This window comes from Ictidomys tridecemlineatus, chromosome 4 (assembly GCF_052094955.1).
Source record: "Ictidomys tridecemlineatus isolate mIctTri1 chromosome 4, mIctTri1.hap1, whole genome shotgun sequence".
In the NCBI taxonomy this organism is placed as follows: Eukaryota; Metazoa; Chordata; class Mammalia; order Rodentia; family Sciuridae; genus Ictidomys; species Ictidomys tridecemlineatus.
This window is the reverse complement of record NC_135480.1, coordinates 9,154,500-9,224,613: the sequence shown is the minus strand read 5'-3', so window position 1 is coordinate 9,224,613 and position 70,114 is coordinate 9,154,500. Positions and strand designations below refer to the sequence as shown.

General features: G+C 46.5%; 3 protein-coding genes and 1 pseudogene across 7 annotated transcripts in view; 2 read left to right on the top strand and 2 right to left on the bottom strand.

Annotated features, from left to right (window-relative positions):
* Plaat5 (phospholipase A and acyltransferase 5) overlaps positions 1–16,426 on the bottom strand; it is a 26,584-nt gene extending 10,158 nt beyond the window's left edge. The window contains exons 1-3 of the mRNA XM_078045000.1: positions 16,055–16,426; positions 15,491–15,581; positions 13,142–13,250 (exon numbers count right to left, since the gene is read on the bottom strand). Of these exons, the coding sequence (XP_077901126.1) occupies positions 13,142–13,250; positions 15,491–15,581; positions 16,055–16,205 (351 nt within the window). The 5' untranslated portion in view covers positions 16,206–16,426. The remainder of the gene's footprint in view (positions 1–13,141; positions 13,251–15,490; positions 15,582–16,054) is intronic.
* A 4,922-nt stretch (positions 16,427–21,348) lies between these two features.
* LOC144376613 (eukaryotic translation initiation factor 4B pseudogene) lies at positions 21,349–23,348 on the bottom strand (annotated as a pseudogene).
* On the top strand, positions 22,964–33,692 carry LOC144376989 (galectin-12-like). 3 transcript variants are annotated; one of them, XM_078045786.1, is made up of 9 exons: positions 24,208–24,417; positions 26,026–26,114; positions 26,239–26,452; positions 27,281–27,400; positions 27,920–27,958; positions 29,323–29,349; positions 29,922–30,011; positions 32,818–32,967; positions 33,441–33,692. In XM_078045786.1, exons 1-9 carry the CDS (start codon positions 24,349–24,351, stop codon positions 33,585–33,587), a joined length of 945 nt encoding a protein of 314 aa, XP_077901912.1. In that variant the 5' UTR covers positions 24,208–24,348; the 3' UTR covers positions 33,588–33,692. The 3 variants fall into 3 exon arrangements, 2 of the variants coding, with proteins under 2 accessions (XP_077901911.1, XP_077901912.1); XM_078045785.1 differs by lacking the exons at positions 26,026–26,114; positions 29,323–29,349; positions 29,922–30,011; positions 32,818–32,967; positions 33,441–33,692 and having other exon boundaries at positions 22,964–24,417; positions 27,920–28,871; XR_013437447.1 differs by lacking the exons at positions 26,026–26,114; positions 29,323–29,349; positions 29,922–30,011; positions 32,818–32,967; positions 33,441–33,692 and having other exon boundaries at positions 24,149–24,277; positions 27,163–28,054.
* Positions 33,693–46,194: 12,502 nt separating this feature from the next.
* Positions 46,195–56,182, top strand: LOC110597158 (phospholipase A and acyltransferase 2-like). 3 transcript variants are annotated; one of them, XM_078045783.1, is made up of 5 exons: positions 46,195–46,338; positions 46,736–46,842; positions 48,621–48,729; positions 52,047–52,315; positions 55,882–56,182. In XM_078045783.1, the coding sequence occupies exons 2-5, from the start codon at positions 46,834–46,836 to the stop codon at positions 55,981–55,983; spliced, it is 489 nt and encodes a 162-aa protein (XP_077901909.1). In that variant the 5' UTR covers positions 46,195–46,338; positions 46,736–46,833; the 3' UTR covers positions 55,984–56,182. The 3 variants fall into 3 exon arrangements, with proteins under 3 accessions (XP_077901909.1, XP_077901910.1, XP_077901908.1); XM_078045784.1 differs by having other exon boundaries at positions 46,273–46,338; positions 46,695–46,842; XM_078045782.1 differs by lacking the exon at positions 46,195–46,338 and having other exon boundaries at positions 46,468–46,842.
* The last annotated feature ends 13,932 nt before the right edge of the window (positions 56,183–70,114 follow it).

The following is a 70,114-nucleotide window of genomic DNA, read 5'->3' as shown; positions in this document are numbered from 1 at the left end:
CAGGAAGTAGAATCCGTTGGAAGATGTAGGTCTCTGGGGCATGACCTGGAGGGGTACACCTTATCCAAAGCAGTGGGGGACAGCCAACCATGGACTAAAACCCTAAGCCAAAATAATCTTTTCTCCTTTAAATAGTTTCTATTAAGTATTCTGAGAGACAAAAAACTAAGCAGGTGCTTCACATTTCCTCGTGTGGATTAGAATTACTCACCTCGGGCAGCCTGCAATCTTGGCCTTCCATGGCCATGTGCCACTGAGATGACCATTGTTATCAACATGATCTCCGGGCCACGGCACTTCCCAACTGTGCTCCTAACAAGGTTGGTTTCCTCGGCTGCCACTGTCAGGGCTCCAGGATGGACCACACTGCAGCCCGCAGGTCTTCCTGAGGTTCTGAGTTCTGTAGACCTTCTCGAGCCGACACTTCTCAAGCACTGTACGTATGCCTCTGATAGAATTCCCAGACCCTTTAAGTGGCGTCTTGAGCAGTTCCGTCAGACCTTGTTTTTGCTTTTTGGGGAGAGGATGTGCTAGAATCTGAACCTAGCTATTCCAGAAATCCTGCTCACTGTGGGAGGATGACTTTTTATGGGAACAAAGCAGACGGTGTACACCACAATACTTCATAAAAGGATTCGAGGCCAAGAGAAATTAAGTGATCTTCCCAAAGTCACAGAACAAGTCTGTGGGCCACAGCCGGGACCAGAACTAGGTCCTAGCCAGACCAATACTTCTGCCTTAAAGGGGAAGTGTGGTGGCAGTCAGCATCCACTAGAGAGCCCCCCAAGCCAGGCCTCTCACCCAGAAAACAAAATTACAAGGCAGAACTGAAACTGGATTTCATATTCTTTTGCCCTAGGACCAAGGAAAGAGAAACGGATATAGCCCTCCTTATACCCTAGAAGATGGTGTGTCTGGGAGCTAAGGGTTGTGAGGACAGCATGTAATGGTGACACTGATCAGAAGTGATGCGACTATGGCAGATGGCACGCGATGGATATGGTGAAGCAGGGGTGGGGAGAGAGGGAGGGAAGGAAGGGGAAGAGCATAGAGGAGCTTTCTCTTTTGAGAACATTAAAAAGGAGCAATTACCAATTCTCCTTGTGACTCAAATGTTAAGAGTGTATCATGTCTCCTTAAGCAAATGCCTCTGCCTTGATAGATGGTGGAGGGACCTAACAGCAATGTTTCAAAATGTCCATGAGGAAGTCTGAATCCCAAGCATTTTCAAACTCTTTTTTAAAATATGAACACAAGCCAGGCACCGTGGCTCACACCTGTATTCCTAGCAGCTCAGGAGGCTGAGGCAGAAGGGACGCAAGTTCAAAGCCAGCCTCAGAAACTTAGGGAGGCCCTAAACAACTTCTAATTTATCATTTTAATGATAAAACCCTGGTTTTATCATGGTAAAACCCTGTCTCTAAATTTAAAAAATAAAAAGGTCTGGGGATGTGGGTCAGTGGTAAAGTATCCCCTGGGCTCTATCCCTATACCTCCCCCCCCAAAAAAAAATTAACATAGGTTCAAATTTTGCATGTGCTGATACAGGTAAACAGTTGAATTACCTTTAATTTACAGTTTAATTATATACAGATCTTTGATTCTCAGATTTTCTAATTAGTTTTTCCTTTTGAGAGAGGGAGATGACGTACTCCCTTTAATGTCTTTAACCGGACACGTGCACTAACTAGCGGAGGCCCTTTCCACCCTTCTATACGCGTGATACACAAAAGCCCAGAGGCCTGTCCTTACTGATACGGTTACCTAAAGGCCATTAACATCTAAGTCTTAACTCTGGACAAATAAGAAAGGTCCATGGATAAAGGATGAGCAATAAGTGTAGATGCAGGTGCAGAACTCAAATCCCTCAAAGTCAGCCATGTCTGCCCCTGATCAGGGTGGAGGCAGAGATGGCAACAGCAACGCCACAGGGAAGGCTCTGCTGAGTGTGAGATGTTGTGTTACCCTGAACCAACCTCTGACTCCATCTCACTCTACCTGAGCGCAAAGCCCTGCACCTGGGAGTCCTGCCCAGTGCCATTCCCCCTCCACCCAGTCACATCTGTTCTTCCTGGGAACATGTGGTCCCCCATAGGCCTACTTCCCTACCCACCACATAGCCAATGACTTCCCACCCCTGGCAGCACAACAACAATCAAAGCTATCGAAGGATTCCTGTTGTTCTTTCCTGGAATAAATGAACACAGACAATAGGTAGTGGTGCCAGTCTATGCCAGAGGAAAACCTGGTGAAACCTGACTTCAGCCATCAAGGATGCAGACAAGCTTTGTGGCGCAGGATACAGAAAGCCCAGGATTGTGGGGGGCAGGGGAGATCTGGAGGATTTGAAGGAATTTTCTTTCTTTAACACCTGAGAGATTGCCCCTTGTGGGGACAGTAAGGTCAAAACCTGAATGAGATTCACACAGACCTAAGATTCATCCGAGCTACCCACTTTCAGTTTTCGCCCACTGTAAACTGATTGCATCAGGCATGGTTCTCAGTGTTGATCACACCTTGGGATCACCTGTGGAGTCTTGAGAGGTTCAGAAGAGGCTAGTGCATGGCCTAGGTGCTAGAATTTCAAGCACCACCCAGGATCCTAAATAAGGTCAAGGTTACCCTCTTTTGGAGACTCTTACAAGTTCCCCTCCTTCTCTTTCTTTACTTTTCCGTCTTCCTGGCCTTTTGGAATCACAGGAACCTGTCTCTGTCCTCCCAGTGGGCCTCCAATACCACATGATTCTCCAAGCTTCAATTCCAGGCTAAGGTTTTCTTGACTTCCCTCCTTGGAATGAGCTGTTATTTCAAAACCCTCCTTTCATGAGCTATTTATTTCCTTCGTCCAAGCTGGCAGCTCAGCTCTGGCCTTGTCCCAGAAGTGGGTACCCTCTCAGAAAAACTGGTCTTATGTAAGGCCTCCTGGGTAAAACTGGGTTCTGGAAGTACTATAAATTCAAGAGGTGTGTGTGGTGCAGGGAAGGCGTGGAGCCTCAAAAGTTGACATGACAGAAAAGAGAAAATATCCATGAGAGTCGTTCCCTGCCCCACACCTTCAGTTTCCCTTTCTGCGGTTGTGATCTGCGGTCAACCACAGTCCCAAACTATAGAGGGACATTTCCAAATTCCACACGATTGAAATTGCACACTGGTCTGAGCAGCACGTCGGACGAGGCTGTGGGAGAAGGAAGGCGCCTGGCTGTGGTGGGGGCTGAGGCCTCTCTGATGTGGACTCAACAGGAGACAGAAGGTGGGAAACCAGAGACAAGGAGGCAGATAACTCTCGATGTGCTGGCTGTGAAGGGAGGAGACACAGTGGAAAATGCCAGGGCCTGGGGTGGGGGCACCTCCTAGATGGGAAAAACAGCAGTCAGTGGTATAAAGCCGGGAATGAGGCTCTGACAGAGAGGGAGACACTGCAGATGGCAGAGAAGGAAAGTTAATCAGCAACCCAAGGAGTCCTGGGAAAGAAAGCAGAGGGGCCAAGATCAGGAGCGCGCTGAGGACTCAGCCTGAAGACAGAGAGGTCAGGGAGGGCCTCCCTGAAGACAGAGGTGTGTCCTCGGGTGATTGGCTCTCAGCCTCGCCTGACATTCTCCTCCAGCAGTCCCTGCACTGCCCTCCAGGTGGAATGATCTCCCAGATCTCCACATAATTTTCTCCTTCGTGCCTTGGACATCTCAGCCTAGATCTGACTTCACAGAGGTCTCTATGACCGTGCCGTCCAGAAGCCACCGACTGGGGGCACTTATAGGCATTCTCTTCCCTACTGTTCTGGAAGCTGGGAAGTCCACCATGAAGGTGCAGCAGGCAGGAGTCATTCTGGGGACTCTCGGACAGCTGCTCTCCCACTGTGAGCTCACATGGCCTCTTCTTCACGTGTGGTACAGGGAGTGGGTGGGGAGAGAGAGAGCCAGAGCTCCCTGGTGTTTCTTCCCTTTCTCTCTCCCTCCCCCTCCCCCTCCCCTCTGCCCCTGCTCTCCCTCCCCCTCCCCCCTCACCAGTTGTGTTTCTTCTCTTAAAGGCACTAATCCTATCAGCTCACCACCCCCACGACTACCCTCAACTACTTCCTTACTCCAAATGCAGCCACACTGATGGCTTCGGCTTCACATATGAATCTGGAGGAGACCTACACACCTAGTGCCTAACAACTCCTATGGGCTGCCTGGGAAACCAGGGAAGAACAGTGCTGGCAATGTGGAAAGACCACGACAGGAGGAAGGAAAGAGACTGGTTCATCAGAGGAAGGGAGACAAACCCACAGCGGGCGGGATAGCTGGTGCACATGAGCGGGCAGATGAAGACAGCGATGACATGTGGACACAGGGAATAGAAAGGGAAAGGGAAAGGATGCTGTCAGGTGGGTGTGGGCCTATGTCCATGTCCATAAATCGCTAAGGCCTAACTTCTGGAAAACAGCAGGAGTTCTTTAGGTACTGGAAGAACAAGATGCATTTATTTCATCTGCCCTCCTCTCTTGGCATGAATTCACAAAAGCAGTGATTCCATGCATTTTAAAGAGATGTACATGGATTGGTAACAGCAGCAGAAACAATAGTTTGGTGATTGCAGGGTTGCATCCAGAGCTGCACAGTGGCCTGGGAGAATAAGTAACACTAGAGAAGGTAAACTGAGCATGCCCACCAAAGATACATGCAGAGACACAGACCTCCACCAGGTGTCAGGCGAAAACAGAACGGCCTGTCATGGCAGGTGTTAGTCATAACTCTCCACAACAGAGAAAAGTCATGAACCCATGTGTCCATGTCATAGAAGGTCCCATATGGGGAACTGGTAATGATGTTGTGCTTCCTCTTCTACTCTAAGTTTTTATTTTCTTTTGTAACCCAGGAGGACCTTGAGAGCAAGAATAAAAATATCCTTCCAGACCTCTGCTGAACTACAAACTACAAAGAAGCAATGCTATGAATGCCCTGTTTCACTGTTCCTGAGTCAGATCCTTACTTTCACCTCTTACTTCCTGTTTTGCCAGTAATATGTTGTTTTACAGGTCCACATTTTGCTTATAATGTTACCAAATGGAATTCCAATGGTGATCCATAAAAAGTTAACAAGTCTAGCAGCTCAATTCACAATAGCTAAAATATGGAACCAACCTAGGTACCCTTCAACAGATGAATGGATAAAGAAAATGTGGTACACATACACAATGGAAGATTACTCAGCCTCTAAGAAGAATGAAGTAATGACATTTGCAGGTAAGTGGATAGAGCTGGAGAATATCATGCCAAGCAAAATAAACCAGTCCCCAAAAAACCAAAGGCTGAATTGTTTTTTTATATGCAGATGCTAATTCAGGGCAGGTAGGTCCTAGGGAAGAATAGAGGTACTTTGGATTAGGCAGAAGGGCATAAATGGAGGGTAGAGGGTATGGGGATAGGAAGGACAGTAGAATGAATTGGACATTGTTAACCTATGTGTAATACATGACTACATGATTGGTGTGATTCTACATCATGTACAACCAGAAGAATGAGAAGTTATTCTCTATTTATGTATGATGTGTCAAAGTGCATTCTGTAATGTATGACTAATTAGAACAAATAAACAATAACAAGCCTTTACAAAAATTTTGTAAATGAGTCATTAAATATTGAAAAGTAATGGCCACCCTGCAGCTATAGTTAACTTTCTGCATCATAAAACTTGCTAAAGAAGTTGGCGTGATAATGGTGTTAAACCGAAACGTGTATGAGAACACTGACCTTGTCCTGTGCAATACAGAGGTCTTACGAATGTTCACAACTGTTATCAACTTGTTCTGTTCTGTTCATTTAAATCAGTTCTTGGAAGTATAATTTAAACAAATGGTCTTGAAATGTGCTAGAAAGTGTGGTAGTGTCCTGTGAAAATTCCCTTCCTGGAGAACCTGAAATTCTCATTGATAATTCATTAGTCTGTCAATGATGACGTAACAACTGACATCTCTATAATCCTAAACAATTGACCTATAGTCTCAACTGATGCTTTTGTCTTCTACCATATAATGAGAAATAAAAACCCATGACTGCTAGAATTATTATTTTACCAAACAGATCAAGAGTCTAATATCATTTAAATGGAAACAACCACAGGGTCATGGTGAGCGATAACTGTATAGCCAAGTTCTTCAGCATATCCTGAGCCCCTACAATTTGTCTCAGTAAAACTATTGCAAGAAGCTCCCATATAAAACACTGGGTCCAATCTCTTCATTTTCTTTATAATTACAAACCTCTTAAAACCTCTGTAAAAGATCATATATATATAGATATATCCAAGGGAACTGAAAACATGTCTTCTTAAAAACTTATACATGAACATCGATAGCAGCTTGTTCATAGTAACCAAAAGGTGGACACAACCCAAATGTCCATCAACTGATAGGTGGGTAAACAAAATTATACACATATAATGGAATACTATTTGCCAATAAAAATAAATGAAATATAGGTCCATGCCCAAGCATAGATGAGTCTTACGGTATTATGCCATGTGAAAAAAAAACAGTCACCAAAATTCACATATTGAAACCATATTCTGCATGAAATGTACAAAGTAAGTAAATCTCTAGTACCAAAAAAAAATGAGAATTAAAATAATAATATACAAAAAGTTGTAGCCAATAAGATACAAATGCCATAAAATAGAATCACAAGAAATACAAAAAACATCAAAAATAAGAGAAAGCAAAGAAAAAAAGAAAAAAACAGCACATAAACAAATGATAGACTTAAATCCAACTATATTAATAGTCATATTAAAATATTAGACTTGGGCTGAGATTGTGGCTCAGTGGTAGAGAGCTCACTTAGCACGGAAGGGACCTGGGCTCAATTCTCAGCAAAACATAAAAAAAATAAAATAAAATAATAAAGGGGCTGGGGATGTGGCTCAAGCCGTAGCGTGCGTGCCTGGCATGTGCAGCCCAAGTTCAATCCTTAGCACCACATATAAACAAAGATGTTGTGTCCGCCGAAAACTAAAAAATAAATATTAAAAATTCTCTCTCTCTCACTCACTCTAAAATAAATAAATAAATAAATAAATAAATAAATAAATAAAGGCATTGTGTTGTGTCCATTTACAACAAAAATCTCCCCCCCTTCTCTCTCTCTCCTTTAAAAAATTTTAAAAAATAAAATAAAATATTGTAGTAAATATCCCAATTAAAAGATTTTTGGATTAGGTTAAAAAAAAAAGTAAAACCCAACTTTATGCTATCTACCAAAAATGCATTTTAAATACAAGAGCATGAATCACTTAGTAAATGCTATTTGAGTACCTGCTGTGCCATACTGAGCATAAACTGGTTAAAAGTAAAAATTAAGAAAAATTCATATATCATGCTAAGACTCATTAAAGAAAGGTGGCATGATTATGTAAATACCAAGCAAAGTAGATTTCAACGCAATGACTATTATGAGGAATGAACAAGGTAATGTCATAAAGATAAAAGAATAAATTCATCAAGAGTAAACAACGATCTTAAGAGTTTTTATGGTGCTTTGGTTTGCGTATGGTTTTATTTGCATATGGTTTGCATATGGTTTATATGCCCTTACCAAAAGGTTGGTGTTACTGACGTTCATTCAACAGGGTACTATTCCTGGGAGGAGCTGTGTGTGGCTTGGCAGGGGGCCTGTAGGTTATCGCAGGAGTGTTCCTGGAACCTAGCTTTCTGGAAGCCCTGAGTTCTCAAAATTTCAAGCCTGGCTCCAGCTCTCTCTGCTTCCCTGATTTGAGACATGACTACTTGTCCTAAAACACTCCCACCATGATGGGATGCCACCCACCACTTTCCCTAGAGGCCAAATCACTGGGAACACCTGCTTTGGAAGTTTGAACCTCCCCAACTGTGAGCCAAATAAACCTCTTTTCTTCATAAGTTGGCTGCCTCAAGTACTTAATTGTTGTAAGGCAAAGTTGACTTGTACACATACATATTAACAGTCCATTACAATTCAGAGTTAACTGATAGCATTGCAAGGAGAAATAAAGAGATCCATAATGACAGTCAGAGATTCTAATACTTCTAAATAATAAAATTGATAGAAAATGTAAACAGAAGATATGAACAACACTATCAACCAGTTTTCCTTAATTAATATTTATAGAACACTCTCTCCAACAATATAATACAAGTTTTTCTCAAGATTCTAACAGAACCCTTACCAAATGGACCATAATTGAGGCCATAAAAGAAGACTCAATAAATTTAAATGGATTTAAGGAATTCAAAGTATACTTTCTGACCACAAAAGAACAAATCATAAATTAATAGCAGAAAGATATCTTGAAATGTTTCAAGCCTTTGAAAATTAAATATTTTTCATAACCAACAAGTCAATGAAGAAATCAAAAGGGGAAAAAAAGCAAGCACTTTGAATGGAACAAAAATGAAAAGATATATATCAAAACTTGTGAAATTCCACCAAAGGAGTGCTTTGAGGAACATTTTTGGCAATAAATACCTATAATAGAAAAAGAAGGAAGGTCTCAAATGAATGACCTCTACTTCCACCTTAAAACCTTAGAAAAAAGAAGTACAAGTTCATCCCAAAGTAAGCAAAATTAAGAAAACAAAATAAAGACCAGAGAAAAGAACAGAAAATAATATAGAAAAATAAAATTAAAAACTGGTTGAGAAAAATCAATAAAACTGATTAAAAACCCTAACCAAATTGATCAGGAAAAACACTAACCAAACTGATGAGAGGGAATTCAGAGAACACAAATATCAGAATGAGCGAGGTGACATCACTACAGATTCTATAGATAATAAACTGTAAGACCATTATTGTTACAGTTTGGATCTGGAGTGTCCCTCAAAGGCCCACATGTTGAAAGCTTGGTCCTCAAGCATGGTGCTATTGGGAGGTGGTGGATCCTTTAGTAAGTGGGGCTTAGTGAGGTCAAGTCATGGGGTATGCCCTGGAATGGAGATATCAGGACTCCATTCCAGTCTTTCTCTTTGCTTTCTGGCCATCATGGCCTCCTCTTCCACCATGATCTACTATGCTGCTGCAAGGCCAAAGCAACAAAGATCATGGGCTAAAATTTCTGAAACCATGAGCCAAATAAACCTTTCCTCCTTTTAAGTTCATTTATCTCAGGTTACTTGTTGCAATAACAAAAAACTGACTAGTGCAATTATGAACCACTTTACACCAGTAAATTTGACAAGTTACTGTGCCCAAGTGGAGAAATTCCTTGAAAGACATAAACTATGAAAGCTCACTTAAGAAGAAATAGATAACACAAATATCCCCCTAGCTAATCAAAGAAATTGATTTTACAGTTAGGATCTTTCCCACAAAGAGAACTCTAGGCCTAGATGACTTCACTAGTAAATTCTTCAAAACATTAAAGGAAGAAATCATGGTTGTGCACAAGAAAAATCATGAAATAGGAATAATTCCAAATTCATCTTATGAGGTTAGAATTACCATAATAACAAAACCAAATAATTACAAGACAATAAAATTAAAGACCAATATATTTTATGAATATAAATGCAAAAAAATTCAAACAAAATTTTGTAAATTGAATCAAACATGACATTAAAAGGATAATACATAAAGGTCACATGCGAACTTTCCCCAGTATTACAAGGTTGGTGCAACATCCAAACACCAATCAATGTTATTAAAACTCAAAGGAAAAAATATGTCATCTCAACAGGTACATAAAAAGTGTTTTTTAATTGAACATTCATTCTTGATTTGAAAAAAAAAACTATCAACAAAGTAAATAGTACTCAATCTAGTAAATAGTACCTACCAGAAACCTACAGTTTACCTCAAACTGTTTTAAAACTAAATGCGTTCCCTTTTAAAGAAATTAGACAAAGATATTTGTTCTCATAATTTCTAATAAGCATTATACAGAAAGTTCTAGCTAGCATAATTTAAGAAAAATAAATGCATCTAGGGTAGAAAGAAAGGAGTAAAGCTGTCTTTATTTACAGATGATATGATCATCTGTCAAAAAGTCTAATGGAATCCATCAAAATAAGTTACTAAAGCAAATAAGTCATTCTAGCAAGGCTGAAGAATAAGAGATAAATATACAAAAAACTAACTATGTTTCCATTTACTAGCAACAACCAAAAATTGAATTTTTATGTTAAATTTAAATGTGGGGTGAGTGGAGTACCAGGGAATGAACCCAGGGGTGTTTAACCACTAAGCCACATCTCTAGCCCTTTTATTTTCATACAGGGTCTTGCCAAGTTGCTTAGGGCCTCACTAAATTGCTGAGGCTGGCTTTGAACTTGTAATCCTCCTGCCTCAAACTCCCAAGCCACTGGGATTATAAGAGTCTGTTTGTTGGCCCATCTTGAATTTTAAAAAAATGTAATACCATTCCAATAGTATCAAAAGCATGAGACACTTCCCAAAGATCCACAAATATTTCAAAAGATATAAAATGTATTTAGAAGGAAAATTATAAAACATTGCTAATAAAAATTAAACAAGATCAAAATAAAAGAACACGTTTTTATTGGTCAGAAGTTTCTTTACTGTAATTGACAATTCTCTAAAGATTCAGTGAAATTCCAATCAAAATCTCATACTTTTTGTAGAACCTAGAATGGACAAAACAACTCTGAAGATAAAAAAAAAAGCAGAGTTGGAGGACTAATATTACTTGCCTTCAAAAGTCATTATAAAGCTACAGTAATCAAGATAGTAGGATAGTGGAATATTGGCCTCTCAATAGACACACAGAATCAACAGAACAAAGTAGAGTCCAGAAAGAGACCCACAGCTATATGGCAAAAATACAAAAGCAATTCAATAAAAAAAGGAAAGCCCTTTTTAATTATTAAAATTTTTATTAGTTATACCAGACAGTAGAATGCATTTTGACACCTTGTACACAAATGGAGCACAACAGCTCATTCCTCTGGCTGTACAAGGTGCTGAGTCACACTAGTGGTGAAGTCATACTTGAGTAATAATGTCCATCTCATTCCACTGTCCTTCCCAACCTCATGCCCCCTCCCCTCCCCTTACTCCCCACTGCCCAATCCAAAGGTTCTCCATTCTTTCCTATCTCGCCATCCCCATTATGACTCAGTATCCGCTTATCAGAGAAAATATTTGGCCTTTGTTTTGGGGGGATTGGTTTATTTCACTTAGCATGATATTCTCCAATTCTATCCATTTACCTGAAAATGCCATAATATTCCACTGTATGTATATATACCATATTTTCTTTATCCATTCATCTCTTAAAGGGATGGTTCCATAGTTAGGTATGTGAATTGAGCTGCTATAAACATTGATGTGGCTGTGTCACTGCAATATGCTTGTTTTAAGTCCTTTGGGTATAAACCGAGGAGTGGGATATATGGATCAAATAGTGGTTCCATTCCAAGCTTTCTGAGGAATCTCCATACTGTTTTCCATAGCAGTTGCACAAATGTGCAATCCAAACAACAATGTATGAGTGTTCTTTTTTCCCCACTTCCTCGCCAACATTTATTGTTGCTTACATTCTTGATAATTGCCATTCTGAGTGAAATAGTTTTGATTTGCATTTCTCTAATTGCTAGAGATGAACATTTTTTTTTACATGTTTGTTGATTGATTGTGTTTCTTCTTCTGTGAAGGTCTATTCAGTTCCTTAGCCCATTTTCTTTTAAACAACTGATACTAGAACAATTGGATATTCTTAAGGGAAAAAATAAACTTTGATCCATACCTGACAACATATACAAAACTTAATCCTAGATATATCAAATATGAAAGGGTAAAATATAAAATTATAAAATATCTAGGGAAAAAAAGAGAAATTTTTGTCACTTTGAATTAAGCCAAGATTTCTTAAATACAATACCAAAGGCACAATAAAATTGATAAATTGGATTTCATCAAAATTTTAAGACCTGTTCTGAAAAGATAAGCTACAGAGGGCTGGGGTTATGGCTCTGTGTAAGAGCGATTGCCTAGCATGTGTAAGACACTGGGTTCAATTCTCAGCACCACATATAAATAAAAATTAAGGTCCATTGACAATTTTTTTAAAGTATTAAAAAAAAAAGAAAAGCCACAGAGAAAATACTGCAAAACATCATCTGGTGATGAATTTATATGTAGAAATTATGAAAAATTCAGAAAACACACAAACCGATAGGAAAAAACAGAAACAAAGATTTGAATATTTTGACAAAGAAGATATACGTGGATATACATGAAAAGATGTTTAACATCATTAGTCACGAGGGAAATGCAAAATAAAATGCAAAATAAAACCAGTATGAGAAACTTAACATCTACCAGAATTTTTAAAAAAAAAAAAAACACCAAGTGTTGATGAGGATGTGGAGGAACTGGAACTCACCGACACTGTTGGGGGAACATGAAATGACACCTCTTTGGAATTCAGTAAGTTAAACAGGCCACCTGCCATTCATCTAGCAATTTCATTCCTAGCATCACCTCATAGAAAAGAACATACATGTGCATACAAATCTTCACACACAAATATTCACGACTGCTTTATTTATAGAAGCCAAAAATTAGAAACAACCCAAATGCTTATCAACAGTTGAATGGATAGACAAATCATGATACATCCACATCAAGAACTAGTGCTCAATAATTTTTTTTAAAAAAAGGGGGGGGGGAGAAGTATTGACAACAAGTAACCACAAGGATATAGCTCAAAATAAATATGTAAAATTCTATAAAGAAGATAGACATAAATAGAGCACATACAACTTGATTTCACTCCATAAATCTCTAGAAAATGCATACTAATCCACAAAGACAGAAAGAGATTGGTTGTTACCTGGGGATGGGGACATCATGGTGGGAAGAGGGATTACAAAAAGGCATAAAAAACACTTTTGTGCTTGATGGAGATACTCATTATCTCAGTTGTGGCAATGGCTTTCACATCACAGTTGTACACATACGTCAAAAGCTATCAAATTGTACATTTTAAATATGTGGAATTAAATATGGGTCAATTATACCTCAGTAAGATTTTTTTTAAAAAAAAGCATAACTGACATCTCAATTGTTGTGGATATTATTAGACACAATCTAAATAAAATACAGTGCAATATATAATGCAGTTTCCATAAGGTCAAAATACTCACTCTAAGAATGCTTGCTAGACTTACCTCAGCTGCTTGCTTTATTAACTTGCCCTCCCTCTCAGGCTTGGGTGTTGAATCCAACTCTATACTCTTCTGGGTGGGTGTGGTCTCCACGTTAATGATGGACTTCTCTCTAAATGATTGTTCAATCACATCCTTAACAACACTATTTCACGATCATTGGGAAATCTGTATTACCATCACTTCAGATTTGTGATTTAAGACCTTTCAGGTTTGGACTTTGCAGGAGACATTTCCCCAAGCCTTGTTTCTGTGAAGCCATTTGCTTTCATACAGAACAATTGCTACTTCCTGGTTTTCTGCTGTCTATTTAAAATGTTAGTGATAGCAATGTGTAATGTGAAAGTGGTCAGGTGCAAAATGGAGTCACTGATGTCAAACCCTATGGAAACAGAGCCAGCCAGAGGGAGGCCATGAAGGGTGGGTTTTCATGCACAAATTTCCCAATAATAGGAACTATAGCAAGGAATTCCACAAAAATCACAAACTTTCATAAAGACCACTGCAACCTAGAAAAAAAGAATATTTCCAGCAACTAACTGTTCAACTTGGATTGGTGCCACCTTCTCATTGGTCCTTGAACACCCTTATGGAACAGGGTTTATGTAATCCTCCTCATTTTGCCTTTGAAGTTTCCCTTTACCACATGCCTTGGAACACATTCATGATTTCCATAGCGTGTGCAAGAATCCCGACTTATTCCCAAATAAATATCATAAATTCATTATTCTTCAGAGTCCATTTATCCTTCCTTCCCTTCCCCTTTCCCTCCCTCTCTTCCCCTCCCTCTCGCTCCCTCTCCCCCAACTCCTCTCAATTGACTTTTCAGGGTTTTTTTTTTAAATTTGCTAATCTTTTAAAATGTTTATCAAAGTGATACTATAATATGGACTTAGAGGCTGCTTTTGCCAAAAGCATTTCACTTGGGCCTATCTATGATGAAAAAACTTGGCGTCTTGGGCTTCATTTTGTATCTGTCTCCTTTGCACTGAATCGGTGGCCTTGGATTCCAGCAGCTGCAGGTCTACACTGAAAGCACCTTGGGATGTGTCAAAACTATCCCCCAAGCAATGGCAACTTTCTTATTGCCACCTGCAATGCCCTGTCCAATCTACAATGATCCTGAGATAAAGATCAGATAATGATCAATTAGACCACAGTTTGATCAAGACTACTGGTCTATGCATACTTCTGATACCACTTGCTATAAAATCTGGGTGCTCATGTCAATTGCCTCAAAGATAGAGCTAGAAATGCTGGTTCCTAGTCTGCCCAGTATGGCCATATTGACGAAGGCTCCTTTCCTGCTTTTCACCATTATTTTTCCATTTGGTTTCTGGGGCAAGTGGGCAGACTTGATTTGTTGGAGCCCCTTAGTCCGCCCTCTGGCCCACTATTCAGGTAACAATACTTGCACACTAATTAAAAGAGGAAGGGGAAAAAAACACCTAAAATTTTATAATGAAATGTAAAGAGCCTCTGCGCCTTCCCTTCTCATCCCAGGGGAAGGCCTCCTGAATTCTTGAATTGTTTCTTCCAATAATTAGCTCCATATTTCTAGAAATCTTCTTAAGCTACAAAGCACCATAACTGCAAGTAATGTGAAAGAAATCAGTCTATTTTTGCAGAAGAGGACTGAAATGGAAGGCAAGAACATGCCATTAAGATAATCTATTTGAGTGAAGTATTTCAAAGCCAAAAAAAAAATTCCAGGTATGAATCCTATTTGTACTGCCCACTCTCCAACCTTGAGCTAGTAAATCCATGTGTCTGAACCTCAGTTTCATCATCTTTAAAGCAGAGGTGATATCTATCTCAGAGTTTTCTAGAGAGTGAAATGAGAAAGCATATCTATACATTTGCATACATATCACCAACTCAAAAAATGACTTGTTTTACCTTTCCCCTGGATTTAACTCATCTCCAGAACTCAAGGTGTGTTCAGCACAGGTCTTCTCCAAAATTTCAGCCCCTTGGCATTTTTGTTTAAAGGAGGAAAGTGGCATGCTTTTAATGAAAGTACATTGAGTCAATCTGCAAGAAAAATTCCATCGTTCATTGTTAGTGACTGACCAGCAATATCATAAGCCTCCTGCTAAAGTGATTCAAATTTTAGAAGTCTGGAGAAAAACCCAGCGACTAGAAACTGTTACAAGGAATGCCACAGCAATCCGGTCCCAAGCCTAATGCAATTTATTACCAGAAGCACACCAGCCTCCTGCTCACTACTGGTGGTGGTAGGATGACTCACACAGAAACCCCTTCAAGATATGTTTTAAGAACTGCCACCAAAGTCAATTTTTCAAAACCTTTTCCCATCCAAAGACCCAGTCCTATCATGCAAAGACTCACCCCTGCTGTATGCATTCACTGAGTTCTGAAGTATCCTGCTGAGGCTGCTTGGACAGGAACTGGACCAGTGCTTGGGAACCCACAGATTCTTCTAATTCAGAGAAGAGGAGTGTTATTTAAGCCACAATTGCCTTCTCTGGGATTGACACCTACAATAGTGGAGTTGGAGCCAGTACCCTGAGTTATGCAAGGGTGTACGCGGAACTCAGGTCTAGAACGCTGCCTGTCTCCAGGCTCCTCCTCAATAAATTTTGGGATAAAGGAGGTGCTAGAGAGTGCACAGCTTCCCAAAGGGGAGACTTTGGGATTGCTGGGGACAGAACCTGAGAGAGGATGAAGAGGTGCGAAGGGTGTCCCCAGATGTCTTGCTCGCTTTAGTTAAATAAAAAATGATCCTTTGGAAATACCTCCTTACTAACTTATTTAACACGACCAACAAAACGTCTACAAGGAAGGGTTTGACGGCGCCGACCATGCCCAGCGACCAGCTGGGATTCGGAGAGCAACCCAGGAAGGCTTCCAGGCCCCCGCCTCGCGGGGACGGTTGGCGATCCCGAGGCAGACCTGAGGGGGGCACCGCTGAACGTCCTGGCCCAGGCTGATCTTCACGTGGCCGGACACTGGCGAGTCTGCGAACGGCCTTGAGGCGCGGCAGGGGCAACCTAGCGAGGTGGCGCGAGAACTTACTGTCCCTCGCAGCCGGGCTCAGGCCCATTCCGTGGCTGCGGCCCCGCCGGCCCCCAGGCCTCGCAGGGGACAACGCTCCAGGCGAGTTCCCAATGGGCCAGCCAGGATCCGCGGAGCCGCGGGGTGGTGGCACTGGGGCAGGCACGGCTGGGGACAATCGAGGGGGAAGGGCAGAGGAGCGTGGTGCCGGGAACGCAGCGCGCAGTAAACGGTGGCCGCTGACCCGCGCGCGGGAACAACGACGCAGGCGGCGAGTGTGTCCGGAAGGTGAAAGAGGCGAGAAAGCAGCGCTCGAGACCGTGGGGGGTCTGGGGGGCGGGGTGAGGGGACACCAGGGCGAGGGCTTAGGTGAAAAGGCTCCCAGGTGGCACTTAATCCAATGTTATGGAGCAATGGGGAGACGCTTGGAGAGGAGTCTGGAGGAGATTAGGGAGTTAGGGTTTTAATTTAAAAAAAATAATAAGATAAATTGTAGAAAATCAGATGTGACTGGGTAAGTATTACTGTCCTTGATGGAGTCTGCCTGCAAACGGGATATTCTGTCAAGGTACAGATAGGTACCAGCGGACATGCTTGGAAACCAGGTGTCTGCTGTCCTTGGGAGGATTTACCTGCAAACGGGATGTTCTACTAAGTGGGCTAGGAGGGCACTAAGAAAATTTTTATTATCTGTTCTTAACAAAGAGCAGAGCTCAGCATGCTCCAGGCGGGTCACTTCTGATTAGAAAGTAACACTTCTGTATGCTATGTTTAATTAGCTGAAAGACTTGATTTATTGCTGTTGGAAGGCTGCCTTCTTTGTTCACAATACTATAAAAAGATTGCTTGTATACAATAAAGGACTTTTTTTCTGCTGCTGCTTTGCTTGCTCTGCTTCTTCTTTCTTTCTCATGCTGACCTGCGAGTGAATTACTGCAACAATAAATATATAATGTAATATGTAATATATACAAAATCTCATGGAATGCATGTGGTTATTCAAATTGCTTGTGGGTACACCGTCCTGCTTAAGAATTTGAACACATCTGCTATGCATGCTGCATCTAAGCCTTCCTCCTTTACGCTACCTCCCTGCTCCTTGAATCCTGAGTTTTGGGTCTATGGCGTCCTTATTTGGATTTGGTTTTGGTTCATTGGTTTGGTTGGTTTTTTGAGACAGAGTCTCGCTATGATGACCCGGCTGGCCTCAAACTCATGGGCTCCAACTATCCTCCTGCCTCAGCCTCTGGAGTATCTGGGACTAGGGGACTACCATTGCATTAGTCCTGATGCTCCTGGGTTTGCCCTTTCTCTTTTAAGTTTCTAAATCCCTTCTTTGCATCCCTAATGCATTGTTTTGTTTCACATATTTGAAACTTTATAAAAACTAGGGTATGGTGTGGTATTTGTGACCTTCCAAAATTCATAGCCTGAAATCTCAGCCCCTAAGGAGACGGTCTTAGTAGGTGAGGATTTGGGGAAGAAATTAGGTCTTGAAAGCAGACCCCTCATGAAGAGGATGTAAGGAGGATTAGTATACTTACAAAGGAGGCCCCTAGAGAGTATCCCCTTCCATCATGTGAGAAAGCAGAAGTGGCTATCTGTGAATCAGGAGCTGGGTCCACACCAGTCACTGAATCAGCTGTAGAGGTCTCAGGCTTCTCAGCCTCCTGTGAGAAATAAATCTCTTGTTCATAATATTTTTTAACAACACACCAAAATGGACAAAGAGAATGGTATCATGCCATGTGTTCTCTTCTGCAACTTTCTTCTTTCTATGATATATGTGTATTGTAGTATACAACTGTAATTCTTTAATTCATTTTCTTTTCTTTCTTTCTTTCTTTCTTTCTTTCTTTCTTTCTTTCTTTCTTTCTTTCTTTCTTTCTTTTTAAACTAGGGATTGAACCCAGGGTGTTGTACCACTCAGCAACATCTCCAGTCCTTTTTGGAGACAGGGTCTCACTAAGTTGCTGGAATTTGTGATCCTCCTGCACCACTATGCCTGGCTCTGTAAATCATTTTCACTGTTATAAAAATAGTCCCTTATGTGTTTATACCGTTTTTTATCAATCCAGTGACAAAGCCACTGAGTTGACTAGTTAGCTAGTTGTTTGACTTTCCAATTTGGAGTTGGAAAAAAATTGAAAAGATCTCACACTGTGCCCTGGTGTATGCAAGCAAGAGATTCCATGGGACTTAATATGTACGAGGGTATGCAAATAATCAGCCTCATCAATTTCACTTCCACCAACATATTAGAATTCTTTTTTAATTACATCTTCATCAATACTTAGTTCTACAACAATTCTTAATTTTTCCACGAGAGTCTACTTAGAATATTATTTTACTAAAGTTTTAATGTGCATTTTTCTGGTCACTAAAACAGTTAAGACATACACACACACAAATATATATATACATATCGGCCACTTAGATTTCTTCTTTTTAATAAAAAAAAGTTAATTAATGATAACACTATAGGGAACATTAATAGGAAATGGTTGAATAAATTCTAGTAGATCCAGGCAATGGACTTCAATGCAGTCATTTTAAAAATGTGCTTTTGAAGCACATTTGTCTATCTGGCATGTTTCTTTTGATATCGTATTAAGAGAAAACCTACTGTACAGAATTAGAAAATACTTGGAAATTATCTTCTTATTGATTTTCAGGTGTTCTTTGTATATTCTTGATATTCATCTTTAGTCAATTATAATTGTTTAGATATACAGTCAGCCCTCCATCTCTGCAGGTTCTGCATACGCGAATTCAGTCAAGCAAAGATTGAAAAAAATTTTAATTATGTGCTGAGGGTACAGCTCAGTGGTAGAGCATTTGCCTACCATGCACAAGGTCCAGGTTGGATCCCCCACATTGCAAAAATCAACAAATTGTGTCTATATTGAACATTTATAGACTTTATTTCCTGCCATTATTTTCCAAACAATACAACAAGCATCTCCATTTCATCTGCACCTTGATCTTGGACTTCCAGCCCCCAACTTTTAGAAAATGGAATTCTGTTGCTTAATCCACCCAAACAGTGTTATTTTGTTACGGGAGTCCTACACATGAATGCCTCTTTATTTCTCAGCACACAGAAGTGAATCTGGGTGGAGGAAAGGGTGCCACTGACCACAAGTCACAAGATCTGCGTTGCTGGGGCTAGGACCAGGATCCAGGTCTGATTTTCATGCAGGGTTCCATGTCCTTGCTCAACAACTGTCTCTCCACCTTTGGTTTTTCCTCCCAGTGTATGTAGATACTTTTCCTGAACACACCCATGATCAATTTCCCCACAGAAGCACCTTCTGCTGCTACCCAGCTCCACCTACAGCAGGATGGGAATAAACTCCTGGGCTCAGTCCCCAAAGCCCTGTCAGTTGCACCCTAAGCCAGAGCTTGGCAGACATTCGTGTGCTCCAGAATCGCCTGGAGGGCATGCTAACATGTACATTCCCTCCTCTTCACAGGGGCTGGGGGAGACTCCCAAATTTTGCATTTGCAACAACTTTCTGAGTGCTGTGAATGCTGCCAAGGAGCACGGGCTCCAGGACCCTCGTGAACTCTCACTTCCAGCCCAGGAACTGCGACTCTTGCCCCATGCACTTGACCCTTTGCCCAGCTGGTCCTGCCACAAGTTCTCCACTGCCAAGTCAGACACTGTGGTCAGATCCAGGGACCTCCCAACTCAGGCCAGAGTTGTGTTTGTTTGTGTGTGGAATGATGGGTTTCAATGTGGTATATTCACATACGTAAAAACAGTTTGATGCGTTTCACTCCCTAGTGCCCTCCCACCCTCCCACTCTCCCTCCCCTGCTCTCCTCCTTTATCCTACTGGTCACCCTTCTATTTTCTTTTTCTTTTTTTTTCTTTCCATTATTATTTTTCTCTCATAGGAAGATTAAAAAAAAAAACTCCAAAAAGCAAAATAACCACACATTGGTCTAGGTCACATTATAAATCCAAGCACTGGTGTGGAATTTCAGTGGAGAGAAGAAAACTTGTAAAAACCCCCAAAGTCATAAGAAACTCTTCTAATTTAACTGTCTCTGTTTACCCAACCTTATTCACCACCCAAGACCGTGGATTCTAGACTAGTCTGATCTGTAAGAGGGGTCAAAGCAGCCGGAGCAGGCATGGATGGAGGGAAAGAAATGAGAACCAAAAGACATCAAGGAGCTGATTTGTTTGAGAAAAGCAGTGATTCCTCGGGTCACAGCTTCCAGTGGCTGAGATGTAAAATGCCTAAGAGAGCAGATCCGTGAATTAAATGGACTGCTTTTGGGGAGGTGAAAGTAGTATGAAGAACATGAGATGACAAGAGTCTGAATTTTTTTTTAAAGCTTTAAGGTTTCAACAGAATGTGGGTGTATTTGAGCTTTTTAAAAGGATAGCGGTTTTAGAAAGGGCAAAACCAGGACGCACAAAAGACTGGGAATTCCCATAACCCTTAATAAGTGCTTCCTGCTCCAGGAAATAAAGTGTCCACTGGAGGTCACACCAACTACCCAGGGCAAACTAATCCATCACCTCCCAAAAGCTTTTCAAACCACGAGTTCCCCATTTAGTTTGGTCCCCAAGCAGTCGTCTTCTTTAGTGGCCTGTAGACTCACTCCCAACTACCCTCCTGGGGGGTAAAAAATAAAGGAATTCCCCCTAGGCTGGCCCCAGTAACTCAGCATTAAAGTAAGAAGAAGGGCTGGCAGCCTCCCGGAGACTAAAACAATTTGAGGCTAAATCTACCTTTCCAAGGATGGAAAATTTATTCAGATAATGTTTGAGAATTCAAATATGCCACAATAGAATAGGAATTAAAAGGTCGAAATCCCACTCTTCCTTACACCTCTACCTCCCCTACTGCCCAAGCCATCCAGACATTTTACCACTGTCATTACCATTTCTTCTAAATGGAGGCCCCTAGGCACTAATCACACAGGCAAGTGCATGGTATTGTAAGAACCCACCACAACTTTTCCATTAAAAAGCTGTAGTCTCTGTCTCTCTGGCTACATTGGCGGTTCTCCGGTAACTTCAATACTTTAAAGGCTGCAGCAGCATGCAAAAGAATTTCATTTCATTTTTTTTAAAAAAAAAAGTTAAGAAAGGTCTCCAGGAGATGGTGAGTTTTATTTGTCTTGTGTGGATAGAGGGTGGAGAGGCTAGGAGAAAGCACAGGATGCAGAGGTCTACTCAGTGTAGTCTTCTCCCCCATTTTCATCTTCACCATCCACAGAGAGAGCGGCATACTTGCTTGCAGAACTGAACTTAGAGGCTGGATTTTCCTCAGGTTTCTTTGGCTCAGGTGCAGATCTGGAGTCTTGATCCTTTTTGCCCTCTTTCCTATCTGACTCCTTCCAGTGATCCTTGTTCCCTCCATCTCCTGGACCACGGCTGGAGTTCCCAGTTTGGCCTTTTGGGACATTCATTCCATCTATTTTATTATCATCTTTCCTTGTGGGTCCTTCCTCAGATGGCTGAGCTGGAGCTACTTTCCCCCCACCACTTGTGGGGGATTGCTGCTCTGTGTCTGAGCTCTGAGATGGAGCAGGAGGGTTAGAACTTCGCTTCACCCACGCATTCTCCTTTGGTGGAGGGGCTCGCATTACCTTTAGAGGCTGATCAGGTTTGGGAGGCTTAGAAGTTGGAGAGTGCCGGTCTTCCTCCTTTCATTTTCTAGAGGCTTCTCTCTCTCCTTCGTGCATTTCTGCCAGGTGTGGCTGAGGTTCCAGTCTGTGATGACTTCCTGTCCTTGACCGGTCCGGTTCCCGAGTTTCTTCACTTGGCCAGCTTGGGGGTCTCTCCCTAGGCCGCCGTTCTAGTTTTGGCTCATCCAACCGGCGCTGCAATTTCTCCTGCTCCTTCTGTAGCCGTTCTTCTACTCCTCTTTCTCTAGCAGCTGTGTCAACAGGTATTGCCTCTCCAAAGATGGAAGCTGCTCGACTGGACTGGGAGGTGCTAGCAGGGGAATCATCTTCCTTAGGAGTACTCCGAGGCTTTAGATTCAGTTTGGGTCTTTGGCGGGGACCTCTATCATCACGCCTATAATCATCCGGAGAGTAATCATCTCTGGAGCTCCATGACCGTTCGTCTCATCTGTCATTTCGGTCTTCATAATGGTCCCCACCTCCTCTGTAGTCATCCCTTTGGTACCCACTACCAAATGCTCTTCTGCCACTGCCTCTCCTGTAATCATAGCCTCTATCATAATCTCTGCTGCCTCGGACATCATAGCGATCCCGGCCCCCATATCCATCCATATCCCGTCGTGGGCCATCACGATATCCATCTTGATATCCATCTTGATATCCATCCTGATATCGGTCGGAATCATATCGATCTCGATACTTGTCTCCAAAGCTGTCATCACCTCTTCTAGGTCGTCAAAGCTGTCTGTGGCAGGTCGGGCTCTCCAGTCTGTGTCTGTTTTGTCAGAATCCCAATTTCTATCTCGGCCAAAAGAAGGATCATCCCTGTCTTTATCCTGTGTTTGATCAGCAACATCCCCTCGAATTCTCCTGTTACCTAGAGACTCTTCATTGAGACTCAGGGCACTGAGCAGGGAATCCAGGTCCTCACACTCAGCATAGCCAAAACCTTTCAAGCTCTCTGGATTGCTGGGTTCCGTGGTAAACGCATGCACTGATATTTAATCCTCTAAAAAATTCCTTAATGGAGTCTTCTGTCACATCGTAGGGCAGGTTCCCTAGAAAAGCAGTGTAGGGTGGTGATTTGGGAAGACGGCTCCAGTCAATATTGGGTTCCCCAGCAGCCGGTGGAGCAGTGGGAAGGATGGACCGGTCAGTGGGAGGTGCCCTGTACACATCATCATCATGACTGTGCCAAGTGGATGAAACATCTCCTTCCAGGTCGTCTCTTTCATCAGCCCAGCTGACTGGTTTGGGGACATAGGTGCTTCCTCCATCAGTCCCTCCATACTCAGCCAGAAAGTCTGTAGGGAGATAGTCTTCCCCTTCTTATTCTTCTTTATTGTGAGGCGCCGTGTTGGGAGAGGGAGGGAGAAGGCAAAGCCACCCTTCTATTTTCATGGCCTCCCTTTCCTCAGGTCCCTGGTTTTTTCCTGTAGCTTCCACATGTGAGGGAAAATATGGGTAATGTAATAATATGGATACTTCTTTCTTTGGGTCTGGCTTATTTTGCTCAAGATCACTGTCTCCGGGTCATTCATTTCTTGCAAGTGAGATGATTTTGTTGTCCTTTGTGGCTGAATAAAATGCTGTTTAAAGGGCAAGTCTTGCTAAAGGTTGAAGAGGACTGAAGGGCCCTCCTAAAACAAAGAGGTCTGGGCCAATCTGAGACACAGGGATGCTGTGAGACACTGCAGGGGTCACCCTGTTTGTATTCAGGCGAACAAGGGGAAGCCCAGAGAGGTGAAGAGACTTGCCCAAGGGCACACAGTGCATTAGGTCAGAGGCTGAGCAAGAATCCAGGTCTTCCAGGGTCTGCCACCTGCTCTCCCTGCAGTTTGCTGCCTTGCTTGAGATAAGGGGTGCCTGCCTCCCTCCCCTTTTCTCACTTCCTTTTTTTTTCTTTTGACCTCAGCTGCTCCTTGGCATTTCAGCTGTTGCTGAAATGGAGTCACGGGGGACCATAAAACTTGGATAAAGGAGAGTGGAGAAAGGGCAGGGAAATGAGGGAAAGAGATGAGACCTTTGGTGGCCAGGGGAGGAAGAAGGAAGTCGCCCCAGGCTGTCCAGGAAGCTGGGGGCGGGGCTGCTGCGGGAACCTGCACACGTGTCCCAGCCCTTGCTCTGACCCAGTGAGGACTCAGGTGAGCCCCGAAAACACAAATCCTCCCAGTCCCAAAGAGGCCAGCCTCTGGCTTCCCTCCATGTGATCATGTGCCTCAGACCCAGGGCCCCAGTTCCTTGTTCATGGTGGCTTAGTGCCAGCGTCCCACCCCTACAAAGGGGCCAAGAACTGCAGTTCAGCCAGAGCTGCAGGCTTTGTCCTGCTTCACCAGGGCCAGGCGGGTGTGGCCCTGCAGGTGGCCCGCTGCCCCACAGATGGGCTCCAGGTGGCATTAGGCCCGTGCAGAGCGCAGGTGAGACTAACAGCTGGAGGAGCTCCAGGACACTGAGGACCTGGCAGGGGAAGGTGAGCCCATCCAGGGAGCAGGGCTCCTGGAATCAGGATCCTCAGCCCCAAAAGGAGTGGCCCCGCCCCTCATGTCACCTGGGGGAAACCTGGACCCCATTCCTGACTGCTTCATCCTGCAGCCGCCAGTCTTCCACCCGGTGAGCAGCTGCCTTCACCTGGGACTTCCTGGGTCTCAGGGGTCCTCCCTTTCTCCTGGGTGGACTCCTCCTGCGTTGGGGGGGGGTGCAGAGGACCTCAGTCTTGGGCCCAGCTTCCCCAGGACCTGCCCAGGGTTCTGGAAGGCTCTCTTGAGTTTAGCACAGTGGCTGAGCAGCTAACTGAATGTGAGTGACTGCTGGACATTTTAACTAGGTGAAGCCTGGGAGCCGAGGCTGCGCCCTACTGGGCTGGGAGGCCAGCAGGAATGGGGAGTGGGTGGGATCTTTGAAGGGGACCCTGATTAGTAGGAAGGGTAGCCTCATCTCCAGCCTGGAAGGGACAGTTCCAGGGGAACCTCCCAGAGATGGGGGTGGGGGGTCCTCTCCTCTCCTCCTGTTCATGAGAACTTGAAGCCAGGCAATGCTTAGAGAAGGCTGCCCCCCACCCCCCAGGGGACACCCCCACTAGCAAGCACTAATTATCCTTTTCCCTTAATTGGCCCTCTCCTTCCCAGGGCAGCTCAGTTAATTACACACCCTGCCTGGGCCAGGGAAGTGGAAACCACTGAACTTGAAGCCCTGCTAAGCTGTGGGTGGCCATGGGCATGCTGACTGGAGGGGGCCCTGGGCTCCTCCCAGCAGCTAAATAATGGGCTGAGGCAGCCTCACAGGGCCCCAGGGCTACTTGCTTCCCAGGCTGGAGCCTGTCACCAGGAGGCAGCGCTGGGGACTCAGCTCTTTCTGGCTGGTTTGGGCTTCTGTGCACTGCTGGGAGTTGGCAGCAGTGCATGAAGGCACCCCGGGATGCTGCCCTGTTCTGCTATTCACACTCCTTCTGCCAACAGCTCTGCAGAGACCTCACTGTGCTGGGCTGGGCCTGAGCCCAACAAAGGGAAAGAGCAGGCTTCAGCTCTGGAGGGGCTTGTGGCCTTCCAGGGAAAGCAGCCAGCCAGACCCGCTGCACCAGGGCCCAAGGGCCAAGGCAGCCCTGTGGGCAAAGTGCCCTGGGAGGACAGGGGAGGGAAGGAATAACTCAGGCACCAAGCGGATGATGCTGGGAGAAGGCGTCAGGGTGGAGGGAGGGCGGAAGAATAGCCAGGAGAGGCAGGGGGTTGGGAGAGTGTGGGGGGTGGGAGGAAGGCCAGGAGAAAGGGACCAGGAGGGCAGCAGGGCCACTGTTAGGTCCCCTTCAGGGCTCCACCTAAGGGTCAGCTCTCAGCTCCAACTTGCCATTCTTTCTGCCTCCAGGCCCCACTCTGGCCATTAAACTGTCCCAAGAAACTTCAGTACCAGGCTCTGGGCACCAGGTGGCACTGAGTGAATGACGAGCCTCACTGGGGACACAGCAGCCTGTTGTGTCCTAAGAGCTGGGGACAGCTAGCTGGCTGCAAGGGAATTGAAGGGGCGTCCCCAGTGTGATGTGGCTTAGACTTGTCCATGACAGGCAGTCGGCGGAGGGTTTCAGAGGGAAGGGCTTTTTCCTGTAAGGACAGGTTCTGTTTGGGGTAGGGAAGTGGAGTTGTCCTGTTTTTCCCTCCCCACACACTGGACATGGGGTCCCTCGGGCCTTTCTCCAACCTGCAAGCATGGGTCTCTTCCCTCGTGCAGGTGATTCCGTATGTCACAACCATTTTTGGTGGCCTGCACGCAGGAAAGATGGTCATGCTGCAGGGAGTGGTCCCTCCACGTGCCCACAGGTAAGGGGGGACCAGGGGAGCTGGAGCCCAGCTTCAGCAGCGTCGAGCTGGGGGCTCCTGTCTGCCTTTGGGATCTCTGTGGTCTCTGAGCAGACAGCACTTTGAGAGCCGCCCCTCCCCTCAGGTTTCAGGTGGACTTCCAGTGTGGCTGCAGCCTGCACCCCCAGCTGGACATCGCTATCCACTTCAACCCTCGCTTCCACACCACCAAGCCCCATGTCATCTGCAACACCCTGCACAGTGGACGCTGGCAAAGGGAGGCCCGCTGGCCTGGCGTGGCCCTGCAGAGAGGGGCCAGCTTCCTCATCCTCTTTCTCTTTGGGAATGAGGAGGTGAAGGTGAATGGAAGGGACAGGCGTCGAGGGGTCCTGAGCTCATTTCCTTGCACCCATCCTTCCCTCAGCCAGTTCCCCCTGTCACCGTGGTGGGTGACATTGTGGGGAGAGGACCAAGGAGCTGCCACACCTGGTTCCAGGCTCCCTGCACCCACAGGCTGCTGGACATCCATGGAGCCTGGGTCTGGAGAGGCCCCCTCTGCCACATCAAAGCCAGCTGACTCCTAGGCCTCTCCTTCAAGGGGAGGGGCAGGGGGTGCTGGGGCTGAACCCAGGGCCCGTGCGTGCTGAGCGGGCGCTCTGCCCTGGGCTACACCCTGCCCCTCTAAGCCCACTGATGTCTTCCCTCACGGAATCCACCCCCACCCCGTGAGGGGGCACTTTGTCCATCCCCATCTTACAGCAGCTGCACAGGACAGGGAGAGGGGCCTTGTCCACTGGCCTCTGAGAGGACGCCTGCCAGAAAGATGAGAGGGTCTTCAGACAGCTTAGGTGGCAAGGGCCAGAGGGACTGAGGATAGGACAGCACCGGCCTCTTCAGCCTCGGTGTCCTCCCTGTCAATGGGGACAGCAATGATGCTCTGGGCCTGCCGAGAGGAGAGGGGCTTCCTCGGGGACAGGGACGGGCACTGACGGGGCCAGCTCTGCCATCTACCAGCTCTGTGACCTTGGAAGCTCTCTTAAACTCATCTGTAAGTGTCCTTCCGCTGCAGAGCTGGTGTGAGGCCACAGAGGGAGTCTCCAGGTAGAGGAGCCTGCAGAGCTTGGGACACAGTGAAGAGCCCAGCCAAGCTCAGCCGCTGCTGAGCCTGGCGCTGTCTGCCTCTCCAGGTGAGTGTAAACGGATGGCACTTTCTCCACTACCGCTACCGGCTCCCACTGTCTCGGGTGGACACCCTGGGCATATTTGGTGACATCTTGGTGAAGGCCGTTGGGTTCCTGAATATTAGTGTAAGTTCCCTTGGGGCCAAGGCCCGGGGTCTTGGTCTCTGCCTTCCTCTGACTCCTGGGCAGACCTGGGACCCCCTCACTTACCCCAGAGCAGCAGACAGAGGAGGCCTGTAGGTCAGAAATTGCCCAGGGGTCCTATGTGAGGGAGGTGCAGGGGAAGGTGTCAGTAGAAAGGGAGGCCAGGAGTGGTGGCAGGAGTCCGTGCTGGCTGTGGGGTCTGGTTTACACTAGGAGCTAAGGACAGAAGGAGAGAACCGGCATGTGGGGCCCAAACTGGCTGAGCTCGCCTGCTCTGTCATTCCCTCCCGACGGATTTATTAAAAATGCAGATCTTCGGGACCTGTCACCAGAGAGTCTCGTTGAGTTAGCCTTTGGTGGCCTAGAGTTGGTAGGTGCAACACACCAGATTCGGGGGCCACTGAGGAGCTGTGTGGGAAGCAGGGCAGGGCGGGTGGGGGCCAGGTGAGTGGCTCCTGGGCTTGTGGTGGTCTGAAGAGTGTTTCCTCTCTTTCTGGACAGCCATTTGTGGAGGGCAGCAGAGAGTATCCCACTGGATACGTGAGTCTCTGGGGGCAAGGTTGGCCTTGTGGTTGGACAAGACTCATGGGGTCAGCCTCCTCCTCCCCCTGCACGACCTGCAGCCACACTGAGGCCCAGCTGGCCCCCTCCTGCTATGGTTGTCATGGATAGGACTGACTCCTGTCAGCCCCCAGCCTGGATGTGGCTCTCCCAACCCTTCTCCAGGGCCAGCCTAGGGAGGGTGGGGTGTTAAGGTCTGTAGACAAGTCAAATTAACACGTCGTATTTTGCCAGAGAAATGTTAGAGTTCGTAAACTCCTGAGGGCCATTACCAAGTAGGAATGACGCATCGAAATTTCCTTGCCAAGCGTACCCCATGCTGCTTAGAGGACATTCAATGGGACACTGCATGCATGCTTTAATAAGGTGACCTTGCTCAAGGACCAAGGCGGATCCGGGTTTAGAGCTGATCAGGTTTGAGGAAGTAACCGGCTCCTTGAGTTTAAGGCGTTGCCAGTTTAAGATAATGGGTTTTAGGGAAGTTGGAAGTTGAAGATTATTGCTGGGATTAGGGTGTTCCTGCTGCTTGTTCCCGTTGAGTTCTCGTGAGATTAAAATGGGATTTGGAGAGAGCCTCGTGGAGTAGGTGAATTGTGCGGGAGACAGCAGAACGCGATTTACCCCTGGACCTGTGTGGAGGCGGTGTGAGAGCGGGAATAAAGAATTGCTGTTTGAACCTACAAAGCTGTGTGGTGCCTCCTGATTCTGGTGCCAAGCCGAGACATTGACCTTGGCAGTAAACAAGTCTGGATGGTGCCTGGCAAAATGTCAGAGGGAGTGGTTTGAGAAGTAACAAAAGCGAGCCATTAAGTGTGGAGACTCCTTATTGGTTGACTGATGTATCTAGTTTATGCTAATTAGATAAGCTGTGCAAAATGTATAAATAGCTCTGTTGTCCTACAATAAATGGCTCCTATTCCTGCTGTATCAAAGTACACAAGTTATTCGTCACACCCCCCCCCCCCTGTTATTCTGCTGCAGCCGGACTGCGGCAGTGGGGGATGGGCAGCTGGCAGGAGGGGCCAGGATCCATAATTCGCACTGGGAGATGACTTTTGCTTGGAGCTTTCCATCCTCAGAGTGACCCTGAGAGGGGGCTGGGTTGGCCTTGTGTGACAGAAGTTGGTCAAGGTGTGGGAGACTGACCCACTGGCCAGTCCTCCCCATTTCCCCAGAGCTGGTGGGCCTCCTGACGCAGGAGGATCCCACTGGGGCTCCCGTCGCTCACCTGCTGCTGTGAGAGACACAACCCCAAAGCCTCCCCAGTGTGGAAGGGTAATGGCAAGAGGGTCCCTCCCAGCCCATGACCAAGCGCTTCCTTGTGCCCCTTTCTTTCCTGACAGCCCTTCCTGCTGCAGAGTCCCAGGCTGGTGAGTGAAGCTCCTTCCTTGTGTCCCCTGGAGGTGTGGCCTCTTCTGGGCTCCCTCAGGCCTGGGAAGGCACCTGGGTAGGAGGCCAAGGAGCTCCCTGTGGTGGGAAATGCCCTTGGTCTCAGGACTTCCCTTCCTTTCTGGGAACCTGCAGGGTGTGGGTGGGCCAGGCAGCTGCAGGTGAAACTCCACCTTCATTTGACCTTTTCTCCATTTATTCTGCAAAAAGATATTTGATGTCCTCTGTGCCAGGCCAGTGCCAGGCTCTTCGACAGAGGGACAAGCTGGTCCTAGCCCTCCATGCAGCCACTGCAGCTCAGGACACAGCCATGGGAGAAGCACATGGTGCTCAGACACTGGAGCACTGAGCTCAGCCTGGGGGCAGGGGAGGCTCTCAGAAGGCCAGCAGCAGGGGTTTAGTAATGAAGAGAGCTGCACTTCCTGCTGCAAGCCCAGGGCAGAAACTCACCTGACCCCGTGCGCTTCCTTGGCCCCTGATAGTAGCCCTCGCAGCTCTTCCTAGAGGCAGGAGACCCTCCCAGAGCTTCACAGCCATCCCCTTGTTCCTTCAGCAGGTGCCCTGCTCACATGCTCTTCCTCAGGGCCTCTGGCCAGGGCAGGTCATCATAGTTCGGGGACTGGTCTTGCAAGAGCCAAAGGACTAAGTATCCAATCAAGCATCACCTCTTTTAACCTCCCAGCACTGCCATGTCACCCCTTCTTACAGATGGGAAGGCAGAGGAGCAGCAGGTAAGGTGCCCAAGGTCACAGAGCTTAGGAAGGTCAGGCTGGGACCAGCAGCCCCACTTACAGTAACATCTTCCCTCCTGGTGCCTCTGGTCAAGCCACCAGCCCTGCATCTGGATCCCAGGGAAGACACAGACAGAGACCCAGAGAGAGGAGGTGGCCTCCCAGAGTGACACATGCTTGGTTTAGGAAAGAGCCAGAACACCCCAGAGAGGAGGGCTAGCTAGTACTTGGAAGCCAGGACTGGGAGCGACACCATTATTTGCGCTTCCTTGCTTGTCCTCCAGGGGGCGCTCAAGTCCTGACAGTCTGCTCAAATCTAAATAGACAAGGGCCTGCCTGCCTACCTGGAAGAAAGGCATTGGATGTTATGGCTTTGGGAAACCAGACTGCCGGCACACTTACTACCTGTGCAAACTTAGGGCAGTGACTTTTCCTCTCCATGCCTCAGTTTTCTAATTATTTAACTTTTTTTTTTAATTTTAGTTGGACATAATACATTTATTTTATTTATTTATTTTTATGTGGTGCTCAGGATCGAACTCAGGGCCTTGCTCGTGCTAGGCAAGTGCTCTACCGCTGAGCCACAACCCAAGACCCAGTTTCCTTATTTTTAAAGGAGGTAATGATTTTTACACTGACTTCAGATTGGTTCTTTTTAAAAAATAAGGTTTTTTTCTTAGTTGTTGATCGATCTTTACTTTATTTATTTATACATGGTACTGAGAATCAAACCTACTGCCTCACACATACCAGGCAAGTGTGCTACCACTAACCCATAGTCCCAGCCCTCAATTTGGTTCTTAAAATAGTACCTGACCCGCGGTAAGTGCTCCACAGTGTGGGAAGCAGAGGAGGGGATTGGGGGCAGCATCCTCCCCACTCTCGGCTTCATTTTCACTTATTTTTAACTCACTGACGGTGCTACACCCTGCCCTGAGTGCTCCTGGTCACACGTGAGAAGCTGGCATGAAGCACATCGTGGGTAGCAGGGCCTTGCAGAGCCTGGAGTGAGTCTTGTAAACTGTGTGTGCTTGGGAATGTCACTGCACCTCTGAGTTTCCTTATCAGATAAAGGAGAATGTTAATGTCCAGGTGATGGGAAATGATCAGGTGCTCCAACATCAGGACCACACCTCCCTCCTCAGACCTTGGAGGCATGTGGCCCGGTTCATATCCTGTCTCCAGATCATGTTGTTGTTATTAGTGTCACAGCAAATAACCTGAATGCCATTTCCCAAGGACTGTGAATGCACATGTTCTCAGAGGTCAGACTGGCCACATGAGTAGGGAGGACCAGAGTGGGAAGGGTGTGAAGTGGGATGAATATTTCCACGGGCCCAGTCACGCCAGATCCTCTGGTGAGTTCTAAAGAGAAGTTGAAAACCCTCTTTTACATAAAAGCTATTTTTCAATATGGAGTGAACTTGAAATTGGAGAGTACTGTGCCCCACAGAACCTTCCTCCAGGCCCTCCAGCTGCGCCCCTGGGCATCCTTCAGCACCTGGCCTCCAGGCTCCTTCCCAACACTAAGCCCTTGCCTTCTCCTCTCCAAAGCTGGAAACACCTGCAGCCCTTTCCTGGTGGGCATCCATGGAAGACCCAGAGGCCCTCCCCAGGAGACTTCTAGGACTGCCCCCCACCCCCTGCATCCCGTCTCTTGCCCTCAACTGCTTCTGCTGGGACCCAGCCCTCAGCAGCTGCAGGGCTGGTGTTTCAAAGAGGCTCCCTTCAGAAGTCATGGAACAGAGTCTGGGGTGCTATTGAGAGGAAGATGTCAGGCACAGAAAGACCAGCCCCCCAAAATCTGGAGTCATGAGTCCTGGTCCACGTCCCAGTCTGAGGCTGCACCGTTGTCCTAGTAAAGCAGCCAGTCCCCTGGCTTGCTGTCCTCCACTGCATGGGCTCCTAGACCCCTCAGCTCAGGCCGCCTGTGAGGATTAAGGCCAAGGCAAACCCTGGCTCCCTAAGACCCCTACTGTGCTCCAGGGACTTGCTAGTCTTCAGGTACATTACCTTCTGGGTTCCTGCTTGTTCTGTGTGTGTGTGTGTGTGTGTGTGTGTGTGTGTGTGTGTGTGTGTGTCCTTCAGAGGTAAATTTTGTATTATGTAATGATAGTTTCAAATGAAAGGTATCATTTCAGTACTGACTGTGTGCCAGGCACTGTTCTAAGTAACACTTTACATGTATTAACTCATTTAATTCTAACAACAACCCCAGAAAACAGACACAGCACTGTTACCACCCCTAAATTTCCGTAATCCAGCACAGAGCCATTAAGTGACATGCTCTTCTTGATCACAGGACTAGAAGCAGCAGGGTTAGGGTGGAACTGCCCCAGCCTGGCTCTAACCACTAGGCAGCTTGCACATATTGAAGACAACACTTGGCACAGAATTAAACACACGGTAAAGGTCAGCTACTACTGTTATCATCATGATCCCCCATTTTCAGGAGAAGGAATTGAGGCTTAGGCCAGGTAACAACACCCCTGACCTCCAGTCAGTAGACAGCAACCCGGGGATTCAAACTCAGGTCTAAGCCTCCTGTTCTCTCCACTCCTCTAAGCTGTGGTGGGCCCCAGGATCCAGCCCTGAGCCTGTGGGAGGAGCCCAGCCCTGGACTCTGAAGCCTCTTCCCACAGCCCTGCTGCTCCCTCAGGGTGTGCCGTGGCTGGGGGCAATGGAGGCCAATCCCCTTCTCTGGCCTGTCCCTGCAGGTTCACTCTGAGCCTGAGGGATGAGGCCACCCGCACTCCCGTGATGCTCAGGGCGTCCTTCACAGACAGAACTCTGGCCTGGGTCTCCCGCTGGGGATACAAGAAGCTCATCTCAGCCCCCTTCCTTTTTCACCCCCAGCGATTCTTCGAGGTGGGTCTGATCCAAGCAGCCACATCCCTCCAGGAGGGAGAGCACAGCTGAAATCCCAAAGTGGCCGGGGACTGGGGCATGTCCTGGCAGGTAGACGTCATGGGGCCAGGAAGCCAGGCCGGCCCAGCAGAGGGTACATCTAGGCACTGGCCCTCAGCCCTCCACGCTGATGCCGAGGTCCCTGTGCCCAGAAACTCTGGCATGATGAGTGCAGGTGGGGCCCAGCGTCCTTTTGTTCAAAAGCTCCCCTGATGATTCCCACAGGCGGCCAGAGTGGAAAGCCGCTTCCTGAAGCCAGCCCAGTTGTAGAAGGTCACCTGGGCCCAGGGTCAGTGAAGAGCTCTGTGGAAGGCCACAGTGCACTGGTGACAATCTAGGACTTCCTCTAGGGAAGAGGGTCTTGATGGGCAGCACGGCAGGCAGGAAGGGAGGGTCTGCCTGGAGTCCCACACCCACTCGGGCCTCCTCACCAGGTGCTGCTCCTGTGCCAGGAGGGAGGGCTGAAGCTGGCACTCAATGGACAGCCGCTGGGGTCCACCAGCCTGGACCAGCAGACCCTGGAGAGGCTGCGGGAGCTCCGCATCAGTGGAAGCATCCAACTCTACTGTGTCCACTACTAAGGAGGATTCCTAGGGGACCCTGGCCAGAGAGAGGACAGCCTGTCCACTCCCAGGGCCTGTGGTGGGGCCCCACTCTGCTGCCTTCATTAAACTGTCCTCCTGTCACCATCGTGTCAGGCCTGGTTCACTTCCGGGTCACAAGCCTAACTCTGCAGAGGAGCTGGGGGCCCACAGCAGAGGAGGCACTGAGTGTAAAGGTGGCCCCAGCTCTGCTCCTACACCAGGGGCCCGGATGGGGCTCCATCTTCCTTCAGGGCCTAGAGTCCACTCAGGCGGACAGGTTCTGTGGCAGAACACGAGGACTAAAACACACACTTTAAAGAATCAGACATTGTTTTCGCTCTTATCTAGAGGTTCTGGGGAAGTGGCCCCTCCTCCCCTGGAAGTTCCAGGCCTTGTCTTCGACATCACTCTGCCATGCCCAGGGCACAGGCATTGGCCTGTGGTTGGAGCTCTGCTGCTGCCCTGTCTAGGTTTCAGCCACTGCGAAGCCAAGGAGAGACAAGACGCCCTGATTTCATAAGCTCAGGATGGACGCACACCATCCACTCTCCCACTGCATGGGCTCACAGAGCCTCTGTCCATAGTGACAGGCAGCACAGCTGCTCATGATTTTTGGCCAAAGTAAGTCACAGGGCCACACTTCAGAGAAGCACACTAACAACCAGCCCAGAAAGGGAGAGAACCCCATGTCTGCCAGTCAGCCACAAGGTCCATAGCTCCTGAGTACAGTCACGTGCCGCAGGAGCACATGTCAGCCACCTGGGTGCACAATCCACGGAGGTCCCACGAGATTGTCTCCCAGGCTGTGCACGTTGTGCTGGACCATCTGGGTTTGTGGGAGGACACTCTGTGGTGTTCCCACGAAGTCAGAATTGCAAACAAGGCATTTCTTGGAGCTTGTCCTCATCATTAAGTAACACGTGACTGTATTTTGCAGATTAAATAGAACAGGGAAAAAAAGGAGGGATATAGAGAATTTGAGTCATATTATCAAACAGCTGAGGTGAATAAGAACTTTTAAGACTTGGTACCCTCCACACAGAGAGCAATGCTCTCAATATCCTTCCCTGTCTCCACTTTCCAAGGCTGACCAGGAAAAATCTTAGTACATTCCCCAGAGCAGAGATTCCATAGCAAATATGCTCTGATTATAGTCCAGTAAAACTTGAAATCAATGAGAAAGATAACTGACAAGTGGCCACCGAGAAACTGAGGCACAGGTTTCTGGATAAGGTCCAGGTCAAAGAGGAGAAGATAAAGGGGTGGAAGAGCCAGGGGCAGGCAGATCCCCAGGCCCAAGAAAAGCAGGGAGCAGGCAGCTCAGCCCCGCCCAGCCTGCTGAGCTGGGGACAGAGCCCGTCCTGGGTCCTCATCCCCTTAAAGTAAGCCTTACAACACCATAGGCCTTCCAGATGATCTCAGCTGTTTTTGACCTTTTAATTCTCCACAAAAATGTTTGGAGTAAACTTGTCAATTTCCACTAAGTTTTTCTTTGTTTGGTTTGGTTTTTCTTTTAGGTTAGAATTGAATTGATTGTGTGGACTTTGGGGACAAGGGGACTCTGCATCTCTACATTGGTTCCTTTCAATCACAAACACAGTGTCTCTCTCAACGTATTGAGCTCATATTTTATATCTTTCAATTAGGTTGAATAAGTAGGTGAATAAGTACTTTTAAGACTTGGTATCCTACACACAGAGAGCAATGCTCTCAATATCCTGCCCTGTCTCCACAATGGCACAATAGTCACTATATTTATGCTCAGGCCCTTTATAGTTTTTTATTTGTACATTACAGTTATTCATAATCTCGGGGCTCACTCTGACAGGATCATAGAAACACAGAACACAGTTTGCTCTGCTCCACCCCCAGGGCTTCCCCTTTCCCTCCTCCCCTCCCTTCCCCTGTTCCCTTTCCTCCACTCAACTTCCTTCTATATAATTATAGATTTTTTTTCTTTTTAAAATTTGTACTTCGTTGACACTGATACAAAAATGTACCTGATTTATGCATAATTGTCTTATTTCTAGTAAAGTTGCTGGATTCTTTTAGTACTTCAAAAAGACAACCATAACACTTGCAAAAAAAATTGATTTGTGATTTCTTCCTTTTAATCATATGTCACACACCCACAGTCTCCCCCTCCCTCCCCCTTCCTCCTCCTCTCCTAAATGTACTACATTGGCCAGAACTCCCCGACCAATGTTGAATAGAAGGCCTGTTAGCCAGTTTCCTTGATCTGTTCCTGACTTTAGGGAAATATTACTAATATTTCACCATTTAATATGGTGATCATGATAAGTTGGGGATAGAAACAAGTTTTAGGGCAAAATTTTTTGGCTTTTTCTTAGTTCACTAGCAGATTTTTTTCCCCATTTTTTTAAAAAATCAAGAATGAGTGTCAAGTTTTAATGGATATCTCCAGCATTTATTGATATGATCATGTGTGGTTCTTCTTCCTTAATCTGTTAATGAGATGAATCATGGTAAGAGGATCAAAGACCTAGAGGGAAGACCAGAAGCTTCGTGACTGCTAGAGGAAAACACAGGAGAAACGCTCCAGCATACAGGTGCCGGCCAGCACTTCCTGAATAGGACTCCTCTAGGTCCGGAAATAACACCATCAAGCATCACCGGATGCATCAAATTAAACAGCTTCTGTACAACAGAAAGATAGGGGTGGGATGGGAGCAGGACTCTGCCAACTGCTCCTCTCATCAAGGATTGCTATCCAGAGAATATAATGAACCCCAAAGACTCAAAAAAGAAAAAAATGATACTAACCCATTCAATACACAGGCAGATGAAGTGAACAGACATTTCCATAAAGAAATCCAAAAGGCCAACAATTCCATGAAAAAAAGTCCACCAATTGTAGCCACCAGGGCAACGCAAAGGAAGACCACACTGGGATTCCATCCGGCCCCAGTGGGAACGGCAATCATCATCAAGAACTCAAACAGTAATAACTGCTGGTGAGGATGTGGGGAAAAAGGAATCCTTACACACTGTCAGTGCACCTGCTGGAGAATATTTGGGTTGTTTTCCTTTGGGGGCAATTATGGGTAGATCTGCTGTCAGCATTTGTGGATGACTTTATGTGAAGAAGTTTTCAGTTGTCTATAGTAGACACCTAGTTAGGGTACGTGGGCTTTCTTGTCCAGCGAGGAGGTCCACGGAACAGGGTAGAGGAGAGTGTGGCTGCAGAGTCACTATTCAAGACCTCTGGAGACCAAGCAGGAAGCAGGTCTGATTTTACTGTGTAGTTACCATGTGTATATACTCGGGCAGTAGCTAAGCAGATTTCAGGCACCACCAATGCAATTTATGGCCAACTGTCCTTGCAGCGACCAATCGAGGAGCGGGCTGTGGAGCAAGCACAGGGACTACAACACATGGCCTCAGGCCCAGGGCTGTGCCTATGGGGTAAGCGGTCTGCCACTCACACGCCTAGCAAGAAGGGATTGGTTTGCCACTCAGACACCCTTAATGTATGCCATGTATGCAGTACTCCATGCACTTGTCCCCACCTTAGGGAATTGCTGGTCATGTGGTAAACATACATTTAACTTTATAGTTTAAAAAAAAAACCTACCAAGCTATTGTCCAGAGTTGTTCCAGTGTGACTGTCTGATTGTGCATTCCCATCAACAATGTCTGCCATTTCTGTTTGTTCCACATCCTCTACTGCACCTGATATTGCCAATATTTTTTATCTTAGCCATTGAGTATGTCTATAAGGGTATCTCACTGCAGTTTAAACTTGTATTTCCCTATGGTTAAAGATGTTGAGCATCTTTTCATGTGTTAATCTGCCATCCATTATTCTCTGAGGAGAATTCAATTCTTTCCTCATATTTTAAAAATGAATTGCTCAAAGATCTAAAGAAACATTCTTCAAAAGAAGACATGCAAATGATTGGCAATATATTAAAGAATGTTCAACATCCCTAGCAATCACGAAGTTACAAACCAAAACTATGCTGAGATTTCATCTCACCCCAGGTAGAAGGGCAGTCATCAAGAATTCAAATAATGATAATTGAGGATGTTGGCGGGGGGCAGGGCGGGCAGGAAGGCACATTAACGTGTTGTTGATGGGACTGCAAATTCTGCAACCACTCTGGAAAGCAATATGGAGATTCCTCAAAAGACTAGGAATGGTACCACCATACGACCCAGCCATCCCACTCCTTGGTGTTTATTCTGAAGAACTTAAAACAGTAAACACAGTGATACATTCACACCAATGTTTACAGCAGCACAACCCATGATAAACAAGTTACAGAACAACCGAGATGCCCTTCAATAGATGAATGGATAAAGAAAATGTGGTTTATATTTATACAATGGAGCTCTATTCAGCCATGAAGAAGAATGAAATCATGTCATTTGCTGGTGAAGGGATGGAACTGGAGAACATCATGCTGAATGAAATAGGCCAGACTCAGAAAGTCAACGTTCGAATGTCTTTCCTCATCTGCAGGAACTAAAGAGAAAAAAGGGATGAAAAAAGGGGGCTCTTATGAACACAGTAGAGTAGAAGCAAGGGACACAGGAAGTGCGGGGAGGGGAGGGAAAGACAAAGAACTGGGGAATGAAATCTACCAAATTATACTAGGTGCATGTGTGATCATACCATAATGAATTCTAATGTTTACATAATTATAATGAAGCAATTAAAGTGAATAAATAAGTAAACTAACGGAAGACCAGGAGAGCAGAGGAAAGAGATCATGGGGAGGGGGGAGGGGGGAGGGGGAGGGTTTAGTGCTGGGGGCTGAACTGGAGAAACGATGTTATATGCATTTGTGGAAATGTCAAAATGTCAGTATGTATAGTGCAGTTAAATATGAAATAAAATAATTGAATTGTTTATTTTCTTGGGATTGACTTTCATGAGATCTGAATATATGATATTTAAAAGTCTTTTTTCAAATATGTGATTTGTAAAAAGTTTCTCTCCATCTTGGATTATCTTTTCGTTCTCTGGTGTCTTTCTGATCTATCCACTCATCTATGCACCCGTCTCCTTGATAGGACCACTGTCTCGACTCCTCTAGCTTCGGGATAACTTAACGTTGGGTCATGTAATCTTCCATCTTTTTATTCTTATTTTTCAAAATTATTTTAACTTCTTGCTGCTTTGCCTTTCCATACACACTTTAAATCATCTTGTCCAGAACTATAAATCATTCTGTGGGGTTTTGTTTGGCATCTCACTGGCTCTGTGAACCAACCTAACAAGAACTGACCTTCCTGTGACGGGTCTTCAGATCCAGGAGGTGACGTGTCTCTTCCTTTACTTAGGTTTTTGCTTTCTTTCAATCAGAATTTTGAATTTTCATTATACATGTGTTGTTGGATTTACAGCTAAGTATTTAATTTTTCAGCTGTTTGCAATTAGCTGAAGGTTTTTGTTGATGACCTTTAATAAGTTGAGGAGGTGAACTTCTAGTTCTAATTGCTGAGATTTGTTTTAGTGCATTAGGTGACACCCCACCAATTGTGTTTTAATAGAAAAACAATAGTTTATTATCATTTAATTATTTTATGTAGTCATTAGTCCATTATAACTATATATACAGTAGGGTTCATTGTGACATATTCATATACGTACATGACATAATTCCCCAGCATTTCCTCCCTCCTGTTTTTTTTTTCCCCTCTACTTTTCAGGGCTTCTTCTACTTATTCACATATATTTTTATCCATTGATTCTCTAATTTTTTAAAAATCATGAGTGAATGTTGAATTATGTCAAAGGCTTTTTCTGAGTGGATCAAGGACCTAGGAATTAGAACAGAGACTATGCTTATAGAGGGAAAAGTAGGCCCAAATCTTCATCATATCAGATTAGGCCCTGGCTTCTTTAGCAAGACTCCTAGAACACAGGAAACAAAATCAAGAGTCAATAAATGGGATGAATTCAAACTAAAAAGCTTCTTATCAGCAAAAGAAACAATCAATTAGGAGAAGAGAAAGCCCACAGTTTGGGTGCAAATTTTTGCCACACGTATGTCAGATAGAGCACTAATCTCCAGGATATATAAAGAACTCAAAAACTTAACATCAACAACAACAACAAAAAATAATAATAAATAAATGGGATAAGGATCTGAACAGAATACTTTCTTTCTCTCAGAAGAAAATATATACAATCCATCAAAAAATATATGAAAAAATATTCAACACCTTTAGTAATTAGAGAAATGCAAATCAAAGCTACTCTAAAATTTCATCTCATACCAGTCAGATTACAATTATCAAGAATAAAAATGATAATAAGTGTTGGCAACAATGTGGGGGAAAAGGCACACTCATACATTGTTGGTGGGACTGCAAATACTCTGGGAAGTAGTATGAAGATTCCTTACAAAACTTGGAATGGAACCACCATTTGACTCAGCTATCCCACTGCTCAGTCAATACTCAAAGGACTTAAGAACAGCATACTACAGTGACGCAGCCAATTTAATGTTTATAGCAGCTCAATTCATAAAAACTGTGGAACCAACATAGATGCCCTTCAATAGATGAATGGATAAAGAAACTGTGGTATATATACTCAATGGAATATTACTCAGCATTAAAAGAGACTAAAATTATGCATTTGCAGATAAATGGATGGAGATGGAGAATATCATGCTAAGTGAAGTAAACTAATACCCAAAACCAAAGGCTGAATGTTCCCTCTGATAAGTGGATGCTGATCCGTAATGGTAGGGGGGTGGTGAGAAAAATGGAGGAACTGTGATTGGGCAAAGTTGGGGGAGAGAAGGAGGCCTGGGAGCAGGAAAGATGGTGGAATGAGGTGGAATCATTACTTGAGGTGCATGTATGACTGTACATGTGGTGAGACCTACATCGTGTAACCAAAGAAATGAAAAGTTGTGCTGCAATTGGGTCCAATGAATCAAAATACATTCTGCTGTCATATATACCTAATTAGAATAAGTAAATAAATAAATTGTTAAAAAAGAATTTAACGAAAGAACACCTGGATCAGATGCCAAGGAAAGGGAAATTAAAACGGCTAATTGCTTTGCCTATTTCAAAATAACATTTTTTAGAAAAGAAAAGAAAATTGCTTTTTCTACATCAGTTTATATGAGCATATGACTTTCGTCCCTTACACTGTTAGTATTGTGTACTGAATATTTGATTTTTAATGATCAAATCCTTTGTGTTCCTGGGGTACACTCCACAGGGTCCTGGTGTGGTATTATTTTGAAAAGAGCTGAGTTTGATCTGCCTTTTTTTTTTTTTTGAAGATTTTTACATCTGTGTACACAAGAGATGTTGATCTCTGGTTTTATTTTTTTAATACTCAGTTTTCAGATTGGAATCTGTAAATGGATGAGATGAAGTGTTCCCTTCTCTGTTCCCTGAGAAGATAACATAGAATGGGACTGTTCCCTCCTCGTTTGGCTGGGACAGCCATCTAAACCTGGATCTTTCTTTTGGAGCAGCTACAGACTAAAAATGCACCCCAGGCAATACTTGCAGAACTATGTAGAGTATCTATTTCTTTTAGAACCATTTTGGTCATTGGTGATTTCTAAGAAATTAGTCCATTTAATGCTACTTCTTAAATTTTAATTATGATATTATTTTATTCTCATTTACTATCCGCCAGACCTTTTCTGAAAGCCCCTCCTTCACTCTTAATATTGCTAATTTGTGTCATTTTCTTTTTTGCCTCTGTCGGTCTCACTAGAGGATTATTGAATGTTCTTTTAGAAAAACCAGCTTTTGGCATTACCGAATTTCTCTATTGTTTTCTGTTGCTCACTTTATGGATTGCTGCTCTTATCTTCATTGTCCCCTTCCTTCTGACCTGTTTTTGCACTTATTTATTCTTTTCTAATTTCTTCAGTTGGAAACTCAGTATAATGATTTTCAATTTTCTTCTCTTCTAAAATATGCATTTCGTTCTAAAAAGTTCCTTCTCAGTACTTCATTAGCTATAACTCACAAATGCTGATACTCTGTATTGTGATTTGGGGTCATTTACAAACATATTCAATGTCCATGGAGGTTATTTAGAAGTATGGTATTCAATAGTAAGTGTTATATTCTTCTGTTATGGAGTTCTCGCTTAATCTTATCTTTGTGAGAAAGTCTATGTTGGATGATTATAATTTTTTAATTTGTAAGTTTTGGGGGTTTTTTTCCCATTACCTAGAACAAGAATGTTCTTGGGCACTAGAAAGGAGCGTGTGCTCTGCTGTTGTGGGTGAAGTGTTCAGTGAATGTCAGTTAGGTCCGAGGACTCGGTGGTTTTGCTGGGTTCTACTAGGTCCTCAATTGGTTTCCTCCCGTGGGCTGCATCAGTTATACAACAGGAAATTCAAGTCTCCAACTGCAGTTTCAGTTCTCAGATCTTTTGGACCGCACCTGTTTTGAAACCATGAATGCCTACACACTTGGGATTATAGTTTATGCACAATGATTTAACATACCAGGCCAGAGACAGGCATTCCTAGAAAGACATACTTACAAGGTTGGCTTTTAGCTGAGCCTGTGAACTGCGAGGGGAACAGTTGCTGCACTAGTATAAACCTGGCCCCAAGGGATCGGAATGACTCACTGCTCCTAAACCCTCAGCATGAGCAATGGTCTACGCTGAACACTGCCTGCCTTCTGGGAGTCCAGAGCTTCAGTACGCGCCAGGCAGAGAGGAACTAACCACACAACTCTCCCTGGACTAAAACCATAGATATCTACACCCAGGATGTTCTTGGGTAGAAAACCCTCCACCCATGTTATCACAACTCACTGATGTGGAGTTCAGGGATCCTCAACTGTTGGAATGCACTGAAGAGGCTCCTGGAAGCTCTCACCTGGCTTCCTCAGGACGTCTCCCCATGGGACTTTCCCTCCTGCGATTCTTGCTCTGTGTCCCTTGCCTAAATAAATCTTAGCTCTGGGAACAACCATATCACCACAACAGAAAGAAGAGGGGTGAACTCTCTCCTTGTGGAGGTGCAGGGGTTGGGGCTCAGAGGGTGCTGTGATGTGCTCAGGTCACTGGGTGCAGAGGCTGAGCTGGACCCTCCCCTGCCTGTAGCCCTCATGAGTCACCCCAGGGCCTCCCTCTGCTCCTCGTTCCCGCCCTGTCCTCACTCTCAGCACTCCACCAGGGCACCGCAGCGTCACCAATCAATTCTTTTTCTATTCCTCTTCCCTCTCCAGGCCTGATCTCATGGATGAGTTCTCCCTCCCCAACCCTCATTCTAGGCTCCCCAATACCAAAAGAGGGGTCATCCTAAGTCCTCCCGCTGCCCCACATTTCCTCCCTCAGCCCCACGGCCCACACTGCTGCCACTTCCAATCCCAAAGTCCAGTCCCTGCAGACCCCAGGAGACTCTCCCGATTCCTTTCCTCCTCCACCTCCTGTCTACTAACTTAATCAGGGCAGTTCCCTTCCTGCTTCCACGACCCCCATAGCCTCCTGCCAGCTTCCCCACCTCCTGTCCCTCTGCCCCATACCCAGTCCCCAGACCACATGCCCTTCCTCACCAACACTTCCTCCCTCCCTCCCCTCCCTGGGCTCTGCCCCAGGTCCACCCAGGGCCTCGACCTCCACTCACCTGGTGCTCCCTCTGGCCTCTGCTCTTCTGCACTCCTGGGTCTCCCTGGCCCAACCCCCTCCCCATGCCCACTCCCCCTCTTCCCATTCCCATCCAGACTCCTTCCCACCAGGCTGCCCTCACTGCCCTTCTGGCTCAACTGTCCCTCTCTGGGACCCAGGTTACAGAGTCCATCATGCAAGGAACAGAATGGGCCACAATTCCCTGTGCCTGTCTGAGCTCCCTCCAGCATCAAGGAGGAAAACTCCTGGGAGCTTGGCCTCCCTCCCTGCATCTCCAAGATCCATCTCGGGGCCTGACTTGGACTGCAGCAGAGCCAGGCCTCTGTCCACCTCCTCCTGCACCCCAGCCTGAGTCAGCCTGTCCATCAAGCCCCAGCAAGGCTGAGACAGCAGGAGGGAGTTTCCCTACCATCCTGAGTTCCCCAAGGTCATGGCCAAGGCACTGTGAGCAGAAAGGACCTGAGCTCTGAGGTTGAGCCTCTGCCTCCATGAGGACACAGGGCCGGGAGTTTTTCCTGGGGACAGGGCAACACAACACCCACAACTTCCTTTTTCCAAATTATAAAACATTCCTTCCAGGAACTGTTCCATTTCCAATAATTACATGAACCTGGCCTCTTCCTTTTCTTTTTTTTTTTTAAGAGAGAGTGAGAGATGGGGGGGGGGAGAGAGAGAGAGAGAGAGAGAGAGAGAGAGAGAGAATTTTTTAATACTTATTTTTTAGTTCTCGGCGGACACAACATCTTTGTTTGTATGTGGTTCTGAGGATCGAACCCGGGCCGCAAGCATGCCAGGCGAGCGCGCTACCGCTTGAGCCACATCCCCAGCCCTCTTCCTTTTCTAATTACCATGAAAGAGCTGAATTCAGCCCTGCTTAGAACTTCTCTGAGAAAGTCAAGGTTGGACACATCAGGGATCACAGGGTGAGGCAAGAATCACCTTGAACTGGGAGGAAAAGACTATGGAAGGAAGAAGGGGGACAGGGGTGTTCTGTGGGGCTTGGAGAGACCCAAACTCTCCTCACAGAGAGGCAGGCAAGGAAGAAGCTCACCAGCCAGGAGCCCAGAATGCAGGCTGAGTGTGGACGGAGTGTGAGCCCAGCCCTCAAGGCCCAGATACACGCCTTCTACAGCAGGGACCTGTCTCCCTTCACACGCCACTCTCAGTGCCTCCCCTCCCCAGCCCAAGACCTGTACTCAAGCCCCATGGACACAGAAAACAGATGTGCACTTGAAAATTGTCTCCCATGGAAAATCGACTTCCATATCATAGTGGAATTTTCATAGTCTTTCAAAATCCAAGCTAGCACACTGACACAGTGGTGCACAGGGGTCATTCCAGTAATTTAAGAGGCCGAGTCAGGAGGATCTCAAGTTTGAGGCCAGCCTTGGCAACTCAGCAGGACCCTGTCTCAAAATAATAAAAACTACAAAGTGCTGGTTCTGCAGCTCATTGGTGCAGTGTCCTAGTGTTCCTGGAAGGCTGGGCCTGTGCTCTGACTCTGCCCCATTCTCTGCCCAGGGGGAGCACACTGGTTCCCCCGGCCTGCTCAGAGCTACAGGCAGCAGTGGGGACAGGCAGCCTTCCAGCTGGGCCCACCTTGGTTGCTGACTCCTCCATGTGACTCCTGGGCCTGAGTTTCTGACATTGAGCACATTGGATTGGCTGAAGAGCTACAAGTGCTAGCACGAGGACTGTGACCTTTCTTTTGCCTTCACCCTGGACACTATAGAGATCGTCCCTGTGCCCACCTCACCTGCCATCCCTTCAAGTCCTCCTGCTCAGAAAAAGGGGCTGTGATATCATTAAAAGTGGCTGGCACCCAGGGCTGGACTTATGGCTCAGAGGGGTAGAATGTTGGCCTGGCATGTGTGAGGCTCTGGGATTGATCCTCAGCACTGCATAGGAATAAATTAATTAATTTAAGATCCATTGACAATTAAAAAAATGTTTTGAAAAAATCCAAAAGTGGCTGGCACCGATGGGCCAAGTGAGATCACCTCGTCAGTCACCCAAAAATGTCCAGTGTGGCCAAGAGGAGTCAGCCCACACGACTCTGGCCAATTTGTATGTGAGGGAACTAGCCGAGCCCACCCCTGCTCTTTCCCTCCAGAATGAGGATGGGGAAGACCTTGAGGGGGGTCCCTCTGCAACCCCGGGGACATTGGCATGGAGGGGCTGAGAGAGGCCACGTGTCCACAGGAACAGCATGGGCTGCAGGAGTAGCAGGTCTGCAGTGACACTGTGGATCCTGAACACGGAGTCTCCCAGGTTTGGTTCCAGCCCCCCGGTGTGCACCCCACAGCTCTGTTTTCCCAGGAGCCCGAAGAGGGCATCGGGCTGGTCCTTGCTTCCTCCCCAAGCCTCACAATGTGTATGCTGAGCTTGTAGTGGCAGCCCCTTTCTCCACAGAAAGGTCTTAACTGGGCTTCTCCAGAAATCTTCACCATGGCTGATTTTAGGACTGTCAGCAAAAGAGTTCAATGTCGATAAACTTCCTATTTTCATGTCGCCCTGTTTTACTTGGCCACTGGCCAGGAAGATACCAGCACTCCAGGTGCAGGATACTCTCTTACTAGTTTTTCACAAACGTATCCAGTATAGTACTTTGAAGAAATGTGCAAACAAGGCCTCTGGCCTTGAGCTGGGCTTCACAGAGATGTCTACATTTTTTAAGATAAGTTACAATTGGGCTCCATGGTCACAGCTGGCAGAGGGAGGAAAGAAAGGGGAGAAGAAGCTCTCCCCCTCTCAGTCACTGTCCTTGAAGTGTTAACTTGCCCAGAACAGTGAAAGAAAAAGCTGCTTTTATGTGAATTTCTGCAGACTGTGAACTTCTGAGCCCTTCCCCTTACACACTGGGTATAAAACTCTGAAACTCGCTGAACTTGGCGTTCAGGGAATTGATTGATTACAGCAAAAGCTGTGTCCTCTCAACCTGGCTGCAGCCAAATAAAACTGTTTCCTGCTACCTTTGGTGCTTTGCCTCTTTTGTCCCTACAACAAGCTGCCCCCATTCCCTCCCACGCCTTGCTGTCTGGACTGCCCAGGATGTGACGTGGATAAATGGGTGTCAGAAGAGAGAGACTTATTTGGGGCTTGGGTGGGGTAGCACACTGGTGCTTCAAAGCAGCAGCCTCTTCACACCAGGTAGTAAGAGTTTGGGTTTCCTGTTGGGCTACACTGAATGCGCTTCAGACCTAGGGGGGGAGAGGAAGGGTCGGGTTTTTTCCATTTTTCTGGCTGCACAGGCTCCCTGGGTTTCAAGGATGTGGGAATGTGTGTCTGGTAGTCTGTTCCTGGTGATGTGATTGGTTTTGAAGTGTGATTGGTCAAAAGGTTTGCCTGTTTTGGAGATGTTCCTTCCACTTGTGATGTTGGAATGTTCCCCTGACTAGAGATTTTACCAAATCTTTCTGAATGAACACTGAGCTCTGCTCTCTCTCCCCTCCGGCCGATTTCCATATCTAACTGTCTCTGGACGTGTGCCCTGCACTTTTTTGAAGATTAAAATTTTTATGTGAACTTTGATCTACATTTCCACTAGTTGAAAGCTTGGAAAGGTGGAGTTAAGGAAAAATAAACTCAAAGCGAAAAGAAGTCTGGACATCCAGCCAGCAACACACCACACTTGTGGACAGAAGAATGACTTTGGTAAGTCTCCCGAAAGGGCTTTAAAGCTTTCATTTTAAAAGCAATAGTGACAGTCTTTTAGCAGGGGCAGAGGGCTGCAGGCCTGGGGCTCTCACGCAGCAGGAAAGGAACCCTGGTTTGGGTCCAAGAGCCCAGAGGCTTCCCTGCCTCCGCTGCTGTGTGGGGTTTGGTCTCCTGAGTGCTGGCTGCCTCCTGGCACCTCGCTGAAGGCTTTTGTTTACCCAAACCAGGTCCAGAAACACCTTGTGAAGGAGGAAATGCAGAGTGAGATTCCAGTTTAAGATCAGAGTGGGGAGTGTCCGAAGTTAGAGGGGAGTTTAGATTCCAAAGCCTTTAGTTCTGTTTTTATTTTAATTAATTCCACAATAATATGTGAAAGTATTTCCCTTGTTTAAGAATCCAAAAGCAGAAAGGGGCCAGGGGGTGGGAGGAGGGGAGAGAAGAGGGAGGTGTTAGGGAGTGATATCGGCCAACATAATTGCTACATGGGGTGCATGTGTGTATAGGCAACAAAACGCTCATCATTACGTACAAGTGTAATGGACTAATAAAAACAAATGGAAAGAGAATTTAAAAATTTTAAAAAGATAGAAACTGAAAGCAAAGTCGAAGCCATGAGCATGAAGGACGGCAGCCCTTCTCCCAGGCTCCCTGCGCTCTCTCCTTCCCCACAAGCAGCTTGGGGTACACTCTGCCAGACCTGTTTCTATGCAAACGTATACAGCTACCTTATAAGTGTTGTTTTATAGCTTTAGGTTTTGTTGTAGTTTTTTTTTACAATTAATTAGATATCTTTATTGATTCATGCTTTCTAGAAAATATTTTAATTATATCATCAAAAAACAATACCATTTTCCCCACCAAATACATTAATGTATATTTTTACAACTAATCAATTTGTAACAGCTGTGACCCCCAAACCTTTGTTTTCCCCCCAAATGCTTCTTAAAAAGACAAGATCATAGTTGCAAACAGACCGTAAGTAGCAATTTGAAGACTCTAAACAGGAAAAGCCTTACTCCCATTGACCAAATACAATTCACTCAGGTGAACTTCAGAAGAGAACCCCTCCCCCTCTGACTCCCAACCAATTCTTGTCTTTCTTATTCTTGATTTTTGCCTAGAGCCCAGACTCCAGCTGCCTCAACTTGTCTGGGACCTTCTGGGATTGTTCAGGCATAAATGATGGAAACCCTGAGATCTCGGTTTCCTCTGCCTCTTCTGCTCTCTAGGCAAGTTTCCCAACCATCCTGAGACCCAGTCTCCTCACCTGTCCAGGAGGGTGATGGTAGTTCTTACTTGAAGGAGTGGTGGACAGTGGGGTGCAAGTATTCTGCAGTGTTTGGCAGGTTAGGCTCTGTACGTGGGCTCTCTGTAACTTAAAAACATCACTGAGGCCTGGGCATATGGCTGGTGGCCCTTAATGAGTCATTATAGACCTTCTTGGGAATCTTATCATCGTTTTCTCATACAAATATTCTCTGTGCATAAAATGTGCTCTCTGCAGCTGGAGCCCAGAGGCTCCGTCACTGCCCCACATTTCCATACTGTAGAACCACTAGTACCTCAAAGACAATCTCTGACCCGAAGTCCTTTAGCAGCTTTCCAGGCTAGCAAGCATATGGTAAATGAAAAGAAGAGGCTTCAACCTATGTGGGATACCTACAAGTGATGAGGACAGGGATTCTGTAGGCCTGGGCTGGGACTTCTTGCAGGTCAGGTTCTAGAACATTCCATACAAAGGCCCCCTCAAACTGTGTCTGCTTTTTCGGTTGCAGGATGGAAAACAACCAAAACTTGGAGACCTAATTGAAATTTCTCGCTACTGCTATCAGCACTGGGTCATCTATGTGGGAAATGGCTATGTGGTCCATCTGGCTCCACCAAGTAAGCCTGGTTTCTCTATTGAACACAAGGGCTAAGATCAAGAGTACGAGCACAGCCACAGTTATGTGCTGGTCCTCACACTGGCTGGCACAGCAGGCACTCAGTCAGCATTACTGAAGGAATCATGCTCCTTCCCTCTGGCAGTATCTACTGCTAGTCCTGCTTATCAGTGAGTTCAGGGAGAGAAGAGTGACCATTTTTTCATTCTACAGTGGGGTTCAGTCCCATGTGAACCTCTTTGGCTAATAGCATCCCTCCAAAGGTTCAGTACGCTGTGTCTGTGGAGTTCTGCAAGGTCAAACAACAGTAGAAGGAGTTAATCCTTCCAAGAGTTTATACCTGGCTGCAGAGAGCAATGGACAGGTGTGGGCCTCCAACCTCCCCAGGGCCAGCCTAGAATCCTGCTCCTCTGCCTGCTGACTGTGGAGTGTGGGGCTTCACTTCAGTCAGTTGAGCTCCACTTCAGAAGAGCAGGGATAGTGATTCCTGTCTCCCAGGCCGTGAGGGAGAGAAATGAAGGAGGGCAGGGAGAGCCTGTGCAGGGCCTGGCCAGGTGTGGGGCCTCCTCCCTCTCTGTCCCAGCATCATGGCCTTAAGGGACACGTGGACATGCTGGAAACCCCACTCACCTGCACACAGAGGAACACTGTCCAGTCCTTCAAGTCACTAGTAGAGTGGTGTGGACACGCACCTGTGTACACATAGGAAGTCAGTCAAGTGAGAGGCATTGAGACCTTCTGTGGCACCTACAGCAGCTCACAAACTCAGGGACTTTGAACAGCAAATGACAAAGAGCTCAGCTCACAGCAGTGCTCACACTCAGTTGTTCAAGCGTCATTGAGGGAGTGCATTTGTCCCTGAGCCTGGCCACTAGGAACCTGCCCCCCTTAGGCTGTGCTGCTGCGGGGGCTCCCTGGTTGGTGTCCAACCCCTGGGACAGCAGCAAGGTCCTGCTCACAGCAGGAGAGGGAGGTCTGTCTGGGCTAGAGCTGGCTCTGGGGAAATCAGGACAGTGTCCAGTTAGGGCTGCATGTGGTGGGCCCTTTGTTCTTGTTGGTTTGTTTGTTTGGCTGAAGCCCTGGGGGTTGAACCCAGGGTGCTCTATCCCTGAGCTACACCCCAGCCCTTTTAAAATTTTATTTTGAGTCAGGGTCTCCCTGAGTTGCTTGGGCTGGCCTCAGACTCACATCCTTGTGCTTCAGTCTCCTGAGTGTCTGAGATTACAGGCAGGTGCCCCATTGTTGAGAGCCATAACCAAGTCAAGATGGCGCCTGGCAGTTTGCCAGAAGGAGTGGTTTGAGAAATAATGCCAGCGAGCCATTAAGATGATGTTAATTAAGTTAAGCTGTGTATAATTATTAAGATGAAGCAACACCATCGAGCCATTAAGGTGATAGAGATTCCTTATTGGCTAATTGCTGTATCTAGTTGATGTTAATTGAGTTAAGCTGTGTATAATTGTTAAGATGATGAGGATTGCTGTATCTGGATGATGTTAATTGAAACAAGCTGTGTATAATCAGTTAAGTGTATATATACCTTTGCTGTCCCGGAATAAAGCAGCTCCGGCTGTATCAACCTTCACAAGTTGCTTGTCACCACCGCCCCCCATTATTGTTCCCAGCCAGACTGCGGCACCCCACAACATGCCTAGCTATGGTTTTGGTCTACATTCAGTCTGTGGCTTCATTTACATTTCTGTTTAACAATTCCCTCCGTTGGTCAATCTGTCAGTTGGACCAGAAATGGAACTAATCCCCAAGATTACTCCCGATGTTTGTCCTTCAGGGGACCTCATAAATGGTAAACCAGGACTCCGCAGATCCTTCACATGGTTTTTGTGAATACAGTTTTGGTGGCTTGGTGCTCCTAGAGGTCATCTTAAGAGCATGTGGCTGCTGACAAAGTTCATGTCTCTTGAGGATACGCCACATGTAGGGAGTGTTGTTACTGCAACAAGGTGAGAATAATACCAAGGGCCTGGAGAACATTCCAGAGCCAGGTGTCCAGGAGCCCAGAGTTAACCAATTGGTTTGGGAGGTGGGTCCACTGATCACATCTCCTTGGTCACATGAGGTACCTGGATCCATCCTTTAGATCTTTAAGATTCTGGGCTACAATCCTGGGTTTATTATCTTAGAAGCAGCATTTTCCCCAATAAGTGTTCCATTCCTTCCTGTTGAGCAGTTAGGCTACCCAGGACCCTTTCATTATGGAGTATGGAAGCTAAACTGCTTATGTCAGGCTGTCTTCCTTAAAGAGAATTCATGTATAGGTAGAACTTTGTCCCAGGCCTTGTAGAAATATTGGCCATGGATTGTTCAAATTCAGAAACTCCCACTTAAGGGGAGACTGTGCTAACAAAAATTACATCCAGAGTTTCTCTTCATGATCAGTTTTGGAAGTTTCTTGAAAAGATCACTTTTGGAGGAATATTTTATGCATAATGATCTCAAGGTGAGAATTTGTTGGTCATTCCAAAGTCATATGCTGTTATTGGGGGTGAGAGATATCCCAGGCTGCAGCATCCAGATCCTTAGCATTGGAAATCTTTGTATATCTTATTACCACAAATAATGAATAATCCAATATGAAAGAGACAGAGAGAGAGTGTGTGTTTCCAGGTAGATTTCAGTACACACCACCAAGTGTATTAGGCATATCGTGATTAATCTTGGTATCTTGGCGTTGGCACAATGACAGCTTAAATGGCATTGCTTTAAACCAGGTAAAAGCAAAATGCATTTTTACAAATGTGATAAAAATCTTGACAAGTTTTACTTCAATTAAATATGATTTATTCATTCTCCAGATATGCCCTGAATATCGGTCTTACCGTGAACACAGAAACACTACTACAGAAACATTCCATGTACTCACAGAGTTTCCATGGATTTCAACTATGGTTTCCATGAGTTTCTGAATAGTATATTGGAAGGTTTCATTTTCACTTTCTAATTTTATTTCTGCATCATTCAACACTGGATTCCCCTATCTGCCATTATGAATCATAGGAAAGGAATTAACAATAGAGTAAATCAAGGATCTACCAAGTCAGGTCCCATGACATTAAGATTTCCCAGATATAGGGGGAAGCAATACAGACATAATAGCCGTCCAGAGACACACCTGGGTGGAGGGCTGCTTACCAGTGCCGCTCCAGCTGGGAAGGAGCACTTGTTGAAGACGCTGTCCAAGGGAGGAGGACAAAACTTCCTGAAAACCACTTCTCTCCAATGTGCACTGAGGCTGTCTTGATTGGGCACAGCTCTGAGCCACTGTGGCCCTTCCCAGGCCTGAGTCCACTGTTTCCACAGGTGAAGTGGCAGGAGCTGGCCTGAGCAGCATCATGTCCATCGTGGCTGACAGAGCCATAGTGAAGAAGGAGCTGCTGTCCGTGGTGGCCGGAGGAGACAAGTACCGGGTCAATAACAAGCACGATGACAAGTATGACCCACTGCCATCCAACAAAATTGTCCAGCAGGCAGAGAAAATGGTGGGGAAGGAAGTCCTCTATTCAGTGACAAGTGACAACTGTGAGCACTTTGTGAACACGCTGCGCTATGGAGTTTCCCGCAGTGACCAGGTGTGTCCTCAGCCTGTGTTCCCTTCCCTGAGAGCAGACCATTCCCAGTTGACAGGGGCTGGGCACCTGCTGAGGGCTGGCAGTGCAACCTGACTTGGAGATTTCCCAGCAGCGGGGGTCAGGGAAGCTGGCAGAGTGAGCAGTGGGGTCCAGGAGAAGGGGATCCTGGTCATGTTGGGCCCATTTTTTCTGCACAAGGTCAACAGGAAACACTTCAGCTTTCTTGAGCCAGCTGGTCCTTCTCCTTACTCTGCCAGGGTCACTCTGTAGCCTGGGAGCAGCCATTGACACACATGAGGCTATTATCTTCCAATAAAACTTGATTTCTTTTCATTTATTCATTTTTGTAGAAACACATGACAGGCTAGATTTGACCAATGGGACAGAGTTTTACAAGTCTTCGTAAAAGAACTCAAAGTGCTGAGGCTGTAGCTCAGTGGCAGAACACCTGGTGTGCGTGCGACCCTGAGTTCTATTACCAACACCAACCCCCCCAAAAAAAGACATATTTTGTTGGACATTTCATTTGAAAATCAAACATTTCCAAAATCATGAACGTGGAAGATATGTACAGAATGGAATTTTTTTTTGCATTTTACATCTGTGATTCCAGCACAGATTTTCTTGAAAACCTTGGTGTTGTACAATTAGTTTATTTAATGACTGAATAATGCCTTTGGTTTAATTTCTATTGTCAAGCCAGGTGTTATTGTAAAAGTGTCAGTCAAATCAGATAGTTTTTCTAGTCAGAAACTGATAGATTGCCAGGCACATTGGTGCACACCTGTAATCCCAGAAGCTCAGGAGGATGAGGAAGGAGGATCACAAGCTCAAAGCCTCATTTTAGTGGGTACCTAAGCAACTTAGTGAGACCATGACTCCAGATAAAATACAAAAACAACTGGGTATGTGGCTCAGGGGTTAAGTGCCTCTGGGTTCAATCCTCAGTGCCAAAATCAAAAACAAACAAACAAACAAACAAAAAGACAATTTTTAGTTCAGTCGAAGGTGCTCATGCCCATGGCCATGACACCACCTCCCTTTGGTATCCTAATATCAGTGGGTGGTGGACCTGGCAGGAGGCCTCCCTCCCCAGGGCTGTGTATTATTTGGGGAGACCTCTTGTTGGGGAGCAATGCATTCTTGAATCCTCCCTTTTTGGTGTCCAGGTATGTTTGCACCTTGGCCTGTGCCCTTTGGTAAGGTAGGAGAAGGGCTGTGGTGAAGAGGGCAGGTGCGCAGGGAAAACCATACCTTCTGGAAGTGAGGGCCCCAGCCCAGGCTGATAGTGAGAACGCAGGTCAGCTCTGGGCACTGGGGTGCAGTGAGACCTACTTGGTTGCTGTGACCTTGCTGAATGGGTTCCCCTCCTGTCAGCTGTGGAGGGTGGACATATGTCTGGTGGTTTGCTGCTACGTGTGGTGTGGTGGGCTGCCTTGTAATGCATCTAAACCACTTCCAAAGGTTGTACAAACATCCCAAGGATCAGTCCCCACCCCGGGTGTTTTAGGGGTGGTTGGCTCTCTGCTCTTCTCCTGAGAGTTCAACTTAAGCAAGACTGGGGCACTCAGTGGTGGCTGTGCCATTTAGTTTCTACCTGGCCTGGGGTCCCTCTTTGGGAACCTCTTCTGCAGGTATCTCAATGACTCGCCTGTCTTCTCCCTCTCACTCCTTCCTTCCCTTCTGCCCTGTCTCCAGCTCTTTTTCTCCTTCTCTCTCTGTACACAGTGTGCTGTGGGCACTGCAGAACCCTTGTGACTCTGTCCACAATTTGCTCTGATAGACCACTGACCTCTAGCATGGTCCCTGGTGATATGAAGCTCTGTCCCGAGGAACTTCCCAGTCCCTCTTCAAATGCCTGCTTGAGAAAGTTCTGCCTTTCATGAGAATGTGCTGTTGGTTTTCTCCAAACAGCAGCAGACGACAGACCCAAGACCTTCTGTCTTAGTGCATTTATTAAAATGGACTTATAATTATGAATCCCTCATCTGATCCTACGAGGTACAGATTGATAGATAGGAAGATCACACAGACATAGATAGAAGCCTTACAACTCAGAAGTGTCATTCTCCAAGGTCTGAGAGTCATGCCTTCGGAATATATCCATCAGAAAAGCCAGGGCCTCCTGCCATCTCCATCAGACGATACAATCCAAACCTCATTAGTTGCCAGGCAGCACACTCAGGGGGCCTCCTTGCGTTTACAGAGACCACCCTTTGTCACTTTTTGTCACCTCCCTGACACTAAAGACACCGACCCCGCACCCCTGCACCCTCATCTCACTTAGAAATACTTATTACCTCTTCACAAATTGCAGTGGAGCTCTGCTCACTGCCAGTGGTGGCTGAATGAAGATTCTGGTCATTGCTTTGACTAGTGTCCAGCTTTCATGGAGGTGATCCAAGTGTCTGTGGATAAGATAGTGCACTGTTGCCCTTTCTCTTCTCCCACCTGCACATGGTGCTGCTCCCCAGAAATCTGTCCTTGGGTCACTGATTTTAGTTTCCTTCCCTGGCTGTGAAGGCATAAGCAGAACTGAGCCTTGTCCCTTGCCAGCTGTGTGGTTGGAGTGAGGTCTCTCCATTCATCACCGTCAGTCACCACCAACTGGAAGTTGGGAATTAGAAAGCCAATCTCACGTGGTTGTTGGGAGGGCTAAGAAAATACAGAAGCTGTCAAACGACCAGAAAACACAGAAAGTAACTGAGAAAATATTTTATTAGTTCTCGATGGACGTTTATTTATTTATAGGTGGTGCTGAGAATCGAACCCAGTGGCTCACACATGCTTAGCAAGTGCTCTGTCACTGAGCCCCAGCCCCAGCCCCAACATTCTTATGGTGTTTGTGGTCCCCTCTGCCTGAGTTCCACCTGTGTGCAAGGTGGGACCCCGGGTCGTGGATGGCCATGTCAGCTCACACTGAAGCAGCAACCATCAAGGTCCCCCTCACGTCCCCACTCTGTCCTTCAGCAGGACCCCTTCCCTCTCACACACAAGCAAGGCCTCTCACTGCACAAAAGCCTGTCCTCAGCGCTGCTCCCAGTCCACCATTTGCTCAGCAGCGAAGTCACCAGGGTCCACCTGTGCCAGGCAGTGGGCTGAGCACCAGGGACACCAAGAACACCTAGGTGGGTCCCTGTCCTCAAGCCCTGGGCAGTGGGAGTTCACAGGGGTCATTCCCCAACTTGGCACTTGCTTCAAGGCTCCCTATCGGCCACCCCTGACCTAGAACATCTGAGCCCTGCCACTGTGTCCTTCCCACAGCCACCCCATGGGTTTATCATGCTTTAAACACCTCTAGGCTGCATCTCTCTTTCCTCCTGTGAGACTCCAATCTCATACCTGAGACTCAGTCCTGCACTCATTCCTTCCTGTCCAGGGACTTCCTGTCCTCTCTCCTGGGTGGCCTGATCTCTTGGGATCCCCCCTCCCTGCCAGTCACTGTTTCCTCTGTGATGTGGTGAAGAGGACAGGGATCATGGGTCTCTCCTGAGCTGCAGGTTCCTTGGACAAGGATCTCTGCTCAGACCCCTGATGTGACCCCGCCCCCTTGTCTTCTGTTGCAGGTGACTGACACCTTCACTGTGATTGGTACTGCATCAGTCGTCCTGGGTGTTGCTGGCCTCATTGGGATGATGCTGTACAGAAGCAAGCGGGAAAAGCAGTAAATGCAAGGCTTTATCTTGGCGGCACTAGTTACCTTGGAGGAGTTTGAGCAAGCCAGTGGGAATGGTTTAGTTTACAGGTTTCCCTGTTTTGTAATCATGAGCACTTGGTTTAAGTGGAGCTCAATCAAAGCATAGGAAGCTGTTTTCTGAGGGAAACGCTGCATGGTATGAATTCTATTAAAGAGCTGATTGCACAATGTCATGGTGTCAACGTTTGTGTCCCCTCCCACCCAAAATTCATATGCTGTTGCCAAATGTGATGGTGTTCAGAGGTGGTGTCATTGGGGTCAGGAGGTGGTGAGAGTGGAACTCTTATCCAGGGATTAGTGTCCCTCTAAGAAGAAAAAGAGACTAGAGCTCTCTTTCCCTCCCTCTGCCATGTGCAGCCCTAGTGACAAGGGGACCAACTGCCTTCCAGGAAGAAGGTCTCCAGACACCTTGTCTGACATACCTTGATCTTAGATTTCCCAGCTGCTGTGGCTTCAGTTTAGGGGTCCCTTCCAAGTCTGTGTTCTAATACAGTTCCCCCTGGGACACATGATGGAGTGAGACCAGGGCAGGCAGGCAGTGGTCCTGGCACAGGGGTGTGAGAGGGCACCAGGAAAGCTGGGGGGCGGCCGTGGCTGGGTGTGTAGCTCTGGTCTTCCTGTGCTGGCCTGGTGTGGAGTGGCTCTCTGTGTGGGAGTTCCGTGTTTGGGATTGGGGTCTACAAACTTCGTGATTGTGACATGCTTGGTGACTAGGAAGTTTCTGTGCAAAGACATAGAATGCCTGGCTGCTAGGTAGTACCTGGCGACTGGGAAACTCCTGTGCAAAAGCGTGGGATGCCTGGCTGCCGTAGCACTGTCCTTCACAGGTTTGCCCTGATTCCAGACCTGGGGTGCCCAGCCTCCTCCCTCTGAGCTAAAAGAACAACAATGCAGGCGCTATCTGGTCTCCCTGGAGAATAGGAGCCCCGTGTTGAGGTCCATTAATGTTAAGGTCCATTTAACCTGGACCTTGTCTCAGTTAGCTAGGACTCAGGGTTGAAGAAGTACTAATTAGAATGTAGTTATGTGTTGAGAGCCACAGGGAGTCGGGATGGCGCCTGGCATTTTGCCAGAAGGAGTAGTTGAGAGGTGACGCCAGCGACTCATTAAGATGATGATAATTAAGTTAAGCTGTGTATAATTGCTGTGACTAGATGATCCTGGATTGAAACAGGCTGTGTATTCAGTTGTATATAGATCCCTGCTGTCTGGCAATAGGGCGGCTCCTGCTGCCTTGGGCTCCCCGCTACTTTTGAGTTCTCCAGTTCTCCGGAGTTCCTGTTGAGTTCTCCCGCCAGGAAAGGGCGGGGAGAGTTCCCGGGGAGTGCATGCGTGGAGTGCCGGTGGAGTTTGGGCAATAAAGGAGTTCCTGTTTGAACCTACATGTGCCTCGTGGCGGCTTGGTTATTTTGTGCCCAGCCAGACTGCGGCATTTGGTGGCCCATGTGGGGGATGCCTGAAGCTTGGGGGTAAATGAAACTGCTTGCTCTCCCCTGAGGACAGGGGAGAGAATGGGTGACCATTTCAAAAAACAATGTGTTCTTGTTTTGATTTGTTTTGTTTTTGTTTCAAGCTGCCTGTCCCTAGAACTTTCTCAGGCAAACTGGGGAAAGTGGTTGGCTCAAGGTTTGAAGTTGTTCGCCCCTGAGGAAGAGATAAAGATAGACCACGAATATACATTTCAAGAAAATAGGAAAATTGATACAATGCATTTTTGTTCCGTTTTTGTTTCATTCTGTTTCAGTTTTGTTTTGTGTTATCTTGCTGGGTTGCATTATTTTTATAGCAGAAATATGGAATTAAAAATTAGTAAAATCCAAACCGAAAGGGTGTTAAGTAAATTGCTAGAGGAAGGAGGCATCTCAGGAAAATCAAGAAGAGTTAGGGCATACGTTAAGACGATACAAAGGTGTAGCCCATGGTTCATTAAAGAGGGGTTATTAAATATATCACAATGGAACCATCATGGTAAAGATTTAAAAAGGATAGAAAAGGAAAGCCCAGAAACTCTGCCAGTTGTCACATTACCATTATGGACGTTGGTACAATCTTGTTTGCTTAGTCAAGGAGAAGACATTTTAGATCAAGTAAAAGAGGAAGTCTCTCAAGTTAGTCAGAAAAGGGAAGAAAGTTTAGAGAAGGGAAGGCTATCAGGGGAGAAGTTACAACAGGAGGTTGCTACTAACACCTTTCTATCACCAGAGGGCGTAAGTATTCAACCAGCAGCTCCACCAATAGAGACATCATATGCTGAGTGGCCCACAACCCCCGTAATTGATAGATGGGATCCTGAGACAGGACCTCAAAGATTAGCATGCCCTGTATTTGAGCAGGCAGGAGGGCAGCGAATTCACCATGCTTTAGATTTCAAAACAGTGAAGCAGCTGAAAGAGGCTGTAACAACCTATGGTCCTCAAGCACCCTTCACTGTAAGTATGGTTGAATCCATTACCAACTTGGACATGACGCCAGCAGATTGGGCTAGTATGTGCAAAGGTGTGCTAAATGGAGGACAATATCTGTTATGGAAGGTTGCCAATCAGGAATTTTGCATGGAGATGGCTAAGCGAAATGCAGCAGCCGGTTATCCTCAGAGAAATATAGATATGTTGTTAGGGGAGGGACCTTATGAGGGTCAGCTGCAACAAATTAGATATGATCCTGCCGTATACTCACAAATCGCTTCAGCTGCGGTTAGGGCATGGAAAACTTTACAGGGGCATGGAGATTTACAGGATCAATTATCTAAGGTAATACAAGGAGCTAATGAACCTTATGCTGAATTTGTAGATAGGCTTATACAAATAGGTACCAGAATCTTTGGGGATGTAGAACAAGCAATGCCATTAATAAAACAACTAGCTTACGAGCAAGCAAATAAATGGTGCAGGGAGGTCATTAGACCATGGAAACATGAAGATTTAAACACATATATTAAATTATGCAGAGACATTAATGAACAGGGGCAAGTCTTGGCAGCTGCAGTACAACAGGCTTTAGGTGCCAGGCGCCAATCCGACTCGCTGTGGCTCTCAACAGTCATGGAATTAGATGGTATGTAACTTTTTTCTTCTTCTTCAGGGATAATAAAGATGATGGCAGAGAGGGGTAGGCATCCTTTAGTCTGCCATCCTTCTGTCTGTCTGTACCTTTAATGTATGTCTGTGTCTGTTCTTTGTGCACCTCTTCACAGGTATTCCTCCACAGGTGTTCCTTTACAGCTGAGACACTGCGCTCACACCCGCTCTGCTTCCTGGACCGCCAAGCCCACTCACCATCCTTGGCAGCTATCACGATGGGCAAAAGTGTGACATGAAGTCGAGGGGAGAGAGATAAAGAATATTCACGTGCTTCTGCCCTTCTCAATGCCTTATTAGCCCAAAATCACTCAATACAATTCCACTCTATAGGTTCTTAATCAAGGAATGACCATCCTTAATGCTGGGCACTGCAATAGACACAATCAATTCAAAGCAAACAATTCTGAGTTAAGCACTGCAAACACACTTAATCATGACAGGCCCATGACAGACAGTCCCTCTGCATGCTGAGCCCAAGTGCCAGATCTAGAGTCTCAAGTCTTAGATCTTAAGTCCAGCAGATGCACACTCACTCAGACGGCAGCGATCAAGAGAGAACCCGTGGAGGCTTCTCTTGGAGTGAAGCTGATGGCTGGCAGAGGAGAGGGTCCTAAGGAGAAGTCACAGTTCTCACCAGGGTCAAGATGTGGCTGCAGAATTTGAGAGCAGTGAGGATGATGTCAAGGATCAGGACAATGACAAGAAGAATTTGGGTGTCAGTCCAGGTCCTCATCAGGCTCTCCAGCATGTGGACATCAGTGTTGGCTGGTTGAATGTCTGTTCATTTGTTCTATCATTTATGCTAAATTGTGGCGCTTCTGCCCACCCTTTCAATCCCTATCAGCTATTACCAGGTTTCTCAGGGACGTCTTTCATTCTGAGGTCAGGACATTGGGTTTGGTGATTTCCACCCTGATCTCTCGCCTTTGCCTTTATCAGGGAGAAGGCAAATGACAGAGACTTCACTGGAAAGGGACTTATTTTATCAGGCTATGCCTGGTGACCACCTTGGAGGGCTCTGTAGGCAGGCCTGGTGGGGACTGAAGCTTTATTTTAAAATGGATTTACTTAGGCTAAGGCCCTTCTTAGGTTAAGGCCATTCTTCTAGCAGCATTGGGCTGAACATCTCTGAGCAGGGACAGGAGGCCATTGTGTACCATCTGAATCCCCAGCACCAGGCGGAGAAGCTGGCAGAGACTGGGGAGCCCCGACCCTCACCCTTGGATGTTGCCACCTTCCAGGAGCTTAGTAGCCCACATCCTCACAATCCTTCCTTTTCCGCAGCTTCCTGGGTCCTCTGGCCCAAGAGCAACCAAGTGAGGATTTGGCCTTGGAGACAAGGACCCATCCCCTGGGCCCCTGTGGAGACAGCCTGAGCCACTCCTCCCAGAAGCATAGACCTACTGCCTGCTTTTCTAGTTGCTCTGGACAGGAGGCTCCAGAGTGGGGAAGAGCTGTGTCCTTCTTCCTTTTTCCCCATGGTAACTTCTTACCACTTTATTATTTTAATTCCTGCTCCTTTGCCTTTAAAAAAAATAAAATAACTTCTATTCTACATGGATACAAAACTTTATTTTATTTATTTATTCATTTATTTACTTATTTATTTACTTATTTATTTTTATGGGGTGCTGAGGATCGACCTCCCACATGCTGAGCTCCCAGCCCCTTGCTGCTTTGCCTTTTCATGTGCATTTTTAGATCATCTTGTCCAGATCTGCAGAGCATTCTGTGGGGTTTTGTTTGGCATCTCACTGGCTCTGCAGACCAACCTGAGAAGAACTGACCTTCCTGTGGTGGGTCTTTGGATCCAGGAGGTGACATGTCTCTTCATTTATTTAGGTCTTTGTTTTTTTTTTTTTCAATCAGAATTTTGAGTTTTCAGTACATGTGTGTAGTTAGATTTGTGGCTAAGTATTTAATTTGTTCAGTTGTTTATAGTTAGCTGTAGGTTTTTGTAGATGGCCTTTAATAAGTTGGGAAGGTGATCTTCCAGTTCTGATTTTCTGAGATTTGTTGGATTTAGTCCATTAGTGACACTTTACCAACTATATTTTTAATGGAAAAACAATAGCTTATTGTCATTTTCTTATTTTATGTACCCTTTCATAAATTATAGTTATATATGAAGTGGGGTTCATAGTGACATATTCAGGTATGTGGGTACCATAATTCCTGGTATTTCCCTTCCTCCTGATTCCCTTCCCCTACTCTTCAGGATTTCTTTCTATTTATTCATATTTTCTTCTATTGGTGCTGAGAATTTTTTAACATCTTGAATGAGTGTTGAATTTTGTCAAAGGCTTTTGCTGCATCAGTTGATGTGACCATGTGACTTCTGTTCCGTATGCTGTTAATATGGCATACTGCATATTTGATTTTCAAAGATCCAGCCACACTTGGGTTCCAGGAATCAAGTCCATGGGGTCATGTGGGAGTGTTCCTTTTGAAAAGAGCTCAGTTTGATCCTCTGATGTTTTTTGAGGATGTTTACCTCTGTGTTCATGAGAGATGTTGACCTCTGGGTGTATTTATTACTGCTCAGCTGCCTCTGTCCTCACTCTCAGCACTCCACCAGGGCACCTCAGCATCACGAAACAATTCTTTTTCTATTCCTCTTCCCTTTCAGGTCTGATCTCATGGATGAGATCTCCCTCCTAGCCCTAATTCTAGGATACCCAATACCAAAAGAGGGGTCATCCTAAGTCCTCCCACTGCCCCACATTTCTTCTCTCAGCCCCACAGCCCAACTGTTGCCACCTCCAATCGCAAAGTCTAGTCACTGTAGACTCCAGGAATCTCTCCCGATTCATTTCCTCCTCCACCTCCTGTCTACTAACAATCAGGGCAGTTCCCTTCCTGCTTCCACGACCCCCATAGCTTCCTGCCAGCTTCCCCACCTCCTGTCCCTCTACCCCATACCCAGTCCCCCAGACCACATGCCCTTCCTCACCAATACTTCCTCCCTCCCTCCCCTCCCTGGGCTCTGCCCCCAGGTCCACCCAGGGCCTCGACCTCCACTCACCTACTGCTCCCTCTGGCCTCTGCTCTTCTGCACCCCTGGGTCTCCCTGGTCCAACCCCCTCTTCATGCCCACTCCCCCTCTTCCCATTCCCATCTGCACACCTTCCCACCAGGCTGCCCTCACTGCCCTCTGGCTCAACTGGCCCTCTCTGGGACCCAGGTTACAGAGCCCATCATACAAGGAACAGGATGGGCCACAATTCCCTGTGCCTCTCTGAGCTCCCTCCAGCCTCCAGGAGGAAAACTCTCTCCCTGCATCTCCAAGATCCATCCCAGGGCTTGACTTGGACTGAAGCAGAGCCAGGCCTCCTGTCCACCTTCTCCTGCACCCCATTCTGAGGCAGACTATCCATCAGCCACAGCAAGGCTGACACAGCAGGAGGAAGTTTCTTTTCCATCTTCAGCTGCCTATGGTCATGGCCAGGGCACTGTGAACAGAAAGGAGCTGAGCTCTGAGGCTGAGCCTCTGCCTCTATGAAGACAAAGGGCAGGAGTTTTCCCTGGGGTCAGGGCAATACAACTTCCACAACTTCCCTTTTCCAAATTATAAAACATGCCCTCCAGGAACTGTTCCATTTCTAATGATTATAGCAACCTGGCTTCTTCCTTTTTTAATTACCATGAAACAGTTGAATTCAACCCTGCTTAGAACTTCTCTAACACAGAAAATCAAGGTTAGGCACTTCATGGATCACAAGGTGAGGCAGGAGTCATTCTGAATGGGGAGGAAAACCTTGTGGAAGGAAGAAGAGGAACACAGTTGTTCTCTGGGGCTTGGAGAGACCCAAACTCTCCTCACAGAGAGGGAGGCAGGGAAGAAGCTCACCAGCCAGAAGCCCAGAATGCAGGCTGAGTGTGGACGGAGTGTGAGCCCAGCCCCCAAGGCCCAGATACACGCCTTCTACAGCAGGGACCTGTCTCCCTTCACAGGCCACTCTCAGTGCCTCCCCTCCCCAGCTCACAAACCCTACTAAAGCCCCATGGACACAGAAAGGAGCTGTGCCTTGAAAAGAACTCATTGTCTCCCACAGAAAATCCATTCTCATATAGTAGTAGAATTTTTAAATAAGCTTTCAAAATCCAAGCTAGCACAGCTGCACACAGTGATGCACAGTTGCAATTCCAGTGACTCGGGAGGCTGAGGTAGAAAGATCTCAAGTTTGAAGCCAGCCTTGGCAACTTAGCAGGATCCTGTCTCAAAATAATAAAAACTACAAAGTGCTGGTTCTGCAGCTCATTGATGCGGTATCCTGTGTTCCTGGCAGGCTGGGCCTGGGTTCTGATGTAAAGGTAAAATTTCCAAGCTGATTCTAAGCCGCAGAGCCTGAGTTAAAGTGTAAAAGACCAGGCATCCTAAAGTTTCCAAAGTGCAGGGATTGGGTTAAAAAGTAAAAGACTAGTATTGTTAGAGTCCCTCTGCTACCCCCAAAACCTGTAATCCCTGTAGCTGTTAGGACAATACTGGAACTGCCCCGTAAATATTTCCACTGACTTTCTGGTTGTTTAATAGCTAAGAGTTCCGAGTTGCTTGGCACATAGGCATTGCAGGACCTAAACCAATCAGTTTGAATGTGTATCCCATCTAGGAGCACCACTCACTCCTGCCCTAATTGTTCCCACCAATGTATGCACTAATCCTGACTCAGGGTTGTTGTTCAATTTTCCCTCGCCTCATGATGATTTGTTCTGATGTATGCAAAGCCCCCCACCCTCTCCAAAAAGTGTACTTAAGCTCCGCTTGAACTCTGCTCTGGGCTCTGAGCCGCTCTCCCTTCTTGAGTGGGCACAGAGTCCCAGCGCGCTGGAACAGGATCCTCAATAAACTTCCCCCCTGCGATTGCATGAAGTGAGTCTCTTGTGTGGTTTCTCCCCTCCGACGCTCCGCTGCACCCCAACACTGACTCTGCCCCATTCTCTGCCCAGGGGGAGCACACTGGTCCCTTGGCCTGCTCAGCAGCTGCAGGCACCAGCTGGGGACAGGCAGCCTTTCAGGTGGACCCACCTTGGTTGTTGACTCTTCTCCGGTGGCTCCAGAGCCCAGGTTTCTAGCCCTGAGCACATTGGATTAGCTGAAGAGCTATAAGTCCTAGCACAAGGACTGTGGCCTGTTTCCCTTGCCGTCCTACAAGCTCCAGGTAGTCCTGGTTCCCAACTCACCTGCCATCCCTTCAGCCAGCAGAGCCCACCAAGTCCTCCTGCTCAGGAGATGGGGCTATAATATTGTAAAAAGGGGCTGGCACCCAGGGGCAAACTGAGATCACCTGTTTCAAGGTCAGCCATGCAATGATGTCCAGTGTGGCCCAACAGTGTCTAAGTGAGGGAATTAGCAAAATCCATCCCCACTCTCCTCCGCCAGATGAGCAGGGGAAGGCCTTGAGGAGGGTCACACCGCAACCCTGAGAACATTGTCACGGAGATGTCCACAGGAACAGCGTGGGCTGTGGGAGTAGTGGGTCTGAAGTGACACTGTGGATCCTGAACACGGAGTCTCCCATTTTGGTTCCAGTCCCCCTGTGTGCTCACCCACAGCCCTGTCCTCCTGAGAGCCTGAAGAGGGCGTCGGGCTGGCCCTTACTTCCTCTACACCCCACAGTGAGGGTGCTGAGCTGCCCCACTCCCTCCTGCCCCTTGCTGTTAAGAAGTGGGTGTCAGAAGAGAGAGGCTTGTTAGGGGCTTGGGTGGGTTGCACACTGGTGTCTAAAGCAGCAGCTCTTCGCACCAGGGAGTAGGGTTTGGGTTTCCTGTTGGGCTACACTGAATGCGCTTCGGACCTGGGGGGAGAGGAAGGGAGGGTTTCTTCCCATCCTTCTGGCCACGCGGGCTCCTGGGTGCCCAGGGTGTGGAAATGCCTCTGGTGGCCTGTTCCAGGTGGTGTGGTTGTTTGGCAAATATTTGGTGGAAATATTTGCCTGTTCTGCAGATGTTCGCTCCTCATTGTGAGGTGTGTCTGTGTACTCAGAGCCCCTCATTCCTGGAAACCCGTCCCTAAGGCTCTGTCCCTCCCTTCTGCCTTCCCCACACCCAACAAGACATGGGTGGTTATTATTTTTTTCCAGTATCAGCGTATTTGCTTGTTTCACTTTCTCTCTTCTCTCTGAAACTTGGGGACATTGGAATGTTCCCTGAGCCATCAAATCCTTCTGAATGCATATTGGGCTTTGATCTCTCTCCCTTCCAACTGATTTCCATATCTAACTGTCTCTGGGATGTGTGCCCTGCACTTGTTGGAAGATTAAAAATTTTATGTGAACTTTGACCTTTGTTTTCACCTTACTTAAGACTTGGGTAGGTGGAGTTACAGGAAGAGGAAAAGCTAAATAAAAGAAGTCTGGACATCCAGCCAGCAACACACAGCACTTCTGGACAGAAGGATGTCTTTGGTGAGTGCCCAGAAAGGGTTTTGAACTTCTGATTTTCAAAGCAACAGTGACAGTCTATTATCAGAAATATGTGTGCTGTCCTTGTTGGCTCCAGCTCAGGTGTAGAGGGGACAGGAAGGGAGAGGGGCAGGTGGGCTGCAGGTCTGGGGCTCTCACACAGCAGGAAAGGAACCATGGTTTGGGTCCAGGAGCCCAAAGGCTTCCCTGCCTCCGCTGCTGTGTGGGGTTTGGTCTCCTGAGTGCTGGCTGCCTCCTGGCACCTCGCTGAAGGCTTTTCTTTACCCAAACCAGGTTTCAGGAAGCACCTTATTGGGACGGGGTTGTGACTCAGCAGTAGAGAGCACATGTGAGGCACTGGGTTCAATCCCCTGCATCACATAAAAATAAGCAAATAAAATAAAGGTATTGTGTCCATCTACAACTAAAGATTTTTTTAGAAAAGAAGAAAAAGGGCAATGATCTTCTAGTTAAGATCAGAGTAATTCTCGAATGATGGAGGAGCATTTAGTTTCCAAAGCATTTAGTTCCGTTCTTTTAATTAAATTACATTTTCTAATTTATTCAACAATAATATGTGAATGTATTTGCCTTGTTTAAGAAATAAAAAGCAGAAAGTCCAAGGGACATCAATAGAGGAAAGGATTGGGGTGGGAATAGGGAATGAGGGGGAGGTGTTAGGGAGTGATACTGGGCATATTATATTGCTATATTGCTGCAGGTGTGTATAGGCAACAGGACACTCATCATTATGTACAAATATAATGCACTTATAAAGGGATGTTGAAAGAGAATTTTTAAAAAAGAAGAAACCAAAATCCAAGGGGAAGCCTTGAGCATGAAGAATCAGCCCTTCTCCCAGACCCCCTGTGTCCTCTCTTCCCCCTGAAGCAGTTTGGGGTGCGCTCTGCCAGATGGTTCTATTCACGTGTATATAGCTCCCTTATCAGTGCTGACTTGTAGCCTTGTGTTTATGGTGGTTTCTAACTGGGTTCCCTGAGTACAGTTCATCTAGATACACTTGAATCTTTCTCATTACTTAAACGTGTTTCCTAGAACCGATCTGTTGTATTTCAGTACATTTTGTGCTGATTTTGTTTCCAGTACGAGGGATTGAAACCAGGACCTTGTGCAAGTGAGGCAAGTGCTCTCTATGAATGAGCTACTTCCCAGCTCTTTTTAATCTTCATTATGAGGCCAGGTCTCCTAGTGGCCCAGGCTGGCTTCAAACATGTGATCTTCCTGCCACAGGCTCCCAGTCACTGGGACTAGAGCCATGCCTGAGCACTGCCAGCAGGTATTACCTGTCTGATGCTCTGATCAGCCCCCCCTGGGTCAAGCTGACTCCTGGTCCTTGCTGCCAAGGACTTGAACTCCCAGGAGATCTCCCACCTCCTCCAGGCAGCTGCACCCTCACTTCTCTCTGCAGCAGCTCAGCTCCCTGGCAGGGTGCACTGGGTCAGATGCCAGGCTCAACTGAGTTGGGGGAGGGCAGCTGGTTGCCTCAGTGTACATTTTTTCCCATTTTTTAATTGGGGCACTATAGTTATACATACAGATGGGATGGCTCCTCAGTGTACTCCAGAAGTACAACTCACTCATGGGAACTTCAAAGAGAACCCCTCCCCCTCTGACTCCTAACCACATCCTGTCTTCTTTGCCTTGATTTTGGCCTGGAGCACAGACTCCAGCTGCCCCAGTTTGTCTGGGACTATCTGGGATTGTTCAGGCATAAATGTTGGAAACCCTGAGACTCAGTTTCCCTCTGGATCTTCTGCTCTTTAGGAAAGTCACCTAACCATCCTGAGACCCAGTCTTCTCGTCTGTGGAGGAGGGTGATGGTACTTCTTACTCGAAGGATGATGGACAGTGGGATCACCTGTTCTGCAGTATTTAACATGTTGGGCTCTGTACGTGGGCACTCTGTACCTCATAAGCATCACTGAAGCCCAGGAGCATGGCTGGTGGTGACCTTTAACGATGCGTTTTGGACCTTCTTGGGAATCATATCTACATTTGCTGATAGAAACATTCTCTGTGCATAAAGTGTGCTCTCTGCAGCTGGTGCACATCACCGCCCCACACTCTGTGCTGCAGACCGACTGCCATGGTCCCTCAGAGACACCCTTCCCATCTCCTCCTCTGCCCTGAGTACATTCCCAGGCTAGCAAGCACATGGTAGATGGAGAGGAGAGGCTTCCCACTCGTGTGAGGAGAGGTCTCTCCTCTCTGATTCCTCAGGTGATGAGCACAGGGATCCTGTAGGACTGGGTTGGGTCTTCTTGCAGGTCAGGTTTTGGAACATTCCATACAAAGGCCCCCTTTATCTGTGTCTGATTTTTCTGTTGCAGGACAGAAGAAAACCAAAACCTGGAGACCTCATTGAAATTTTTCGCATCGGCTATGAGCACTGGGCCATCTATGTGGGAAAGGGCTATGTGGTGCATCTGGGTCCAACACGTAAGCCTGGTTTCTCTATTAAACACAAGGGCTGAGATCAAGAGTAGGAATGCAGGCACAATTAAGTGCTGGTCCTCACATTGCCTGGCAGAGCAGGCTCTCAGTCAGCACTTACTGAATGAATCAGCTCTTCGCTCTGGCTGTATCTCTGCTAGTCCTTATTATCATTGAGTTCAGGGAGAATTGTTGACCTGTTTCCATTTTAGAGCAGGTTCAGTCCCAGTTGATCCTGCTGTAGTTGAAGAGCATCCCTCCAAAGGTCCAGTCCCCTGTGTCTGTGGGGTTCTGCAAGGTCAAACAACAGTAGAAAGAGTTGATCCTTCCACGAGTTTATACCTGGCTGCAGAGAGCAATGGACAGGTGAGGGCCTCCAACCTCCCCAGGGCCAGCCTGGAATCCTGCTCCTCTGCCTCCTGACTGTGGAGCGTGTGGCTTCACCTCAGTCAGTTGAGCTCCACGTCAGAAGAGCAGGGATAGGGATTCCTGTCTCCCAGGCCGTGAGGGAGAGAAATGAAGGAGGGCAGGGAGAGCCTGTGCAGGGCCTGGCCAGGTGTGGGCCTCCTCCCTCTCTGGCCCAGCATCATGGCTTTAAGGGACACGCGGACATGCTGGAAACCCCACTCACCTGCACACAGAGGAACACTGTCCAGTCCTTCAAGTCACTAGTAGAGTGGTGTGGACACGCACCTGTGTGCACATAGGAAGTCAGTCAAGTGGGAGACATTGAGACCTTCTGTGGCACCTACAGCAGCTCACAAACTCAGGGACTTTGAATAGAAAATGACAAAGAGCTCAGCTCACAGCAGTACTCACACTCAGTTGTTGAAGCGTCATTGAGGGAGTGCATTTGTCCCTGAGCCTGGCCACTAGGAACCTGCCCCCCTTAGGCTGTGCTGCTGCGGGGGCTCCCTGGTTGGTGTCCAACCCCTGGGACAGCAGCAAGGTCCTGCTCACAGCAGGAGAGGGAGGTCTGTCTGGGCTAGAGCTGGCTCTGGGGAAATCAGGACAGTGTCCAGTTAGGGCTGCATGAGGTGGGCCCTTTGTTCTTGTTGGTTTGTTTGGTTTGGTTGAAGCCCTGGGGGTTGAACCCAGGGTGCTCTAATGCTGAGATACACTCCAGCCCTTTGAAAATTTCTGTTTGAGCACACCCAAGGTTACTCTTGGTCACCAAATGTTTGTCCTTCAGGGGACCTCGTAGATGGTAAACCAGGACTCAGCAGGTCCTTCACAGGGTTATGTGAATGTAGTTTTGGTGGCTTATGCTCATAGAGGTCATCGGAAAAGTGTGTGTCTTCCAACAATCTTCACCTCCCTTGAGAATACACCCATATAAGAATGCTGTTAGCACAACTAGGTGGAGAATAGCGCAAAGTGCTTGGAGAACACTCCACAGCCAGGTCTCCAGGAGCCCACAGTTAATCAGTTGATATGAGGGGCATGTCCCATGAAGTACCTGGATCCATCCTTTAGAGCTTTAAGGTTCCAGGTTACCACCCCATGTTCACAGTCATCCTGAGCCACGCCTGGGTGGAGGGCTACTTACCATGGGCATATTTCTACAGTAAAAGATTTGGCTCCTTCCTGTGGAGCAGTTAGGCTATTGCCAACCCTTTTGTTATGGAGTTTTGAAGCTCAACTGCTTATGTCAGGCTGTATTCCCTGAAGAAAATTTAATGTATTGTTCGAACTTTTTTCAGGCATTGTAGAATCATTGGTCATGGATTTTTCTAATTCAGAGATTTCCACTTAAATAAAGGGCATGCTGACGAAAAATAATATCCAGATTCTCTTCAGGATCAGCTTTGGAATTTCTTGAAAAATTCAATTATGTAGGAATGCTTTATGCATAATTATGTCAAGGTGAGAATTTGATTGACATTTCAAAAGTCATATATTGTTATGGGGGTGAGAGATATCCCAGGTTGCAGCATCCAGCTCCCTTAGGTTGGAAACCTTTGTATATTTTATTACCACAAATAATGAATAATCCAACATGAAAGAGACAGAGAGGGAGTGTGTGTGTTTCCAGGTAGATCCATTACCCACCACCAGGTGTATTAGGAATATCATGATTATTCTGGGCATCTTGGCATTGGCAAAATGTCAGGTGATCAATAGTGCTTAAAACAGGGGAAATCATAATACATTTTTATACATGTGA

Coding starts and splice junctions, on each gene's coding strand:
- LOC110597158 (XM_078045783.1), top strand. Junction 48,730..52,046: donor GGTCCATCTGGCTCCACCAA/GTAAGCCTGGTT, acceptor CTGTTTCCACAG/GTGAAGTGGCAGGAGCTGGC. Junction 52,316..55,881: donor GAGTTTCCCGCAGTGACCAG/GTGTGTCCTCAG, acceptor CTTCTGTTGCAG/GTGACTGACACCTTCACTGT.
- LOC144376989 (XM_078045786.1), top strand. CDS start 24,349: ATGTCACCTGGGGGAAACCTGGACCCCATTCCTGACTGCTTCATCCTG. Junction 24,418..26,025: donor AGCCGCCAGTCTTCCACCCG/GTGAGCAGCTGC, acceptor TCCCTCGTGCAG/GTGATTCCGTATGTCACAAC. Junction 29,350..29,921: donor TGCTGCAGAGTCCCAGGCTG/GTGAGTGAAGCT, acceptor TTGTTCCTTCAG/CAGGTGCCCTGCTCACATGC.